Raw genomic sequence first — 68,392 nt, forward strand, 5'->3', positions numbered from 1 at the left:
TAATACGTCTCCGTCAGAAAGCAGCAGAGACAGTTTCCCTCGGTCCTTTCTCGGCGTCTCTCCTCGCTGTCTTCCTCTTTCCTTGTCTCGCCCGCCTCAGCGCACAATGGGGGACGGGGGCGAAGTTGCGTCCCAGCAGGAAAGCGCTCGTCTCCTCCCATCGAGCTGAGCGGCTCTTCGCGTCCTCGCGTCTGCCTGTGCTCCGTTTCTCGGTCCTCTCTTTCTCTCCGTTCCTTCTAGTCATGCAAGATGACAGACGAACTGAAGCTGCGTGAGCAGCGCCTGGATGTCTCCGTGGAGGATTTTCGCGAGAAAATTCTTTACGGGTCAACGACGCTCTCAATCGAAGTCGGCGCAGGCGTCGCGGCGGCCGTTGCCTCTGCGGTCGATGCCCTGGCGAACTGCCTGCCGGCGACAGGAGACGAAAGACAGGACCGGGACTCTCGGCCTGTCGTCTTGCCTCTCCAGGTGAGTCCAGACGGAGACAACAAGGAGACAGCTCACGAACAGGGAGAGCGCGCGAGAGGGACGAAATGTGCGAGAGGGAAGAAAGAGGCTCCTCTCTGTCCCCAGCACCCTGTCCGCGCTCGCGCAGCAGGGAACATCGGCCTATACACGGAGAAGCCGCGGGAAGACAACGGTAAGAGGCTCGGGCAGAGCCTCGGGATGAAGCACCGCGCGCGTGTCCTTCTCAAGCTGACTCTCCCACTTGTCTCGATCCTCGCTCTTTCGTCTTCCGTCTGTCGCGGTCTCTTCTCTTTTCCTGTCTGCTGCCTTTTCGTGCTTTTTTTCGTCTTGCATTGCGTCTGCCAGGCGAAACGGCTGCAGAAAGTCGAGGACCTCGCTGTCGATTTCCTTCTCAGGTTCCTCCTGCATGCATTGTTAGCCGCGTCTGGGTCGACGATGAGCCGGCCGAGTTCAGCTTGCCGTCGTGGAGAGAGACAGAAGAGGGAGTGTCTCCTCTTTCTTCTCTCCTCGGAGACGATCAGGGCGGCATCCACTTGGACCTCCTCACGCTCCGGCTTCGAACTGCCGTAAGACGCGCGTCTGAGTTTTTTCCTATTTCTGGCGGGGCGGACTCTCGCCCGTGGTCCTCGGGCCGTTCTTCTCGTTCGCTCTTGCTCTCTTCGCGCTCTCCGTTGTCCTCACCTTCCTTCTGCCAAGCTCTCCTGGCGTCAGCCTTCTGTTCCTTGCCGCAGCTTCTCTGGTTTCTGCCGTCTCCTCTGAGTCTGCGCGTCTCGAGACTCGTTGTCGTCTCTCTCTCCGGCCTGCGCTTCGTTTCGGTTTCAACGCCTTTACCCTGAAGACCGCGATATCTCCCGGTTTCGTTGCCGCCTTCGTCCTTATCGCTCGTCTTCTGCGCGGTCTGCACTGCGTCTGTCTCCCGTCCTTTTTCGCTGTTTCTTCCTTTCCAGTGCTGTCTTCCTCGCCGTTTTCCGGCGGAAAACATGGATTCGTTCGCGCCGTATTCTGACGCGAGTCGCATCCGCCCCTGCTGTCTCTGTAGAAACCCAGACGTGCGCGCGGTTATCGCGCCCCCGTTTTGTTTTGTCTGTGGACAGCGAGAAGCCGCGCGACAGGACCGCGAGCGACGGCTGCTTGTTCAACTTCCAGAGAAGACGGCGCAGAAATTCCACGCGCGCGTGCGGCAGGTGAGAGGCCCCGGGAAAAGGAAGAAAGCTCGAGAGACATACGTTCCTGGGGCCGAGGGAAGTGACGACTGGGCTGAGCCATGGGATAAGAACAGGATTGAGGGGTGCACGAGAGACCCAAAGCCGAGACAGGAGAGAGACGCCTTGTAGCGCCCGGAGTCCGCGGCTTCAAGAGACACGCGCGTAACGACAGGACAGGGGGGCAGAAGGTGGTCGCAAGCCGCCCAGGCACGCCGCGTTCGTTTCCGCTTTCACACGAGTTGCATCTCGCCTCTCGAAGATCCTCCTTCCGTCTCCGTCGACCGAGCTGATCAACGTCTCCTGCGCTCCCCGTGTCCTTGTTTCCCTTTTCGCATGTTTCGCGCCGCAGAGAATCCGCGTCACCATCGACTTCAAGTTGGTCAATCCGGGGCATCGCTCTTCGTCTCTGTACTTTTCCGAGCACTGGCTCTGCCCGCCACAAGGGCGGCATCGGCTGTATCGCCTGCTGCTCGCTTCGCAGTCGCCTTCTTCCCTCCCGTGGTTTCCCACCCTGCCTGCGTCTGCCTACGCGTCGCCTCTCGCCGCGACTGAGCCGCAAAAGGGGCGCGGAGCTGCGGCCAAATCGAGCAAGGAGGCACCCGCTGCATGCAGTCGCTGCCGTTGGATCGTCTCCATCGATGTGCCGGCGGGGAACGTCGGTATTGGTCCGGGCCGTCTCGTGCGGCGTGCACGCGTCTGGCGACGGAGACGGTCAGAAGGCGAAAGAGAAGAGAAAGAAGAGAATGAAGACAGAGAAGAGAAAGAAAAGAAAGAAAAAGAGAGGGAGAGAGTGAAGGAGACCCGCAGGGAGGCGGGCGGGACGGGAGACGAGCAGAACAGAGGCGAGGGAGGAGAGCACATGCTCGGCCAAGAGGCTGCTTCGTCAGTCTCCGGTTCGGGTAACGGCGCCAAGCGCGTCCTCTTTGAAAGGTTCCTCTACGTCGTGGAACCGCCGCCGAAGCGAGGCAGTGCTGGAGCTGACCAGTCCAAGGCGGCTCTCGCCGGAGTCGCGCCTCCTAGTGCGTCTGCCTCCGCTCGCGCGAAAACGCACAAAGAAGCGCCTGCGGCGTCTGTCGCGAATCTGCCTCTGCTTCCGCCGCAAGTGTCTCTCTTTGCGGGCCCTCTGAGCGCGGTTGACGGGAACGGCGAGGCGGTCGCCTATCCTGTCACAGCCTCCTCCATTGGTTTGACGACGAGGCAACCTCAGAAGGCTGCAAAGGGCGACGAGGGAGTCTTCCTAGGCGACGAGCCCCGGGAGGCCGAAGACGACGCAGAGCGAGAAGGCGACAAGGCCGAGGACGAAGACGGAGGCGAAAAAAACGACGAGGACGACGATGCCGAGGACGGGGAAAAAAAGAAAGAGGCCATGGACGCTTCGGGAGGAGAAGATAACGACAGTCTCGTCAGTGGTAAGCGGAAAGGCGAAAGGAAAGGAGGGGGAGATGGGGTGTGAGAAAGATCTCTTTTCGCCGGTTTCCGCGTCGCGCGAAAAGGGAGTTCAAAACGTTTCTCGACAACTGATGTTTTCCTTGCTCTCACACCGTAGGCTTCCGTGTTGCTTTCCCTGTCTCTCTCAATGCTCCTCACTCGCCTCGTGTGTGTCGTCCGGGGCTCCGCTTCCTCTTTGTGTTCGTTCCGCTTTCCCTACCTCTCTGCTCGCTGTCGCGCCTGAGTCTCGTGCCATCTTTCTTTCCCTCGGCATCCGGAAATTTAGGATGTTGCATGCTACAACTGCCTCTTTCGTATTCTTGTGCACTTTAATTCATGTGCCTTGATGAATGTATAACTGGAGTATGCATTGCGAATTAAGGTGTGTAGCGTTTCCTGTGCTCCTTAACATCACAACTACCTAATTATAGCGTATACCTGAATGTTCTTCTCTCGTATTTTTTCCACCCGGTGCTAAACGTCTCTTTGCGCGTGGCCTTTTCGTCCTGCTGGAGTCCTCATCTACTTTTCTCTGGGCGCCTCCGTGCAGGTGTCCAAAGCGACGTGCGACCGGTGTCTAGCTCGCTTGAGCCGTTGCCGTCTGCCGCCTCGTCTCCCGCGGGCCCCGCGCAAGCAAGCGCGGGGCTCGGCGCGGGAGGAGACCAGCGGCGAGGCGAGGGACAGACGGGACAAAGAGACACCCCACAGGAAGAGGACTGGGCGAACCGGGAGAGGAGAGAAAATGGAGACACTGAAGACGCGCAAGCACCCCACAATGTTCCGACGGTCACTTACATGACCCTGAAAGGGTTTGAGAGTCTCCTCAGTCCGACGACGGTAAGTCACCGCCCCCGCTTGTCTTTGCCGCGTCGATCTCTCTCACCATCTTTTTTCTTTCGCCCTTTCCTCCATCGACACGCTGTGCCTGCCTTCGGCACCTCGTGGCTCTTCTCGCTCTCTGCGTCTCTCCTTCTCTCGTCCCCTCTGTCGTTCCGCCGCTCTGCACGGCCGCCTGGAGACTCTCACCCTCTCCGCAGTCTTTCTTCTCGCCCGACTGTCATCTTCTCTGGGTCTCTGCCTCACCTGTCTTTGCGCCGTTCTTCTCGCTACCTGACGCAGGCCGCCGTTCCGTTGTGCTTCCGGGTGTACTCCCGCGCGCTGTCTTCGCCGTCTCCGTTTTCTTCTCTGATTCTTCTCTTCCTGCCGATCGCTGTGGAAGGCGGTGTGAGCTGGGCCGTGCCGTCTTCTTCGTCAGTCGACGCGGCAGGCACTGCGGAGGTAAGCCACCCGCCGTGCCTCGTCCCCCCCGGCGGCTGAGCGCGCCTGAGCGAGAAGCCTACAGATCTGTGTGCAGTCAGGATTTTCAGCAGAGGAACGCAAGCGGAGAGAACACTTTCGGCGAGAAAGAAACGCGTCCGCCGTCGGCCGTCCGGAGCCTCTACCCGTTTCCTCGCACTGCTCTCTCCGATCGAAGTAGCATCTGTCGGAGGCGTGCGAGGCGGTGCGCGCCTCCCCTTGGCAGGTGGTGCGTTGTGTCGTGAACTGTTTTTTCCGCACGCGCGTGGTTTCCCCGTCGGTCTCGCCAGTCGCCAAATCGGCCTTTCACAGATGGCTGAACCGCAGAGCTTTTCCACGTTTCGCTGCTTTGCATGTTTTCCTGCATGCGGCAGAGCGCCGACGAAGGTTCACGTGGGTTCGCGGAGGTCGCGGACACGAGTGCGGCGGACGTGGCAGTTGGAGCAGATCTAAATCGAGGGTGAGCCCCAAAAGGTGTTGTCGAAAGAAAAGAAAGCGAGACAAACACTCGCCAACCGGCAGACACACGCGCGGGGTTCAGGCCAGATACACGCGAGCGACGTGGCGCCGCGAAGGCAGGCATGGGGGGCATCGGAAAGGCTACACAGAGAGAGAACGCGAGAGAAGAGACAGGTGTGAAGAGACGGTTGCGCTTTGGTTTCATGAGAGGATGAGGCGTGGGGGGGTGGGGGGGGGGGGGGCGGAGTCGCCGAGAGCTTTGCATGCCGCGTTCAGAAGCCAAAAGAGGCAAACAGTTGTGGAACGGTAAAGGGAGCGCGTTGCCTCGGCCGCTTTTTCGCATCTGTGCTCTCAGGCAGTTGCCCCAGTTCCATCTCTCGCGGAATCTCATCGTTTTCCCTCTGGACCTCTTGCACTCGGAGGAGCAAGTCGGCGTGGATGCCAGCTGCTACTCGGCGCGCATTCTGATTGCGGAAGGCCTCGCGACGGCATGGCTCGACGCCTACACCTTCTTCTGGTCCTGCGGAGACCCTAGAAAACAAATCGATGGATGCGCGCTCTTCCTGGGAACCGTCAAAACCCTCGTCGACCTCTTCATTCAGGTAGGAACCTGGTGTCCATTTGCTCATGCATATGTGTGTGTAAATATAGGTGTATGCGTTTCCCAGAGTTGCCGAGATCTCTACCTTCCTCCATAAAGGTAGATCTCCATGTACAGATCTATCTATCTACATATCTATCTATATATATAGATGGGTATGGCTATGAGTTTGCATATATATATATATATATATATATATCTACACCCATATATGCATGCATAGATACATGGATATGTACATGGATATGTACATATGCATTTATGTGTATATATATGTGCATGGGCATAAATCTGTATAGGTCTGTGTGCACGCCTCTTGTGGTTTTTGGTGGCAGTCCAGTCGCATGAGCCTGTCTCTTCCCGTGCCTCGGGTGTCTCCAAGAACGGGTGAGGTAGTTTTGCAGCCGGGCGTGTCCTGGAGGGTCCCTGCGTGTCACGTGCGTACACGTCGACACATGCTCTTCCCGCATGTGTTTGTGTCTCCGTTTTTTCACTTTTCTTGTTTTTCGCTTTTCCCTCGTTTCCTCGCCTTTCTGCAGGCAAATTTTGGTCTGGTCGAGCTGAAGATTCGTCGCTGGGAGCGGCTGCTGCGCTACGTGGCTCTGGTCGAAGCCGGCGGCGAGGAGTTTCCTCTCGACTCCACTTCCGTTTTCTCCGCTTCTCTGCCTCCTCCTCTCTCCGGCACCCCCACGCCGCTCGTGCCGAGTCTCGAACACCTCTACTTCTCCGAGGTCTACCAGCTGAAGAGCAGCATCGCTCTGCAGGCGCTCGACCGCCTCCTGGCCTCTCAGTCGCTGCTCCCTAGCCAGTTCTTCTTCGACTTCCTCATGCGACAGTACCTCCCGATGCTCGCGAAAAAGCGAGAGCCTCCCAATACAGACCGATTCTGGAAAAAGGTAGGCAAAGGGCGAACACGTAGACCCCTATGCCCTCTAACTCAAAGAAACAGAAAAAAGAGACAGGGAGAAACAGAAAAAGAGAGACAGAAAGAGGGGACGGCCAGGGATGCGGGTAGACAGCTGCTGTGGCCATGTGTCTTGTTTTCGTTTTCTCTTTGAAGATGCGACAGGCTTTCGAATCGTTTGTGTACACATGTAAACGCAGATGTGTATCTGTATGTGCGTCTGGGGTCGGGGCCTCTACCAGAAATGAGGCGATCCGAGCTGGAGGTTTGGTCGCGGGACGTGGATTTCTGGAACCAAGGAGGCAGAAAAACGGTACACGCCGTCGACGGCGTACGTTGCGTCTCTGGGCATCGAAGTGGAACTTTCCCTTCTCTCACGCCTTTGTTTGGATTCTCTCCGTTTCCAGCTCCTGTTCCACGTCACGCTGCGGTACATCAGCCACTGGAACCGACGCCCGGCCAACACAGCGGGGGGTCGGCAGCGGCTGCGTCTGAAGGAGAAGAAGAAAAAGGTCTGGGGAGTCGCGGCTCTCGGCCTCTGCGTCGAAGGAGAAGACGGCGTCGTCGAAGTGAATCCGCAGGTGAGAGGCCGCGCGCCAACCGGAGATCGACACACGCATGCAACTTCTTTCCTGTGTGAGCCGTATTGTTCTTGTAGCCATCCGCCGATGTGTTCCGTGGCCTGTTTCCTCGGCGTTGTGTGGTGATCGTTGTCCGGTTTTTCCCTGGGGGCACAAATTTTCCGCGGCTGCGGCGTTTGCTTCTCGTTTTTTGACTTGCCTGCGGCAACTCCTGCTGGCGTGCAGAGACAGCTCTTCGGGCTCTATCCCGCCACTCCGCCTCCGCCAGGGGGTTTAGGGCCTTTGCGCTGAGCTTCCCCAGTGCTGTGACGTGTCTCCTTTTTCCTCAGGACCACGACGTGCTTGCGCAGCTAGAGGAGGCTCTCTTGTCTTTCCGCAGCGCCTTCATCAGCGGCACGGGCTGTCCGCAGCTGACGCTGGCCTTTGTCGTGCAGCTTCAGCGCAAGGGTTCGTCGATGGACTTCTTCAACTTCCATTTAGATCTGCTGTCGCTGCAGCCGCCGGCTTCGCTGGCCGCCTCGCTCGCTCTACCGCGAGCGCTCGCGGCGTTTCGCAAGGCGAAGAGCGACGCGAAGGGCGGCGAGGAGGCGACTTCCTTCTTCTTTAGGCCGAAGGACGAGCGGGTGCCGGGCGCAGAGCTCGACCGCGCCGCAGACAGACGGTCGCTGGCGTCCCCGGGCATCTTCTCCAAACGCAAAGAAGAACCCGGCCGAGGCGACGGGGAGGAGCGGCAGCCTTCGTTCTATCCAGCTGGTGAGAATCGGAGACACCGCAGGAAGGCGAGACAGCGCCGGTTGCAGAAGAAAAACGAGGCAGGGGGCCGCCGACACACTCGCGAGAAGCGAAGGCCGCGGAGGTCGACCCCAGCGCGCACACACGTGTGCTCCCCGCTCTCCTTTTCGACAGTGCTCCGGTTCTTTTGTCTCGCCCTTTTCTGTGTTCACGCTTTGTTTCTTCGACGGCTTTGTGGTGTCGAGAGAGCGCCTGGACGACGTCTCGTGATTTCAGGCGCTGCAGGTCGAGCGAGTCGCGCGTTCCGTGTTTCCGCAGGTCTCAGTCTCTCCGCGCCCTCGCCCTGTGTGGCTGCTGTCTTCAGATTTGGCAGGCTTGGCGGCATTCAATCTCTGGGAAGCGTACGAGATTTGCCGTCTTCGGCAGCAGTCGGGCGTCGACCTCCTGTCAGCTTCGCAGGACGCATGCGCTCTGTCGAGCTGGGAGACGCTGCTGCACCGCTCCGCCTTCCCCACGCTGAGGCTCCCTTCTTCGCCGGCCGCTGCGGCCGTCGTGGCGACTTCGCATATAAGCCGAACGTTCCCCTGGGACCAAGCGCAGATCTGCGACTTCTTCGCCCGCCTCCTCTTCGCCTTCTGCGGAGTTTCGCTCTCGCCCGTCGCCGTCGAGCCGTCTCGCAGAACGGATGGCGCGACGCTCGGAGACGGAAGAGACGCGGAGACAGACAAGCCTGCCGAGGTCGCAGAAAGCGCGGCGGACGCCCTGGGGGCGTCCGACTCGCCGACGCGGTCTCAGGCCGCTTTCCTGTCCAAGGCGGAGATGCAAATCAAGCACGAACATGCACCCCAAAACGCGCCTCGAAACCCAGCTCGAGACCCGCTGTTCGCTCCTGCCGCGTCTTTTGCCTCTCCGCCAACTTCCGCGCCATCGTCGCGTTCGCTGTTGGTGTCTCTTCTCTCTTCTGCGCCAAGCGGGAGTGCGCTTCCTTCGGCTCGCTGTTTGTCGAGTGTGTTTTCGCTGCTCCTGCCGGCGGCCAGAGAGGCGGCGGCGTTTCTGATTCTCGCGCCTTCTGTCTCTTCGCTGCTCTATCTGCCCCAGCGGGTGTACGACCCGGTCGACGTCGTGGGCCGGGACGGAAACTTCATTCTCGGCTTTGGCTACACTGGCGAGACGCCTGCGGTCTTCAACGCGGGTCGCGGCGGCTTGTGGGCGGCGACGCGCGAGGCGCTGAGGCGCCTGCAGCGGAAAGCCGAGCAGAAGCGAAGGAAACTGGCGAGACAGGCGCGCGGCGACGGCCGCGGCCCTGCGCGGGCCCTCGCCGGGCGCGCAGACCCCGACGAGGAGGGGAGCGGAGACGGCGCGGACGGGGCCGGAATGGAGACAGGCGCGGGCGCGGGAGACGCCTTCGGGGGCCGGAAACGGAGACGCAGCCGAGACCTCGAAGACGACGGCGAGGAACCGCTCGACTTGGGAAGGCCAACTGGCGGGGCGGGCGACGCGGAAGGGAGTGCCGAGAGGAGACTCGAAGGCGCACCTGGAGACGAACAGGGCTGGGAAGAAATGACCGAAGAGAAATTCGCCCTTGCATGCGTCGATAGCGAAGCAGGTGCGGATAGACGCCAACAAACCGGTCTCAGTTTGCTGTGCCGCCGATTCTGGCAGTTTCAAAACACGCTCCTCTCTCTTTTCTCTAAGCACTTCGCCCATTCGTGTTCGGCACATTGATTTGTATCCATCTGCACAGGAGTACTATCTTCACGCGTCTCCACCTATATATACATATATGTGTGGATGCGTATCGCTTTGTAGCATGCCCACCTATATATATATATATATATATATGTATATATATGTAGTATTTTGTTTTTTGTCGTGTGGTCTGTTGTGTGTGGAGCGTGAAAATGCGAGAGTCCCCTTTTGCTCTGTGTGTTGCGTGTTTTTCAGCCCCGCCGACGCTTCCGGTTGTGACGACCGGGGGTCTGCCGTACTGGGCGTTGCTGCTTCACCAGCGCGGGCAGCTGTCTCGGCTGCGCTGTCGCCTTCTCTCCCACGCGTCGCCTGCCTCTGTGCACGGGTCAGCGGGACTCGCTCCGGCGTCTGTCTCCGCCCGCTCGTCCGACAGCCCGCTTCTCTGCCCAGCAAACGTCGGATCGCTGCTCTGCGCCTCAGTCGGCTACGAAAAATACTGGCTACCCTCCCTCTGTCTGCAAGTCGTCGAAGACGACGGCGTGCGAACGTCCATTGTCCGCCTCCGCGAAGGCGTGTTGCCCCTCCGCTTCGCTCTCGACCCCCGAGCTGAACGCGGAAGGTAACCAAAAAGCCATGCTGCGCGGATCGAAATCTGCGCGCAAACACGTATTCAAATGCATACAGAACCCGAGGGCACATGCAGCTGTGATAAGTTCGATAGCCATTCACACAGGAATCTCTCCACAGAGAGAGAGGAGAAATCTGCGTATAGATATACATATATCATATATATACATATATAGATATATACATATATATATATATATATATATGTATATCTGTGGGTTTTTATGTGCAGTGTGTAAAGCCCCGCTGGAAGCCAGAGCCGTCAAACTCCTTTCCTTTCATTTCTGTGTGAGCAAAACCGTGCTTCCAAACGTCACTCTCTTTCTCCTATTTCTTCAATGTCTTTTGAACGCTAGCAAATGCACAAGATGCTTCTGAAGTCTATCTATCAGGCCCAAAAAGCGTTCACCCAGTAACTAAACAGGTGCCAGGCCAACAAGAATCCGATCCGTGTATTCCGTACAGACTAACATCAGAAAGGAGATCGCCTGGCGTTCATGCGGCTGCACACATGCTTGCAGCTCCTCTGTTTCCATTTCGTCTCTTCCACAGACCCTGAGCGGTCTGGCCACGGTCGGCAAATCGATATGCGTATCTATCTGCCCGGGTGTCTACATGTCTTCTTCTCTCATCCCTTATCTATATATATATATATATATGTATATATATATATATATGTGTGTATATGCATGCATGTATAGTGGAATGCGTGTGTCTTGTTTCGGGTTTTGTGTGTCGTGGGGTTCAGGAAGAAAGTCGCGCTGCGAGGCGACCGCGTGGTGCACGGCACTTCGAGCAACAAGTTGATGATGAAAGCCGCTGACGCAGCGGCTGCAGCCACAGACGCGCCCGCAGCCGCTGCGGCGGCAGCCTCGGGGGTCAGCGCCGTGGAGGGCGTCGCCCCAGGAGGCACGAGCTGCGCGGCGGGGCCTTCGGGCCCCGGAGGCGCGGAGACGTCGGGGGGTGGCGGTTTCACCAGCGCCGATCAAGTGCGAGTAAGCAGAGACGAGGAGAAGAAGAAGAAGGCGCGACTGACTCTCGCGTTGTGTGTCATTTTATCGTTGCTTCGCTTTTTGGGTGTCGTCCCTTTTCTTCTCTGGCGTCTGCGTATCGTTGTTGCGGCCTTCTTTCCGTTTGCTCTTTTCGTCGCTGCCTTCTGTTTGCCGCGGATGCGGCTGTCTCTCGCCTTGCCTTTATCTTCTTGACTTACGTCTTTTGTTTGTGCCTCTCGCCCCGTGCTATGTATGTGCCGTTCCGCGACGAAGAGCGCGACGTTTGCGGGGAGACGTCTTTTGTGTGTTTGGCGTGTGGTTTCGGCGCACGGGTCTCGCCTTTCAGTTTACAGGAGAGCTGAGTTCGAGCGACCGAGGCCTGATAGAAGCGCTGAAACGCTGCGTCATTGCCAAGCACCCCTCGCTGCTGTCCCTCGACAACCGCTCGCTCGTAGCGAAAGTGAACAGCAAGACGAAACTTCCCGTTCTCTGGCTCCGAGCCGACCCCATGCAGGTTTGGATAGGCAGGTGCGTCACTGGAAAAGCGAGACGGTCCGAGAAAGGAAGAAAACAGGACCGGCTGAAGCCGCGACGCTGGCGGAGACGGACCGCAGGAGGTTCTACCGAGAGTCTAGGTATCGCAGAAGCCGCAAGCGAGGAACAGAAGTCGCGAAGGAAAATTTTTCTGCGTCGCCGAACCGCGAGGGCTCACGGGCGCGTGCACAGAGGACTGCGCGAAGGCAGAACGGGAGGCTCCTGATTCGTTCGCAATCTCTCCCGTCTGCCTTGCAGGATTCGGCGCTGCCAAAGTGGAAGCATGTGGGAGCAGCAGTTGCTGAACGACGTGAACATCTCGGCTCAGCTCGAGGCGGCTCTCGCGCTGGGGAGTATTCGCTCCGGAGAAGACATCCTCGGGACGCTCTCCGATCCTGCAGCCGGCTCGGGCGCTCTTTCCGCCGAACCGCTCTCCCGCGAGCGCGCCGAGCACACTGCGAACTTCCTCGCGGCAGGGGACTGCCTCGCAAGAGACGCCGTCAACTCCCTCGCGAGGGCCCTCGCCTTCCACCGATGGCATCCGCTCCTCCGGTGAGAACACAGTACTGCCTAGTTCCAGAGACTGCATCTGGGGACAACGAAGGCCTTTCCCAGCACGCAGTCCCGGAGACTCGACGCGCCGAGCTGAGGGAGACAGCGAGAAGCACGAGACAGAGAGAAGAACACGGAGGCAAGAAAGAAGGCAACGGAGAACCCACGAGCGAAACGGAGAAAAGTAGAAGTTTGGAGAGAGGACGACAGGAGCCAGAGACTCGCTTGTAACGGGGGAAGAACGAGGTGTTTGAACCGTCGTTGGTGCGCGCGTAGTTCACCGCCGTCATTTGGCTGCAAACGGTCAAGCGTCACCTTCGCCTCGTCTCTTTGGCCGCTCGCTGTTTCGGACCCGCTGCAATGTCTGCACTCCCCTCACCATTCACTGTTTCTCAGTCCTTCGTCCACAACGCGGGGGCTGGCGCTCTCGCTCTCTTTCGTGCTCCCGCGCTCTCTGCTGGTTCGTTTTTTTCGGAGTTTCGCGTTCGCTTGCTCCGGGGCGCCTGTCGCGCGATCTCCACCTGCATCTCTCGTGTTCCTTTCCGTTTTTTTCTGCCTCAGGTCGCGCGTCGTCTACGCCCTCTGCTTCCTCCACAACCGAGTTCGCTCCGAGCAGCTCGCCGTCTGGAGTTCCTTCGTCTCGTACATGCACACCTTCCACTACGACAATCTGGGAGACGTAGGTTCCCGACGCGCCTCGCCAGTTGAAACTTTGGACTGAAAAGACCGAGCGCGCCGAGCTCCCCGAGGGTCTCTGCGTCCGCAGCGGCCCCTGCAGATCCCCGAGCGATTCCCGTGACTTTCTCTGTTCACCGCCTTCTCGTTCTCGCGTCCGTGTCATGAACAGAAGTTGCACACACTGCAGGCAGGCATATCTTTCCATATATATATATATATATATTTCGGGTTTAGGCATATATATATATATATATATATATATATATATCTGTGGTGGTGTCTTCAGATATTCACACCTATCGCCGGAGTCGATGTGTGTCTTGCATATGTGGGACAACGCTGCTGGGAGGCCGTATCGATGTCATCAGTCGAGACAGATTTCCACATGCGTTTAAACAAATAGACAGATATGTGTCTTTCGAACTAGATGCGCCAGTGGAGAGGTGGAGATACAGTCGCCGTCACCTCAATTCCCCACATCTAAACTATATATATATATATATATATATATATATGCGTGAGTGCGTGTACAAAATATGTACGTAGAAGTATGTGCTCTCTTCGTCGGTTGCAGACGCCTTCGTGCATGCAGAGAGTCCTTCGCGTGTTTTTGCAGGAGGATCGTATCCAGCATGCAGCTGCGCGTCTGTCTCTGCTGAGCAACAGCGAGTCGGCTTCTTTGCAACGCTCTGCGTCTCCTCTCCTGGCGTCTCCGAGTGATGACAGCCGCGGAGTCTACGGCGACCAGGCGGCTACGCTTGAAGGCCTCGGAAACGGCCCGAATCCGGCGGCGGAGACGCGAGGAACGTTTTTCCGGATCGGAGAAGTTGCCGCGTCCACGCCAGAAATGAGGTTTCTACGACATTTCTACGCCGCGGTGTCGCTGCTCCGGGACCCTGAAGGCTTGTAAGAGAAACGCGGGAGACGAAGTGGGGCTGAGACGAACATCTATTCAAGCAGCAAGGGCGGGGAGAGACGTTCTGAGAACCGCGGGGTCGGGCGCCGTCGCCATGTGAAAGTGGAGGCGGTTCAAGAACCTGCACGCGTTTCGCCGTCGCGCTTGGGTTCTGTCCTGTTCCTCTCTTCAGAACCCGTCCAGAGGTGATTGAAATGCTGCTTCAGCCTCTCGTCTCGACAAACATTGGCGGTTCTTCCCCTCCGGATGCTCAGCTGTCTGGACACCCGTCTGCGGTGGGCCCGGAGAAGGAGTTGGAAGACGAAGAAACGGATACGTTTCCGCCAGGGGAAACAGAAAAGACGAACGTGGAAAGAACCAAGGCGCGGCATGAGGGGGGAAACGGTGCAAGCAAAACTGCGTCGGTCGATCTCCTCTGCTTTATCGCGTCTGTCGTCGATTGCTTTGGAAATATCAAGTGTCCGTACACCCCCTACCCGGCCTACGCCGAAACAAGACACCCGTACTTCAGCTTTCTCTGCGAGCGGGAAGACCCGATGCCGGCTTCGCCACAGACGCCCGCGAGGCTCCATCCGCATGTTCGCCGCCTCGAGAGCTCGAGAGAAGGCGGAGAAGCTCGGCAGGCCGAACGCGGTCAATCCTGGGTGAATCCACCAGGTACGCGCACTACCCCAGAGGACCTCTCAGTGTCTGCATTCCTTCGCTCCGACCCAGCTTCGTTTCGTTCTTATTTTCTGAGCTGGAGACATGCCCCCAGGGTGGGACAGTGCGTTTCCGGTTGCCTCTTTCTTTTCGGGTCTTCTCCCCCTCTCTTCTGCGACGTTCCGCTCCAACATAGGAAGCGGCCTTTCTCTGTTTCCCCTGCGATTGCGTCTCGGAGAGAGTGTTGACACTCACGTAATTTGTGTTTTCCCGTTCACCGCTCCCCGTTTTTGCCTCCCGACTCGCGCCGCTCTTTTTCTGTCTCTCGCCCCTCGACAGATCCAGCGGCGGCTCCCGGGTGTAAATGCGGCGACCTCACGCTTGGCGTGCTTCTGTCCTCCTTCGTTGCTTCGCGCTCTTCGGAGACGCACCGCGCCTTCGCTTCCGATGCGGAATGGGAGGCGTTTGTGACGAAGAACGCCCGCGGAGTCGAAGCGGCGTGGCTGAATCTGTGGCGACTGTTTCGCCTTGACAGCGTTCGCTCGCTGGCGTCGCCGAGACACGTAAGCGAGACACTCGCGCGCGGAAGCCCCGGAATCCCGAGGTGCGGGAAAAGCCCGTCTGTCGGCTCCGGAACTGAAAAACCGGTTTTCCGTCTCGTGCGTGCCCGGGTGGTGTTTACGGCGCTTTGCTCGCGTGCACAATGTCTAGTGCACGCCCTATGTAGCCGTGTAGGAACGGAAAGAGGAAGGGAGTAAGGTCGAGTCCGGAGAACCGTAGGAATTCCCGGACGCCTACTGGGGACGGAAGAGGTGTGAACAGAGCCACTTTGAAAAACAAAGACACATCTGAGCCTAATTTTTACCTCGATGACGGCCCAGCGATCCAACGCCTCCCTGAGGTGTCTCTTGACCGTCGGCTGTATCCACTCTCCTCGCCGTTTTTCTGTCTTGTTTCTCATGTGCTTGTCTCTCGCTGAGGCCCCTGCTGCTTTTTTGTCCAGGCCATCAGTTGCGCCTTTCTGAGAGCCATCAGCCGGCAGCCGATGCTGCGAGACTTGGCGCGTCGGCGTTTCCTCCGCATCTCGTCTTCCGCGACTTCGTATCAGACAAGCTTCGCCTCACATCTGCTCTCGCTCCTGGGCGAGAAGAGACGACCTGAACAGGCACTCGCTCTGGGGAGAGATGTTTGGCGCGGGAAAGAAGGCGGAGAAGCCGACGGCGAGGAGCGCGTCGAAGAACAAACGCCGCTGGACTTCCTCATCTTCGTGCCTCTCCGTACACACGACAAATATTTACGAGAGAAAGCGTACAGCGCCTACGAGCTCCACTACGCGTACCACGACTTCGCTGTAAGGGCACGACAGAGCCGAAGCAGAGACAACGTGACCAGAGCCTTTGGGAAGGCCTCGATAACTGCTCCCAGGCGTCTCGCCTCGCCTCGTTTCTGGCTACACAACCTCCGCGAGTGCCGCCTGCATTTCGTTTCCGTGTCGCTCATGTCTTGCCGGTGGTTTCTTTCCCTCGTTTTCCTCCGGTCGCCTCTGTCCCTGGCTTTCGTTCTTTCTTTCCGTTACGTTTTGTCTCTGCATTCATTTTCGTCTCTCTCTTCAGGTCGAGGTTTCCCTCTTGCGCTCTTCTGTGAAACGCCTTGTTCACTGTCTCCATCTTGCTCGGCTCTCGCGTGGTTTCCTCTTTCCGATAGCTTTTTTCACATCCGTCGCGTTTCCTCCTCCTTTCGTGTCCGTTTCCTTCCCCCGTGCACGTACATTTCGCTTTTGCCTTTCTCGTGATTTCTCTTCTTGGTATTCCTTCTCCTCTCAGAGGGTAGCCGACACACCGCCGAGTCTCCCCTGGCTGTACGTCTTTCCATTTCTCGTCTTCTTTTCTTCGTGCTGGCGTTCCCGAGATGTCCTTTCTCCTCTCCCGCGTGGTTCTCTTCGTTCTCCTCAGGTTCACCGCGAGGCCATCCGCGCGCAGCTCTTGGTTTGCTGCGAAGGCGCTGTGCGCGTCTACCGCGTGCCCCTTTCTTCTTCCCCTCAGCGCGCGAACAGAGCGGTGTCTTCGGCTCATCGCGGGGCTGGTGACGCGCCTGGAAGGAGCCAGCAGAGAAGCCGGGAAGCCGGCGAGGGTCTCGACAGCGAGAGAACGGAAGGCCGCGAGTCGGAGACGGAAAGCGAGATCCGAAGGCAAAGACAGAACCTCGGAGGGCTGAGCGGGCCGTACACCCTCGTCTCGAAGTTCGTGTCGCCTGAGGAACAGGTGAAACGTGTTCAGGTGAGAGGGATACACGTGCACACGTCTCAGCTATGACAATTATGATTTTGCCTGAGAGGAGGCGAGGGGACAGGAGAGAAACAGCAACCGCGGAACAGCGGACAGGACTGAAACAGGGCGAAGGAAAGATGGAGAGAATAGAGCTTCGAAAGGAGCGACGAGGACTAGAGGACGGAGACGCAGCAGAAGAAGGGAAAACGTCAGAGCCAAAGCTTGCCTTGTTTTTGTCGAAACAATCTATTCGGCCAGGGCTCTTAGTCGTCTTAGTCCCCCCCCCCCCCACCGTTTCCGTCTTCGTCGGTTGGATGGCGCAGCACGGCGTTCAGACGGACTTTGCCAGGGAGTCTGCATTTTGCAGCTTCGTCTCGCCAGCGACGCGCAGCCGCCCCGTGTGTTGCATGCACCAACGGATAAAACATGCAAGGGCTGCCGAGAAGAGGAACGCGACCGCAGACGAGACACAGGACTTGGCGCGGGCTGCCCCTCCAGGCTCAATCGACTCCGATTTCGCACGTGTGCACGTGTGCATGTGCATGTGTGCATGTGCATGTGCGTGCATGTGCATGTGCGTGCATGTGCATGTGTGCATATGTGCATATGTGCATGTGTGTGTGTGTGGCCGTTTTGTCGATTGTTTTTGTGCGTCAGCTGGGGTTGGGTGTGTACACGGCGCTGCAGTGCGCTGTGGAAATGGAGCGCCTTCTCCGCCCCGACGAAGCGCGACTCCCCATCACCATTTGGGAGGTTTTCCTCGATGTTCTTGAAGGTGAGCGCTTCTTAGACGTGGTTGGCTGTCTCTGGCGGTGAACACGCGGTCCCTTGCGTCTTGCAGCACCTTTTTCGCACGCTCACAGACCCGCGCCAAGTCCCTCGCCTGGACCCCAAACTTCTGCGTACACATATATATACATATGTATAAATATAAATTAATATCTCTCCATATATATATATATATATAAACATGTATCTACGCAATGTCTGCATGCATATGTGTATGTATTCCGTTACAGTTAGCCGCGGAATCTTTGCGTATCTTTCGGCGTCATCACTATGTAAAGCTGGATGTGTATTTGTATACGGAGAGGGAGGTGGTCGGGGATTCGAATGCCGCGTTGATGTCGTGAACGGTTTTGGACAGGCGAAGGTCCGTGTATATTCTCTTCGTCGGCTATGAAGTCGCAGGTTGTTTTCCGCTCGTGTTTTTCCGTTGCAGAACTTCGCGTCCGAAGTCCGGCGCTTTTCCTTCCGTTCGCTACCTCGCTCGTAGAGCTTCATTCAGGCACCGGCCTTGGCCAGCCTCCCAGCGCGGCGAGTCGCTCTGCGTCGAGCCGCCAGCCTGCCTCGTGCGCGTGGTCGGCGCCTGCTTCGTTCTGTTTGGGCTCCGCTGGCGGGCGTCCGGCGTTTTGTCGTCTCCTGGGGTGTCTAGGGCCCTGTTGTTCGCCTCTGGTTCCCGCGACGCCGCTGCCGACCGCTCTTCTCGTTGCGCCTACTGCAGACGCCGGCGGAGCATGCAGCGCCTCGGCTGCCTCGGCGCGGCACCAGCAGCAAATGCACTTGCAGGATCACGCGGTGAGTGTTGCGCTCACGGTCAGCCAGGCGGCCTGCGCGTATTTGAGCTGTTACCTGTCGACTGAGGCTTGGGCGGCGGCTAGGGGGAACCGCGCAGCTTTCGCGCAGAAGTTGTGTTACGCGCAAAACGTCTACGCCTTTTTATTTGGTGTGGACATCCCCTTCTGCTGCCACCCGGGAGCCGCACAGCTCGCCAGGCTGGCCGTTTCGCCGCTCGGGCCCCAGACCGGAGACCTCGAACGGTCCTGTGGGTCCAGTCGAGAAGCGCCTTCCCCTTTGTGGAGTCAGACGCGTCGGCCGGGCGCAGCAGCCGGCGCGGCAGCGTTTTGTCTGACGCCTCACCCCGGTGAGGCGGGGGGCGGTTCCGCGGTTCCCGAGGCTCTGATCAGTTTGGCAGGAGCTGGCGAGTTGCAGTGCGTCGAAGAAGACGCCGCGACGGAGTACGACCTGTGCCTGAAGGCTGGGTCTCGCCAGCGCAAGATGTGGACATTCAAGAGGAAGTACATGGATAACGCCCAGCACACTGCGCACTGGGTTGATGTGGCGATTGAGGCCGTCGGCGCCCTCATGGAACTGCCTGAGGCCGTCTGGTTCATTCCGGATCCCGAAACGACAGTGAACGAGTACCGCTTGGTCATCCAGGAGCCCATGTGGCTGAAGAAAGTCCAGGCGAAGCTGAAGGCGGGGCTGTACAAGCTGCCTTACCATTTCAAGCAAGACGTCGCGCTTATTTTCCGGAATGCACGGACGTTCAATCGCCCGGACGATCGGCCGTACCGCGACTGCTGCGTCGTCGAACAAAAGTTTAACCGCCTCTGGGGATGCATTAACCAGGCTTTCCAGCGCGCCGCCAAGTCGCACAGAACGGGGTCGGACGCGGCGCAGCCTCGACAGCCGGGTCCGGTTTCTTCGAGCACGCCTGGAGACGCCTCGTCTGTGAGTGCGAGATACCCTCCGTTGTATCCGCAGCAGATGAGCTACGAACAACAACTGCTGGCAGCCACGCAGCCTGCCGGGGTTTTGCAGAGTGGACTGGGCATGCACACTCCGGAGCAGTTCGAGCAACTGGCCAGAGGAGGCAGCGCCGCAACAGTCAGTGCAACGGGTTCCTTTTTCGACCCCCAGGGAAGTGGACCGTATAACGGACAGCACGAATCCGTGGGAGGGACCATCCAGTATGGCTTCATGCCAGCAGCTGTGCAGCCTGCCAATCCGCCAGTCGGCAAAGGACACACCGAGTAAGACGCCGTGTGGATCAAGGCGCCCTACGCTCGATGCGGCGTCCGAGTGTCGTCGAGCTTCTTGCCTGTTTCCGTTAGATGTATGGCTACCTCCCCACTTGGCGTTTTTCGGACTACAAATAAGAACGCAGTCCATCGTGCAGACTCTTGCTACCCGAGCGGCGTGCCTGCGGCGTTTTCAGAGTCGCGCAACTTTCGGTCTCCCCTCTCAGAGCAGGGCGTGTGACGGCCGCGACTGAGACCGCCACTCGTCGCAGAGCCTAGCCTCTTCGCTGTACGTTCAAAAGCACACTTTGAGTTCCGGGAAGTGTTCGTGCCCGTTCGACTTGGCGTCTGCTGGCTGCTCGTCGCGTTTGCACTACTTCCAGGCTTACTGTAGCTCCGCTGCTTCCCTTGAGCTTCTGTGTCACGCAATGTACGGTGTCAGGCGATTGCCGGCTGATGCGCTCAATGCGTCAGCTGAACTACCGCTAAAAAAACGCATTCGGCTGTGGCCACTATGGCGCCCGAGAGAGGGAACCGGCAGTTTCCGTCCTCACATGACGCGCTGTAAAAGTACTTTCAGCTTTCGCGAAACACAGCTGCTGACCGTCGTCGATGTGGTGCCGCCTTGGAGCGAACCCCGGCACGGTTCGACTTTGTGTCTCAGTTCAGACCAAGACTGCCGATGTCAACGTGCTGGATTTCAATATCTTACAACATTAGGGTTCGTCCACGGTGGGTATGTTCTAGGCGTCATATCTGGACTACTGGTATCACGCGTACTGAGGGAAAAAGGAGAGTACTACTCAGATGCTAGTCTGACAAGTCATGGGATGCTAACAGTGTCTCCCTCCTTACACTGGAGAAAGGCCACCGCACGCGGCTCATTTCGAGCCCCCGAACGCGCGCGCGGGCGTGCACCAGGAAACAAAGAACTGGGGCGAGGCGGAAGAAGAGAGATCCAAATGCCGGCAAAGGAGGAACGTACAAACCCCCACGAGGTGCAAAGGAAAACAAGCCAAGAAAAACGGAGACTATCGAACTCAAGACAGTGACATCTGACATGCATGTGCGCAGTGGCTCTGCTTCGCCACATCGATCTTCAAGGGAAAACAGTAAAACAGGAATATGGAAGCCTTGGACCATTGGAGGGGAAGATTGAAGGCTGCCGTTTCTTCGGAAGGGCCGGCGCGCTTGTGACTTTCTGTGCCACTGTTGCGTGCTCTCTTCTGCAACAGCTGTGCGTTGTCTGACGGCAAATGGGAGATAGTCTCAGGTTTCGCAGAACGGAAGAACTCAGCTCAGGGTTCGCTGCCAGCGACGCTGCGGTGTTCTTGGTTTTCGTGTTTCCATCTTCACCACTACGTTTCTGTCCGGGGGTCGGCGGTAAGATGTAGCCACTGACCGCTTTGCTTAAACTTTCTCCTGTTCAATGCCATCCCCGACCAAGCAGTGATCGTAACGTCTGAAAAAGGTGAACACGGCAGCGAAATGCAAGGTGAACGCAATGCTCTCGTCTTCATATTTCTCTCCCGAGTGTCCCCGATTGCTTGTCGTGACCCACAAAAGTTGCACTGTCGTTGAGGTTGGCAGAAATGTGTAATCAAGAATCCCCGTCGGACTCTCAGAGATGACATTCCATAGAGAAAGACCACCTCGAATAAAGGCAGAGGCCAGCTTCGCAGAGACATGTTCAGAAAAAAAGATTTGACTGGGTGAGGGTGTTGCTTGCAGCGTTATATTTCGGAGAAACGATATGTGGGACGATCCGTTGCAGGACACACTGTAACCGCCAACTACTGGCTAGAATTGTTACGTTATACGTTTGCGCAGTCAATCTCGGTCTTTCACTTGCAGAAAGAACTGCTCACATCGGGTCGTGTAGTTGTCTTGTATCCACTATAAAAGGTCCTGACCCCTTTCTTCGTTGCAAACAAGAATAACAAACTGCTTTCTGCCACAACGTTTTTGCCAAAGTTCTTGATGAGGAGTCCCGGAAATGACTGCTCCCTCAGGCGAAGACACACTTGCATAAAAACCGAGTTCGGGAAAGACTTCTCGAGAACCCGTTTTCGCCCGAAGTGGATTGCGATAGACAAACGAGCTACTAGAGGACTACTAGGCGCCCTGGGTTATTGGCGGCGAACACACGTAGCTACACTGGGGAGGGCGGGGACTCTCAGAAAAGGCGTGCACTTACAAATGGAAAATGGGAGTAGGCTGCTTGGATTGGCATTCGCTTTTTTTCTAGAGTTGCAAACGGCCACCAGTCCCATGTTGAGAAAAAATGGAATGTCAATAGGCTCAGGGAGGCGTTGATGCTCCGTTTTATCTGGCCACACACCGTTGATTGCTTTTACATCCAACTACGGATCGTCTATCGAACATTGACCGCCAACTCCTTTCGCGTCGACTGGGGTCTCAGGAAAACACTTCTTCCGCCCATGATCTTCTCGAGGCTCCAATTGGTCCCGTTCTTCATTCACGCCTTGCTCCGAGGCCTTCGCAAAAGTTTCACGACCGTCTCAAGTGTTCTCTCTTGCCGTTTGAGCTGTGTGGCTACTCCCTCCTTCAACCAATGCATCCTCTGGGACAGTCGAGTAAAGTGTGAAAAGAGCCGTTTCACCAGAGGGTAGATCCATGTAGTACCGTAGATCGTATCTCGTTTCCAGCCAACCAGTGTGCCGCGGTTTGATGCCCGTCTGATTCGAGCTCCAGCAGAGAGAGGGGAAGGGTTTGCATGCCTCGGTTTATAGACGGGGCCGTTTCTTTTTTTCTTGAGGCTGCAGAGTGCTGCCGTACGCAGAAGCATCCTTTCGTTTCGTCTCTCGCTTTTCCTCCATTGATAGAACTGCTTTTTCCTAGGCGTCCCATGTCCCAGGAACATTCAGCATTTTACTCTTCTGGCCTGCGTGGAGGATCTTTTTTTCGCATTCTCCGCGTGCACTGTTCTCTCGTTCCCGTCTGCGTTCCTTGGGCCGACGTGTCCTGGCCATTCAGGAACGAAATCGGCAGCTGATTTCCTTCATCCTTCGACCGAAAACGCTTTTGTTCAAAGGAACTTTGTGTCAGCGACGGACCTCCGGGCATTGCCAGGCTACGTCTCTTCTTCCACGTCGACGGGCGAAACCGGAATGTCGCGGGCCGTCTACGCCAAACTCTGGGCCAGCACGGCCCAGTACACACAGCGAAGACATTATGCGTGGTACCAGATTTGGTAAGGTCCAAAACAGTGCTTCGAGGGCACGTCCTCGCGGGGAAGGACACTCTGGAGTGCAGCTTTTTCTTCGCTCGCGCGCCTGGGCGGTTGCAGGCGTCGCTTCCAAGCGCGTGCATGCCTGGAATGACAGACTCAGGGCGCAGGAAATCCTTTGACTGCGCCGGCTGTGAACTGAGGAAGAGTTACGACGAACATGCTGGGAATATATCTTCTCTATCAGAGTACTTGTTTTTCTATTCTGCTAATTTGTCCTCAGCCACACGTGCCACAGGTTTTAGCATGGGCCTTGCCATGCATGCTGAGGAAGGAGCACATGGTCACTGCAGTGCGATCCGCGACAAGGATCGCGAGGGCTCGTATGATCAGTAGCAGATGGTTTCCTGGATCTGGTGGAGCGGACGTATGTGCTTGTGCAGCAGTAGGGTGCCAAGTGCGTACTGGTTGCCGGGATTGGCCGTCGATCCACTCTTTTTTTCTGTCACACTTCTGACTTCTGTCGCTCGTTGCTTCACTCTGTTGCGGGGTTATCTGTTGGTTGTTGTCTTTTCAGGTCGCGCGTGATCCCGTGGTCCGTGCCTTGGGGCATCTTTGCCATGTGGATGGTCTTCCCGGCCATGCCCGTCGAGTACCGTCAGGCGCTGACTTTCGGCATCTGGCGGAAACCCAACATCGGCACGCATGGCCCGGACCCCGCCGACGCAAAGAAATAGGCGAGTGACTCTCAGAGCGCCTCACCGGGACCGTACGGGTCGGCGCTCCCGCACTCGGCCTCTATGCTCCTTCCAGCCGTGTGTCTGGCTGCGCCGCTGACCGAAAGAAACGTGAGGGTTTCGTTCACACTGCGCCTCGCCAGCACGCGTCTGGCCACGTGAAGGATACCTCTTCGGGTAGACGTTCTGTATCTCGGCAGAAAGCGAGGCATTTCAGGCTCGACGCGCGGCATTTCAGGCTCGACGCGCGGCATTTCAGTCTCGACGCGCGGCATTTCAGGCTCGACGCGCGGCATAGGCTGAGGCTAGATTCATCTTGCCGGAAAGCCCCCAACTTTTTTGCCGCTACCAGCAGTGGTTGCCCACGTGACTTCACCTTGTGGTAGAAACGCGCGTTGCCGGATCTCGCAAGAGGCGCTGTGAGATGCAGGACAGTGTGGCGGTTACGGTCGCAGCCTCTGCGCCTACTTGAAAAGTATACACGAAATAACCCCAGGCTCCACGTACGTGTCTGCCACGCGCCTCGCTGGTGCCTGGGCACCTGCGATCTCCACGCGTGGTGTGCTTCCCTCTGTTCCGTATTTAACGTTCCAAGCTGATTTACTCCTCTAAGGAGGCAAGTGGACCTCTACGTTCATGCGTGAAAAAAGTCCTGCCCGTTGCCCGTCCGTCCGGCAGACGTGGACGGCGTTGCCGAAGGCACAGTCCGACTTTTCCGACACAAACTTGGTTTTTCGCGCTCGTATTACTTCCAGGGTTACGTCGCCTTGCTTTACACAGCAAAGTCGGTTATCAGAAGTTGGATTAGAAACACACACGCATCGGTCTCAGCAGGTTCCGCACTTTAGTTCAGCCGTTCACGAAGGCCTTCGCACGGCTGTAGCGGTCCGCCTTACCAGCTTGCAACAGTCGCCACGAGTCTGTTGTGTTGCGCCAACAGTTATACGGCAACTTTATTGCGGTACAAAGAAGCAATCACCCGTTCCACGCAGAGGCGTCTTCTACAATCCACGGTACGAAAGGCACAGAGCGAGGTTCCGTCTTCGTCCACATCAAACTGAAAGTCAGCAAGTCGTCACACCTGTTTCCACTGTCATTTCTCGGTGTGTTCCACGTGTTGGAACGTGGGCAGAGCTACCCTTCATCCAGGGTTTGTCAAACACGCCGGTATGAAAGCGCTTGCGGTTTACAGCCGAGCCGTCTCCTCGGATGACAGTGAACGCTTTTGCATTCGAATCGTCGTTAGCTGCAAAGCAGGGGACCCGTTCTATTCGGCAGCGACGTGGAACGGCACGCAAGCACACACTTCTCACACACCACTCGACGGCTCCGTGCTGTGACCCGATCTGCTAGACTCGAGCGACTGGGGATGAGCATGACAGACACCTAACAAAAAAAGATAAAGACGCATGTCCCGAATCTTCCTATTCAGCGCAGGGGTGGGTACGCTTCTTTGGAGCTTCGGACATCCACGCGTTACAACTCCCCGTTGGGAACTGACCGTCACTTTTGAAGCGTTTGCGTGATTTGGGCTCCGCGACGCTGTTTTGACCTTTTTTGGTGAGCCAACACACACAGGGATCTCTGCGCTTTGTCAGCAAAGCACTCCGCGCCTCTGTGCCTTGTGGAGGAAGCGGTGGAATCCGTGCCAAAGGCACGAGCACACACCGGACTCTCATGAAACAACGGCGAAAGTTTCTTGTGCTCGACGGCGCACTACACACGCCGCACAAAGCGAAAAAAAACAAGCCTGTACGCACACCGAAACGGAGCAGGCGCGTGAAGACACTTTGTTTTGTCAGTGAAGACGCTTTTCGTGGAAGAAACCTGGAAGCTGTGTCGCGAGAGGCGTGCTGGCCCACGCACCGTTTCCTCTCTCGCGAAGGCTGAGGCACGAGAGACTCGACGCCTTTTCGGCACTGAGCTTGACTCTCCCTTTCCGCAGGCTTTACGCGCCGCGTGGCGCGACCCCGCTCCCCGACACCGTCGGGAGATTTTCCGCTGTGTTTGAGTTTCATACATGTCCAGAGCGCGCTGCGGACTTTTTGCTGTTTAAACAGTTCCGGGTTCTTCCCAGCACTTTCACCTTTGCAACCCTCTGTGGAGTGCTGTGCGCCGTCTGGCAGCGCGACAGTCCGCGTCGCGCGGCTAGTTTTCCACGTCAGCGGCGTGCCGAGATGAAAAACTCTTGGCCAGCCTCGAAAACGCTCCTGTCTAACCCTATTAAATTCTCCCGCAACCTCCTGAGTCAACACACGGCGCGCTAGTTGCCTCATTTTCCAGCTACGGCGACTGTACTGTCTACACATGCGCCTCCTGTGGAGTTGGCGTCACGCGTGGGCCGAATAAAGTGTGCATCTTGTTAAAATCAGCTATCGCGGCAGATTCTCGCGCTCTCTTCACCCAGCTGTCCGCAGTGCCGAGTCCTGGGCGGGTGAAAGCTTGAAAAACTGCCGCTCGGGGTGTGCAATTTTCCGTTTTACTCAAGCACCTACATGCGCCAAAGCGCCTGGAACAGAGCCCAGTGGCGCCGCTGCTCCGAGGTGTCCGGCAAGTGGCGAAAGAAGGCGCGAGTTGAATGCCATTTCTTCCTTCTTGACGCGTTAAGGCGGCAGGGAAAGACAACATGGCAGACGCAACCGCCGCTCGGGCCTTCGCGCCCCTCCGGGCGAAAGCTGGCGAGGCGACAGTCACGTACTCGTTGGAAGGCAATCGGCAACTGAAATGCATTCTAAGGAAACATCCCGCAGATGGCAACGACGAGGGAACTGTCGAGATCATCTTCGCCTTCCAGGGGCCTGTATTCGGCCAACACGAACAAAAACAACTCTTCATGCACTGGTACGATGCTGCTTTCTTTCCTTCCTTCTATCTATCTATTTCTATCTATGTATATCTATCTATCTATCTATATCTATCTATCTATTTCTATCTATGTATATCTATCTATCTATCTATCTATCTATCTATCTATCTATCTATCTATCTATCTATCTATCTATATCTGTTTATCTATATTTATCTATTTCTATCTATCTATCTATCTATCTATCTATCTATCTATCTATCTATCTATCTATCTATCTATCTATCTATCTATCTATCTATCTATCTATCTATCTATCTATCTATCTATCTATCTATCTATCTATCTATCTATCTATCTATCTATATCTGTTTATCTATATTTATCTATTTCTATCTATCTATTTCTATCTATCTATCTATCTATCTATCTATCCATATCTATGCTTATAGACGTGAAACGGTATTATGTTCAGCTTCTGTCGTGTTTTGTTCGCTCAGCATTTTGGCATTCGTCGTCCCTGGCGGGTGCTGGCATGCAGATGGTGCTGGCGATGTCTCGTGCGGATGCGCGTTTCTGTTTCAGGGGCGTCGGCAATCACGCTCATGAATGGTATGGCCTGGCTGAAGATCTCCAGAGCCGACTGCGGTCTTCGTCCGAAACACATTTTCCGTGGGGCGCTGCAGAGACCGCCTTCCCGTCCCCCAGTTCGTCGCCTCCCCCTGTAGTGACACTCTCGTTCCCTGAGGGTCTGGCGCCTGCCTACCTTAGCTTCCTGTTTCACACGCAGTTCAACGAGTGGATTCGGCAACAAGGAGGCGGCAATCTCGTGTTGGCTGTTCACCAGCTTCTGCAGCAAAACGAGCAACAAGCAGCCTTCCTAGACACCGTCATTGCCTCAAAAATCGCGTCCATGAAGAACGCGGAAAATACGTCTCCGCCCATGATCCCAGAAAATATCGAGTAAGTTGCTTCCACACCAAAGCACATGCGTGTATAGACATGCGCATGTAGGTTCATACATCCGTCTGTTCCCACATATATGCATATATACAACTCTGGCGCGAGCAAGCCATTCAGAGTCTTGGGGAGTCGCGTCTCCTGGTGGCTGCATTTGTGGCGAGTCTTCTTCACTTTGAGGCAGCACTATTTTTGTAGCACATGTGCGGGCCGCTCCGCATGCGTTTCGTATAAGCTCGGCCGCAGGATGGTTTATAAGCTTTTTCTGGGGGTATTTTTACTAGGACCCGGACTGCATTGCGTGTGCATCCCCCGCGTTTGCGGTTGGTTCTCGCGGGATGAACAGGTATTGGAAGGTGCCCATCGGTTCCGGAGTGGACATTCAGTTGGTTGCGCTGGCATATCACAACGCGATGGCGGCGGCGCTGGAGATCTTCTCAGATTTCCCCGCCGCTCTCACGCTCTACTGGAGCGGCGCATCAGGCGCTCACGACTCATGGCACGCGCCGTCGCCGAACAGCCTCTTGGGGCAACCCGGAGTCCTTGAATGCTCGGACGAATTGAGAAGCGACGCCGGCATAGCTGCGCCTGACGCATCACCCGATGGCGTCGAGAACTCGGAGCGCGAGAAAGCTCGGAGAGACAAGGAACAACTCGAGGCCAGGAGAATCGCGTGCGCCTTCGGAGGGTTCGCCAGCTATCCGCAGGACGGAAAAGCTTACTGGACACAATTCGAGGTACTTTTGAATCACCAAATTTCTGTCTCGCAATGCCCGTAGACACGCGCACCCGTCACTCGGTCCGCAGATCTCTTGCCGCAAGAGAAGAAGCGTCTCGTGGCGACGCTTCGAGATCTGGGCTCGATACAACTAATAAATATGTTCATATATATATGTGCATGTGTGCGTGCGTTTTGGCATCAACACAGTGGAGCCGATGCATGCGACTCTTGCTTGGAACCCGAGGGTGGCTAGCCGACTCAGCATTTAGACGTCCACTCCGTTTCGTGGGCGTACCTTTTCTGGGCGCATGCAACCGTTTCCCATTCCCGCATGCACCAACGGCCCCTGTCTCGCTGCGTGCCTCTGCGGCTGCAGTTTCTGTCGACGCCCGGCTCTCAGGTGTCGCTCCAGCGCGTGGCCTTGGTGATTTCCGGCCAGGAAGTACCCAAGGGAATCGTCTTCCTCGTGCGCGAGGTGAAGGCCGATCGCTGGTTCAAGGCTGTCGGCGGTGGGAACTTCTTCTTGGCCTTGCCGACCCACAAATACTGGGAAGTCCTCAAGGTCGAAGAGGCGAAACGCAGACAAGCCGAGCAAGAAAAACAGGAGCGCCTCGCCAAACACATGGCAGAGATGTTCGGCGAAGCAGTCAAACTCTTCGAGGAGGGAAAACCTGAACGGTGAGAGGATCCACACGCCCTTCCGCGTGGACGTTCCCTCGCCTCTGCGTTCGCCAATCTACGTGGACGCCTCCTCTACAGCTCTTTTCTGTGCCTGTCGAGCAAATAGAAATGCGGTCAAACACGCGAATACGAACTCCTGCTGGTGGTACCCTAACTGGCGAATCCGTCCTAGAGGTTCCGGTTCCGGTCACCCGCTCGTCCGTGTGCTGTTTTTTCATCTTTTCGTCTCGTAAATGGCCCAGTCCAACCCTCGTTCCTTTCAATTGATGCGTTGCCTGACGTTGAAGCGCCTCCGCGATGCCTCGATTCTCTGAGGTGCCGGTTGGCGAGTTCTTTTTCTCGAGTCGGCCTCCTCGTCGGTCCGCTTTTTGCCACTCGCGTTACGCTGATGCGTTGGTTTCAGGCGCAAAGATCATCTTATATATATATGTATTTATGTATATTTATGTATATATATGTATATATATATGTATATATATATATATATATATTTGTAGTATCTGCATGCATGCGCCTGCGTCGATGTCAGTGCCTACTTGCACACGCCCTCATTTACACGTATGTGTGCATGCAGGGGTGGAAATGATACCGTGCTTATGTGAATGGCTGCGTTTTTTCAGGGAGCACAAAGGGACGCTCTCGTACCATTGCGTGACCCTCCCAGACGGTGTTGGCTTCCTGGATGCCTACGTGTACCCGAACGACGCGATAACTGAGGTGTATGTACACTTTACCGTGTGCACGAAGGTGCCGTGCGTGCTCCACTGGGGGCTGTTAGACATTATGGGAACCGCGCAGACCCAGACCGAAAGTCGCTGGGTGACGTGGCAAAAGGAAGGTCTGAGTCAGGAGGAGTTGGAGAAGAAGAGGGAAGAAGAAATCCGCAAACGCATGGCTTTCCGCGGTGCGCCTTCGCAGTGGATTTGCCCGCCTGCAGATATGCGACCTCCTGGAACAGTTCTCGTCGACCCCGTCAGGTACACAGCGAAATTGCATGCAGAAAAAAGGGAAGAAGAAACCCGCGAGAAAGGGAATTCCCGCCGTATCCCGTTTCCACTTTTCGCTTGCCTTTCATGCGTCTGTCTGTTGCGCCTTCCTCTGATACATCTGCATCTGCTCCATCTGTACCCCTTATATGGTGATCCCGCTTCGCCTGTTTTTATCTGTCAAGCGATTTACGTCTATCTCCGTTTGGATCGACCCATATTCTGTGTCTAAATCAATCTGAGCGTGTCTACATATAAATATGTATCTATCTTTTAATCGCCATTCACGCGCCTCTGCGTTTCTATATCAGCGTTTTCGTGCACTGTCGATCTCTAGCTGTCCAGCCCTATATGTGTGTGTGACTCCTCGTCTGTATCTCCGTATGTAAGGTCCAGAGACGGGCAGTTTTAGCGAGGCATTTCGCGCTTAGAAAGAAGAGTTGAAGCACCCGCAGAGTGTCGTCGACCGGTGCTGGCAAGACGTAGACGGCGGTTGCCTATCTATCCTGCGTAAAGAGCGGTGCGTGACGCGACAAAAACGCGACTCCTCTGCGTTCTCCCTGGTGTGTTCCTATCTACGCGTAGGGCTGTGCAGACGCCGTTCCAAGAAGGGAAGGCGCATCGTGCAGGCCTCGAGGCGGGCGACCCAGGGAGCAGACTCCTGGGCCAGCTGACGATTCGCGTTCCCGCGCACAAATGCCCGCGGATCAATGAAGAAGATCCTGGCGTCGACACTTTGTTTGACGGAATCGCCTGTTGCCTCAAAGAAGTCAACGGCCATCGATGGTTCCGCAGCAGCGACGGCCGGGACATTCAGGTGCGACGCGAAACGGGAAGAAGAGAACAATCTTGTAACTTCGGGATAAAGGATCCGCTCTCTCTCTCTTGTCTTCCCTCTGCGCCTCTCGGGCTTCCAAAGATTTTTCGTTCGGGAGAGAGCGCTCACGAGAACCAGGGCGGGGGGAAAGCGTCCGGTTTGCGGCTTAGAACGTGCGCGAGATACCAGCGCGCCGCGGGGATCTGAGGCGCATGCATCCCACAGACGAAGGACGCCTGGTGGTTTAACACGCAGAGAGAGAAGCCAAAGGGCGACCGAGGAAGATCTGACGCGTGTCGCGTAAAGGACGCGCGAAGCTGGAAACCGAATCGAAGAGAGAACTTGACACGAGATTCGCGGCTCGGAGAAGATTTTACCGAACGCGCGGGAGCGTTTTTGTGGGTCAGCTGTGCGCGTTGGCGAACTTCAAAGGCCGTTTGCTCTCGCCCCGTGTGTGTGTGTGTATGTCTTTTTAGATCCGTTTGGTCGAGTTTGGCGCGGCGGTGTACAAGGGACTGAACGCGGAAATTGTGGAGAAGATTGTGGAGGCGGAAGTGGAGTGGCAACACATGACGCTGATGCATCGCTACAACTTGATGCGGTCTTTCTTGGACGGATTCAACAGCAAGCACGGGATGTCTCTGCAGAGCGTCGAGGGCTGCAAGAGGCGCGAGGCGATTGTCGACGACCTCGCCCGCGACTGGGTGGATCGCCACTACACCTCGCCCGATCTGTTCCTTCCCTCCACGTTCACCCCCCCGCCCTTGCCCGAGGTCTCGCCGCTCCTCGAAGATTTCAAGTCGCTTGGAGCCGCCGTCGTCGAAGAGGAGCGCGACTTCTGGGCCTGGTTCTACGTCTGGGGAAGATTCGCCTTCCTCGGTCTGCTCGACTGGCAACGGAACTACAACACGAAACCGCGAGAACTCGCCTCCGCCAGCGCACAGCTCACGTTCGCCACAGCCCGCGCGTGGCGCAGGTACACCGAGTACCGCCCGTACATTCGCGAGTGCCTGACCACGATGGGGCGCGGCGGCGCTCAGGGCCAAGCGATTCGAGACCGCATCCTCGACATCATGCACAAACACAAAATTCCAGAAGCTGCCGGGAACTTCTACGAAGAGTGGCACCAGAAACTCCACAACAACACCACCCCAGACGATGTCGGCATCTGCGAGGTGAGGGACAACACCACATGTGCACACGCCAGACCCCGATACCCCCTACGGAAGACAAGAAACATACACGTTCAGCGACAGTAGCGATGCATGTAGATATATATTGGTAATTGTCTATTTGCATATATGTATATATAGGCACATTTACGTGTATATACATATCTATCGATCTATCTATCTGTATATATATATATATATGAATATGTATGTATGTATATATGTATATATATATATATATATATATATATACATGCGTAGGCCGTGCTTCAGCAGGCATATGTTTTTCGACTGTAGTTGCTGTCTACCTTCTTGAATGTTGAGTTTCGCTTTTCCACCGGAGCTTTTCATTTGTGGAACAACCTTGCAAAGGCTGGAAAGCTTTTGAATCCGCTGCCATCAGGCGATCATCGGATACCTCGAGAGCAACGGCGACCTGAGCACCTACTGGCGCATCTTGGAAGAACACAACATCACCCGCGAACGCCTGGCCAGCTACGAACGAAAAATCACGCAGGAGCCGTACATGGTGCATACCAACATTGGCGATTTAATTCACGATTTCCGAGCCTATCTCTCCGTTCTCAAAGACGTCCACGACGCCCTCGACATCAAGGTGGGCGGACCTTCTCGCGTTTTTTCGAGCTCGCGTGTTTTTGACCAAGTGACGCAGTTTTCCCGTCGCATTCACAACACATGCCACACACACACACAGACATCGAAGGCAGACCGTCATTTTCACGAAGCTACACATATATATCGCTATCGCTATCGATCGACATGTGCATGTTCCAGGCATCACGCATACATGCATCTACCTACCTCTTCTGCATATATATATATATATATATATATATATGTATGCGTCACAGCTGTGTGCATTGAAAGCGTCCTGTAGGTTGTACGTGGAGCGACTTGGAGGTTGAGTGATCCATCTCCATGACTTCAACTGTCGCGAGGCGGGGTTGGATGCTTCCGCTTCATGCATCCGGTTTTCTCTGTTTATATGGCGGGGTTTGCTGGTCGCGCACTTCGCGGCGTCTGACCGTCGTGTTAACTTTGTGCCCTATGCGAAAATCCTGGAGATCTGCTTCGGCCTTCTCACCGTGTTGTTTCCTCCTGTAGCTTTCGACGAGAAGACCACACTATTTTTCTGACTCCGCAGAGCCCGACCCTCTTGCCGCTCTTTCAGATTGTTGTCCTTTCTTCGTTCGTTTTGGAGGGGTTGGCATCAAGAGCGTCTTTCGTTTCGTCCGTGTGCGCTTGTCGTGTCGCTTGTTTCATCAGAAAGCCTTCGATTACGCGCGCCAGTATCTGCCGCAAGACGCGATCGGGATTCTGCAGGGTCTTTTGGATGAGCTCGGAAATCAGCGATCGCAGCAGACACAGCTGACTGCGAACGACGCCATGCGGCGGTTCGCGAATCTCGCCGAAGCCAGAAAGAAGATCATTTTCACTCTGAATCAAGGAGGCGGTAGGTCGTGAGAGACAGCGAATGAAACGACGGCCCGCACACCGTTTCCGGCTCTGTTTAAAGACTTGCACATCCTGCCGTGGGGAACAAGAGGAAGGACGAAACAGAGACGAGAGGTCGAGAACGCGAACCCAGTGAAACGGGGGGGGAGGAGGAGGCACATTTGCACCGAAAATACCGGTCTATCAGATCTGCCCATATGTAAATGTACAGGTGAAAGGACTGCCCGTGTCGACGTCACCAGTATATATATATATATATATATATATATATATATATAGGTAGATAGATATGTAGGTATGTTTGTGTGTAAGCATGTATATCTATACCTATGTATATATATATATATATATATATGTCTGGAAGTAACTAGATGTATACTCACAGGGATAGCTGTTGTGAGTAGTGAGGAGCAGCCACTTTGCTTCTGATCGCGTAGAGTCGCATGTGGAAAACGTTTTCGTTCCCTTGCAGAGGTGCCTGCGTTGCCGTGTCCCTGTCTCCTGCATGTCGACGGCTCGGGAGCTGTCCTGTCTCCGTCTGGTCATCTTTGTGTTTCGAGTCCTTCGCGAGATTCGCACTAAGGAGTTACCCTTTCAAAGGAACTTTTACGTGTTTGAGTATTCGATTTTCCTTTGTATTCAACGTTACTTTAAAGCGACGTTTCCTCCAGTGCAGGCTGGCCATGACCCGCATCAGCTGGCGACGCGCGGAGACCGCTCGAGATTTCTGAGTTCTCACGTGGCGCGAGTGTCTGTGCGCGCAGTCCGACTCGTCTCTGTTCCCAAGCCTTTGCTTGTCAATATGTCTGTGCGCAGGTCTGGGCGACGACGGCAACAAGGTGGAGATGACGCGCGAACTGCTTTTCCTCGATTGCGCCCTCGAACAACAGGAGGGTGTTCTCATTCAGGGGCATTCTGCGAACTTCTCTCTCCAGCAGTTGGTTGTTGTTTTGCGCGAGTTGCTTCTCAGCCTCAGTGCACACCAGCCCGTCAGCCTCGAGTTGCGGTAGGCGAAAAGAAAAGGAACACAGAAAAAAGGGATCTCTCCGACTCTTGCTGTCTTTCGTTCGCTTCGCTGTGTTCCGCCTTCCCTTTCTTTCGTGCTGACTGTTTGTCTCTTTCCCGCTTTCTCTCTCTTGCCTTCTTTGTCTGTCTCTTTCTCTTTCCGTCTCTTCCGGTTTCTCCTTCCTTGCCTTTGTTTCTTGCCCGGGTTTTTTAAAAGCAAAGAATGTCGAGGACTGGATCGACGCGTGCTTGCCGATCGACCTCCACGAAGCGCGTTGCGCCCCACTCGCATGTCGCTGTGAAATCGACTTGCGTTGCCACTCCGGCGAGCCGTCTCCTCCGTCTTCCCTGGCGTTCAAGACACCTACGCTACGGAAGATGACTCCATATTGCAGCACATGGGAAAGACCGACTGTAATTTGGCGATGTATCTCCCTAGGAAGCCCTCTCGAGCGATCCTGTACGCGAGCGCAAGAGTGTCTCCCCCGAGGCGTTTCGGTTTTTGTCCCTCTTCGTAGGTCCATGTACGCCGACTGGGCTCACCTCGGAGAGGCGTTGGCCGCATGCAGCGCAGAGGGTGGAGGGGCGGCATGCGCATGCGTCCGCGACGCTCGGGAGGCGGCGCTCCTCCTGAAGGCTCTCACAGACCGCGTGGTTCGTTTCGTCGGCGGTACCGTGGACAGTGTGCAGGAGGAGTTGGGCAGCAAGGCGGTCTACTTGGGAAACCAAGTAGGCACGGCGAAGAAAGTGCTGGACGTCTTTGTCGACGAAGTCTTGCGCGGGGGTTCGCTCTTTTCGCTCTCGCTCCTGGTGAAGCGCCTCGAGCCGCTCCTGCGGAAAGCGGCGATGCTCCCGCCCTGGCAGTTGATTTCCATCGTCGAGAAAGTCCAGGGAGAACTCGTCTCGATTGACCACCTAAAGAACATCCAGGCAAGTTGCGCCTCCGCGACGCCGTTTTTTTTCGCCGCCGCCTACTCGCGCGTTTCAGAACAGACTGCCGTCTTCACACACGCGCTCCGCCCCAGAGTCGCGTCGTGCAGAGGCGAGCGCGCGCATGCAGTGGAGAAAACACACTCGCGTCCTGAAAACGATGGGTCTTTTTTCGCTGCGCCAGCGCGCGGGGAGGCGACGGGGCGGCACAGTTCCCGGTCACGCGCGGCGCGCGCGATCCACTGCTTCCCCCGCATAAGTGATTCTCTCTCTTTCTCTGCTTCACTCTCTCTCTCTCGCCGCGCCTCTCTCCTTCACTCGTTTTCTCTCTCGCGCTTCTCTTTCCATCTTCCTCTCCTTTTCCCTCCTCCGCCCTGCAGGATAAGGTGTTTGAGACTCCCACGGTGCTTCTGTGTGGAGCCGTCAGCGGCGAAGAGGAGATTCCGATCGGCGTCCAAGCAGTTCTCGTGCGCTCCGCGGCTGTCTCTCCCGACATCCTCTCCCACGTGGCTGTTCGCGCGAGAAATGCGCACGTCCTCGTCGCCGTTTGCTTCGAGGCGAAAGTTGCGGACAAGCTGGTGAGACGCATTCCAGAATGGCGGGAGAAAACAAAGGTGGAAACCCCAACGCGGAGGCGCCGTGCGATGAGGCGAAAAGCCGAAATCGGAGAAACAACGCGAAGGGGAAAAGCGAAACGACAGAGAGAGATAGAACCGACACCTCTCTCACGCGCGCGGAACACCCCACGGTTCCGTACTCGTCCAAGGAACTGTCCAAAACGCTGCTCGTTTTTTATCTCCTCTCTCTCTCTTGTCTTCCTCTCTTCTCTCTCTCTCTTGTCTTCCTCTCTTCTCTCTCTCTCTTGTCTTCCTCTCTTCTCTCTCTTCGTTTTCCTTTTTCGTCTTCCGGCTTCGTTCCCCACTTTTGTGCAGGACGTCATTCTTCGCGGTTGTCTGTCAGGAGAGTTTCAGTCAGCTGTGGGTGGAGATCCTCTGCGCGAAGGACGGGAGCGGTCTGGAGGTGCGTGAGGCCTCGCGGCCGAACGCAGTGCTTGCTCGGCGCGCGAGCAAACTGTTCAACCGGCGCGCGTCCCAGGAGCTTTTCGACGAAGCGTCTTTGCTGGGTCGAGGCGCCTCCTTCGTGGAAGAGGCGCAAAGACGCCGCATGCGCGCCGGCAGTTTGTCGAGCGACGTGGACGAAAAGCGAGAAGCTGTCGACTCGGACGTCCCCGACGACGAGGACGTGATGCAGCTGAAGAAAGTCAGCAAAGAGTGGTGCATTCCGATGAGCGAGTTCAACAAGTGAGAAGCACATGAGGAAGAAGAAGAAAAGAAAGGGGCGAGCCTCTGGCCAATTGTAGGTCGCCCGGAAACGCGCGACGAAAAAGGAGGTTGGCGGTTCGAACAAAAAGGGCGGATGAGGCTGTGCGTCTCATCTCTTGAACAGAAACAGGCCGCGGGGAGTTTTGTGAGGGGTCCACGTGGGCCAGATGCCGAGGAAAGGATCAGGCAAGAGAGAGAGAAAGTCCGTTCGTTACTGCGACGAAGCAGAGACGTTTTGCGTGATTCGCCACAGGGGCGCGACGCGTGCGTTTGATGTTTCACTCTTTCTCGGCTTTTTGTGCGGTGCGTGCGCTTCCCGGAACAAACTCGTCTCTCCTCTGTGTTTCCGGCGTTCGCTCCATCGCGATTTTTCCGTGTCCAGAACGCGTCGAGTGCGTCTGTGGTTCGGCTCTGCTGTCGCTTTCAGAACGGTTGTGGGCGGCAAGTCGAACAACATCAAGAAGTTGACGGATATCTTGGATCCTTCCGTGCTGACGCCGCGCTCCGTGGCGCTGCCGTTTGGCTGCATGCAGAAGACGCTTTCGGAGGCGCCGAACACGGCGTTGCTTCCCGAGTTGGTGGAGACTCTCGCGGAGCTCTCGTCGAGCAGCGGGTCCGATGAGGCCAGGCGCATCTTTGCCAAGACACGGGAGATTCTCGGCAAGGTCAGCGTGCCGCCGGCGCTTCTGGACGGCCTGAAGACGTGCATGCACCGCGAAGACGAAGAAAAGGCGCAGATGCGAGGCTCAGAAACCGACACGAACTTGCAGGCTCTCGGAAGACGGCCTTCGCTCTTCGAGCTGTGGCAAACCAGCGGCGAGGAACGCTGCGCTGAGGCGATCAAAGCGGTCTGGGAATCTCTCTTTGGTCTCCGACCCTGGGTCAGCTTAACCAAGGCAGGCCGAAAGTACTCCGAACTCAACATGGCAATCCTCGTCCAGGTAAACCTAAAAGGAGGGAAAAGGAAGAAAGGCGAGGGGAATAAAGACGAGAGGAAGCGAGAACGGAAGAGAGCGCAGAGGGCTCTCTTCTTTGGCTCAGAGATGGCGAGGTGTGCAAAACGTTTCAAACGAGACACTGAAAGGGACGTGCTAAAACTCAACACACGAAAGCACAACTACAAACACATGCATGTGCACATATATACATTTATATATATATATATATATATGCATCTATACAGTCCTATTCATATAGAAATCTATCTGTATGTAGGGAGAGAGTGGAGGAGATGGCGTTGAGAGAATGGCATGCGTGGAAGGGAGACATGCTGTGGAAGATCTCCACGGAGGCAGAGGGAGTGCCGGGGTCAGCCGTCGGCAGAGGGAGTGCCGGGGTCAGCCGTCCGCAGAGGGAGTGCCGGGGTCAGCCGTCCGCAGAGGGAGTGCCGGGGTCAGCCGTCGGCAGCGAGAGAGCGGCGGGGTTTTAGAGTGCCAGGCTGAGCCTTTGAGCGTCTCGAGCGGATGCGGCGCGAGAGTATGTCTTTGATTCTCGCTCCCTAAACAGATGAAACACGTGTCCTGCGAAAAAAACAGCGCTAAAGAGGGTTCCGCTCTCCTCCCTCCCGCGCCTTCTCATGCCCGCACAAGCTACTCTCCCAGCATCGTGCGTACGAGTCTCGCAGGTTTTCCTCCATAGCGGTCGCTAACGTCTGTGTGGTGCATGCATCTGCATAAAAGGCGAACCGGGCTGTCTCTATCATCTCGTAGGATCTCTCGATAGACTCTAACAGGACATTGGACCGAAACTCTGCGACAAAAATATCTTTGGGAGTGTATCTTTGTGGCTTCGTGAGAATCCCGTGGAAGACGACGCGTGAGACTCCTGCCGTTACGCAGCTGCTCCGCCTCTTTTTGCGCGTGGCCATTCAGGAGTTGATGCCCGCCCACTGCGCCTTCGTCCTCCACTCAAAAAATCCTTTCTCGGACGACGAGAATGAAATGTACGGCGAACTCGCTCTCGGTACGCAACACACTCAGTCCAAATTCCTTCTGTGTCGGTCTCTCTGCATCTACATCCACTTGTAGTTCACTCAATGTCTGTCAATGCGTATCTATCTATGTCTCCACGGCCCTGTTGGCGGATATGTATATCTCTCTCTCTGTTTACTCTTTGCGTTCTCCCTATCTATTTATATTTATGTCTGTGTGTGTACAGATGTATTTACGTACATAAGTATATAAGTATGTATGTATGTATGTATGTATGTATGTATGTATGTATGTATGTATGTATGTATGTATGTATGTATGTGTTTACGTACACAGCTTTCTTCATGTGAAGTCGTTGTTAGCGATGTGCATGTCCACACACAGTGTGTCTTTCAGTGAGACATTTCTGCAGGTTTTGTTGCGGGTTGAGGAGGCGCGGGTTTCGGCGGCGCGGAGCACCTGTTGTGTTTGCCACCGTTCGGTTGTATTCCTGACTTCTTCGGCTTTCGGCTGCAGCTGAGGAGCTTTGAGAGAGTGTTTTCTCGTGAGTTTTTGTCAGGCCTGGGCGAGGCGATCGTGGGCAACTACGCTGGACGCTCTCTCGGCTGGCGCATGAAACGAGGCGCAGATCCCGTCGTCGTTGCATTCCCGAGCAAAAGCGAATGCCTGATTTGCCCTCCCTGTCTCATTTTCAGGTTGGTCTCTTCTCTGTTCTCTCCACTTGCTCCCCGCCCGTTTTATCCCTCTCTTTCTCGCTCGCTTTTTACCTTTCTATATTTCTCCTTGTTTCTCCCTTTTTCGTTCTCTCGTTCCCTCTGGCTCTTGGTTCTGTACGGTGTTGCTTGACAGGAGTGTGTTGACGTTTGTCTTTTCTTGTAGGTCGGATTCGAACGGCGAAGATTTGGAGAACTTTGCTGGGGCTGGGTTGTTTGAGTCTGTACCGGCTTTCCAGAACCGCGTGCAGCGCGTCACGTACTGGAACGCGCGCATCATCACAGACCGTGACTACCGCATGCGGCTGCTCAAACGCATTGGAGAGGTAACTCCTCCGAATCGGCCTCCGAAAAAAAACCCACGCCTGGCATTTCCACCAACGGAACTACACACCATTCACCGTACACATTTCTGTAACTATTTCCTCGTACTTATCCACTCGCTCTCTATAGTTAAACATATATATATATACATATAGGTAGATATTGGCGGGGAGATACGTATGGACATATATACACGCACTGAGAAGACTAACGTGGGGACGGTTGAGCATATCTTTGTCATCCGTATACTCTTGGCAGAGCCCGACAGGACAGAAATCCATATATTACGCCTACAACATAGCCGATGTGGAAGATGTGTGACTCGACCAGCATGCACGAGAGTGTGTGCCCCGTTTTCTGTGGTGTATCTTTCATGCGTCTTCCATCCAAGTTGTCTTTTGCACGTGCATATGCGCCTGGGTCTCTGCAGTTGGCCTTCACGGTCGAAGAGAAGTACGGGATGCCTCAGGACATCGAGGGCGTCGTGGTGGGTTGGGAGACGGTCGTTTTGGTTCAGACGCGCACGCAAGTCTAAGGACGCAAAGCGCTGATGCTTCTGACATAAACGCTGTCTCGCGTCGGCCTGTCTCGTCCGCAGCTGCCTTTTTTGAGAGAGAGACTGCCGAAGAAAAGAGGCTTATCGAGACTCTCTCCAACAATCGCGCAGAGAAAAGCCGTCTCGCGGCAAAATGGCCGACGTGTTCAGGTTCTGTCTTCGGAGGCGGAACCTCGCAAGCGAGAGAAGAAACGTCCCAGTGGAGTGAGTTCGGGTTTCTGTAAAGTCGCGCGCTGCTGCTCAGTCACGCGTCTCCCTCTGGGAAACGCGCGAAAGGGTGCCTGGCCCAGCAGCATTGCAACGTGTTTGCATACGCCTAAAGGGCCAGGGAAGCGATCCGTTTCCGCGGTCCCGTGGCCAAACCAGGACGCGTTATTCCGTTTATGTTTGAGCTGGTGCAGTTTGACAGTTCGCGGAGAGGGGTACGCAGGGTTTGAGGCCGTGAACATCTTTTGAAAGCTTTGCGTGGGTGAAGCCTCTTTGTTTCGAGATCTTGACAAACCGTTGCTGGAACAAGGTTCGTGTGCAAAGACACCGAAAAGGGTGAGAACCTTCTCGCGCCGTGTGCCGTCTCCATGTTTCGTGTGTCTCTTGCCGTTCGTTTTCCGTGGTGAGGGGTGGAGCCAGGCAGCGTTGAAATCTGTGTGCTTCCTGAAAGAGTAGAGCCAGCTCTCAACTTTCAAGTCAGAGTTTATGTGGGGTTTCGCTGCTTTAAACCCTACACTCCTCGCGAGAGTTTTTTGATCGCGGCGCCCCAAAACGGCGAGTGCTTTATAAAACATGGACACACGCCGTCGCGCTTGCTCTCTCGCGGCGTCCTCGCATGCTTCGCCTCGACCTTCCCCAAGATGCCACGACGCCTAGACCATCTGTGAGGGCCTTCCGACAAGGCTCGCCGCGATCGGTTTTCTCCTACACGCTTTTTGCTCTGCTCCGCGATTCCTCTGTTTGTCCCATCTGTGACACGGTGTCTGTTGGGCGCGTCGACTTCTTTTGCCTCTATTCTCTCGTTGGCACGGTTTCCCTACTTCTCGGTGTCGTGTATGTGTCGATTCTGCTGGACGTCTCCGCGCTCTCTGTTCTGGCCCATCTCTCTCGCCTTCGTTTTCCCGGTTCGAGATGCCGTCTCGCCTTCGTTTTCCCGGTTCGAGATGCCGTCTCGCCTTCGTTTTCCCGGTTCGAGATGCCGTCTCGCCTTCGTTTTCCCGGTTCGAGATGCCGTCTCGCCTTCGTTTTCCCGGTTCGAGATGCCGTCTCGCCTTCGTTTTCCCGGTTCGAGATGCCGTCTCGCCTTCGTTTTCCCGGTTCGAGATGCCGTCTCGCCTTCTGTGTACCGGTTTCGCTGGTGAGGTGGGGTGACGCTTCCTGTCTCTGCGCCAGCGAGAGGGTTGAGCGCTGCTGGGGCTGGTCGCCGCTCGTGTCTTCTGAAGCGGAGACTCGCGTGAAGGCCTGCTGCGCGTACCCGCGAAACGTGCACACGTCCCCACAGGGCGGCAGAGATGAAGACAGACATCGGGTCGCGTTACCAGCGTTTCCTCCTAAAAACGCCCTCAGGCTACCCTTCCCATTGCGCCGTCATGGGTTCCAAGTCGGGGTGTTCCCCTGCCGACTGGAAAACATCGTAAACCCCTGGTGGGAGGAGGCTATTCTTCCCGGCACGCAGGCACACGACTTCCCGACAGGCGCGGGGACACCGATCCAGGGGCTCTGTCCCGCGCTAGATTGCTCTTGCTCTCGACCTACGTGTACGGGGGGGGGTAAGTGTCTGAACCGGATTCGCTGCGAGTCAGCCACACACGCACGGCCGCGTATCCTGCTTGTTTTGCGTGCGCCACTGTAGACAGTGGAGTTGCGCGCGTTCCGCAGGAACAAGCTGCGATCTTTTCCGGGAGTGGTTTCTCGTTTCTGCCTGCGTCCAGCCTGGTGTTTTTGTGCATGCCAATCGTCACTGTTTCGAAACGCGCAAGCTCGCTCTCTCGAGTCTGACGCCATCTCGCGGGCAAGTGTCGGAAAATCAGATTTCTTGAAAAGGGATGTGCCAGTCGATTTCCACAGCGCGAGGCTTTCTGGCCGCGACCGCGCGCGCGCACTCGCAGTGCCCACAAAAGAGCGTCCCAAAACCGTTCACAAGGTTCACGCCTCGCCACGCCGCAGAGGCGCCTTCGGCAAAACAAACAGATGCGTCTCTCAGATGGGCGCTCGCCCCTCGAAAGGCGCTAACTCGCCCTCGAAAGGCGCTTTTTCCAACGAAAGACGAAAGCGGGGCGGGGCACCGACACACGCACAAACACGGCAGAGCGAGACACACACGGGCCAGAGAAAAACGACGGCCTTCAGAAGTCACTGTACAAAAAGAAAAGCGCAAAACTGGAAACTCGCCCTTCGGCGTGCACGTGCGCGTGCCTTCCCGTGTCTCGGCTGCCCCCGGAGGAGGACAGGAAAAACAAGTCTTGGCTGCCTTGTCCCCAGCGACAGCAGAGCGCGCCTTCTCTCGGCAGCTGTGCGCGGTTCGTCTCGCTCGCGCGCCAGAGAGCTGGGAAACTCCCTACTGAATGCCGAGAATCTTCTTCAAATGGATGACCGTTTTCCAGTCGTCCTGCACGCACAAAGGGAGCCCCCACGCCACGTGAAACTCGAGGGCATTGTCTCGCTCTTCCGTGTGCCACAAGAAAGGACAGGGACAATTCCAAGATACACAGTCACCGCCGACTGGCCTCCCTCAGCGTGGAGGACACACCAGGCGCGATCGGCGTGTTCCTGCGGGCCGTTCTGTCTTTTTCACCGGTGCTAGATCACCGACAAAAGACCCGCGCAGTTCCCGCATTCGCCGCCGCTCTCTCGGATACCCCCCCCCCCCCCGGCGTCGCAAAATCGGTACAACTTCTGCTCCGGGAAGACCCGCCTGGAGTCTGTGCGTCAACTCACCTTGGACATGTCGTCGCGGAAATGCTCCTTCAAACAGTCAATCGAATCGCGCGTGAGGCGACTGACGATTTTGTTTTTCGCGTCGAAGTGGCGACCAATCATCACGTTCGGCTCGCCAGCGATCTTCACGCACACTTCCTGGCCCTTCGTCGCCTTGTCGCACGGCTTCTTGTTCACCTCCAGGGACACCACGCGGCCGATCCGGAGATCCTGTGGAAAAACCAGAAAAAATAAAAAGCCATTCAGGAAAATCACTTCTCTGCGGTGGAAACGGAGACAGCGGAGCTAGGTACATGCGGCACTACGTAATAAACAACGAGGAGGAAATCCGACGGCGATTCACAGACACAGGCGCTCCTGGCTCCAGCCCCAAAGACACGGGATCGTCCACACTCGTGGTGTCCTTACACCGCGTCACTTACAAATCTAATGCGCAACTAGAGAGGCACAGGTACGCAGATCAATACACAGGCACAGAAGCGTAAGTAGAAAGATGTAGAATGACGCACAGAGCGATACAGACACGTACGGGCACACAGAGACACACATATGCAGCTACACACCGAACTGGAAAACTTTACATATATGTACATAGAGATGACGATTGGCATTCGTAGATCGTCATCGGGTCTTCTGCGATATCCGAGCCTGGTAAGAAAGACGGGACTGTTCCGAGATTGCTCCGTTGGGTTTCTGAGAAATGCAAGTTTGGAAGCTCACATTTCTCCGAACAACAACTGAGGCGCCTCGCGCCGCTGTCTCCGCATCTGGGCATACGCTTCTGCCTCACGGGGAAAGTGAAGAAGCAGAGGTGTTTTAAGAGCGGCAAAGACGGCAAAAACCAGGCACAAATCTCGGAAACCACAAGCGGTCACGACCCGAGCCCCCGCTCGCGTCGAAGAAAAACTGTTTCCGCGTCGCCACCTCAGAGAGGTGCTTCGTTCCGTACACACGCAAACACACAAACATATATATATGTATATATATGTATATATATGTATATATATATGCATATACAGGCAGCAAACTACAGATCAGCTATCTATACATACACCTATATGTCATAGGGAACGGTGGCAACGTGCATGTAGAAGAGAGAGATGAACTTACCCCCTTGTCGGGAACGCAGAGAGGCGTGCCGACTTTGAGGATGCCTTCCTCAACTGCGACACCAAGAATCAGGGGATCCTTTTTGTTGAAGATGTACTGGGGGAGCACACCCAGGATGCAGGGGAAAATGGCCTCCTGCGCGACTTCCTTCCTGAGAGACAAATTCCGTAAACGAGAAGAATCTCCGGACCTTCATCGCACGTAGGCCGACGTGCCATGCTCAGCAGGAGGGGAAAACCCCGGAAAACGTTTTGCGAATCACAGACAGCGGTGTCGATGTCGCCCCTTTGAAAAAAGCTTCAGAGAGGAATGTCGGAGTGGTAGAAAGAAGCCTCGGAGAGCGATGTGCATGCACGTGCCGCACAGCTGGCCCGAGGCTCCAAAGCACCCACTTCGTCCAGGGAAATCCCCGAAATCGCTTTTGCGCTTGACTCTTCAGCACCGGCCACAGAAAAGAAAGCCGGGGCTGTACACACACCAGCGCTCCCTGCACACGCTTCCACCTTTGCATGCAAAAAAGACTTCGAAAATACGCCCAACAGAAGAACCGGGTGCCTGCACACATCTACACATATCTCGTTCATGAAGCATCATCCTTCACATATATATATATATATATATATATATGCCCTCGATCTTCCTTACTTTGGACGAAAATATGATGATAGAGACAAACACACGATTGTGTGTATTAGGATGGCCTCTAGGGGCATCATCTCCCTCAAACACGTCTTAGAGGGGACGGTCTACGTTTCCTCCAGAAAGCGTGAAACGAGTTGTACGCTGTTCTACTAAGGGACGAACGGGTGTAGGGCACTTGTCACACGGCCCCGCGCTCGCCTCTTTAACACCAACGAGGAAACCGTAGGATTCCCTTTCTCCGCCCATCCGACATACGCGAGACTGCAGAAAGCCTTTAAAGACTCGATAGTCACACGTGTGTATTTGGGCGATCACACAACCGAAACTCTCTTTAAACTTATCGAAATGAGGAAACTGGAGGAGATACTCCTGGAAAAATAGTCCAGAAGCAAGAAAAACAAATCTGCGGCAACTGGCTCTTACATATACATACCCATATGCCTACATATATAAACAAATATATATATATATATATATATGCATCCGTGTATACGCGTGTACGGATTTACACATATTCACGAACGCTGACACGGACGCGTATCTCTGTGCGTGTGTGCGTCTCTTCAGATGTGCAGCCACGAGGTTCTACCACAAATGGTTTTTTATGAGGGAAAAAAGCACGTACTTTTTCTCTTCTTTCATGCTCTGGAAGTACGCCGTGAACTCGTCGAAAAGGTGATAGATAATCTCTGCAGTCATGATTTTCACGCCCAGAGTCTTGGCCTCCTTCTCCGCTTCAGGATCCACCTGGGAACACCCAAAGCACAAGCAAGCCGGTTCGCAACGTAATTTCTACAGCTACATGCAAGAATGGAATCGAAGAGAACAAAACCAGTAGCAAGTGTGGGATCTCGACGGCATCTGCATCCACTGTTGCTTGGGAAAAAGAACGAGCATGCGGAGTGCAAGGTCGAGTAGCATCGACGAATCCTGATATTTGCGGGGACACCGCGCTCGGAGCATTCCTCCTGGAAGGAAAAAGGCATCTCTCCTCCATAGACTCCAGAACTAGAAACTGGCATCGCAAAGGAGACCCGCGGGGACAAGACAAAAAAAAGGTCGAAAGAGAGAAAACGAAACAGACTAACTGACAGCCACGAGCATCGGTCGCCAACCGCGCCCTGGAGACGCGGAAAAAGCCAGGGTCGGGTGTTTCGCAGTCTGTGAGTAAACTGCCTGTCTAAAAGAAAAACAAAACACCAGAGAGATGGGGAACGCTACATGGACGGTCGTTGACTTTTTCAAACAGACGAAAAAGACAGTTTCCAGCTGACCTTGACGTTGAAGGCGAGAATAACGGACAGATCCGGGCGTCCTTTTTCTCTCATGATGCTCGCTTTCTTCACGTCTTTCTTCTGGACGGTGCCTGTCGAAAAGGCACACCAGCGCATGCAGGCGAAGCGACCAACTGCATGCACCCCGATAAATGCGCAAACGTCGGACTGATGTCGATACGCAAGCTCATGAGCTCGACACTGTGCGAAGGCAAGTGTGCTCACCAATGTTGACGCCAAAAACGGGGATTTTGCTCTCTTGGAGGAAAACAAGAAGTGCTTCCAAACTTCCCAGAGTGCTTGCCATGACGTAGACGCCGCTCCCACTTCGATCGACAGATTTGAAGATAGACCCCATGTCGCTCATGACCTCCTCCTTAAGATCTTCAATGTCATCGTCTTCTTCGACTACAAACACACTCGTTCCGGCAACGGCTTCTTCGAGATTCTGCGAACACAAGGCCGAAAGAACGCAATGAGCACTCCTATTTGTCGCGCGTGCCGCAAAGATGTGAATGGATAAGGTATATGGGCGTAGAGGAAAAGTTCTAAGCACCTGCAAAAACACGAATGCCAAAGGGTAGTTGCACGACTGCGAGTCTTGGTGCGTGGGGCGAGCGAAGAGGCCTTCAAGGCCTGAGGTGTACAGACAGGAGAGAGATCTGACCCCTTTCGGATGATTGCTTTGTTTCTTGACCGGGACTTCGTTTTCTCTTACCGGTGCGGAGATTTTCACTCCCATCGCCGCTTGAATGAACGAGTGTTGAATGTACTCGCCCTTGACGCGCAGCTCCTTGAGAGGCTGAGGCGTCAGGAGCGCTCGAATGGTCGTGACAATCGGTCCGCTCATGCCGCACACCACAATCTTGTCTCCTTCGTACAGCGTCCCATGAACCAAAATGACGTCGATCGTCGTACCCAAGCCCTAGATGCGCCAGGCACAAAAGCGAAACTAACCCGTTGCTCATGAGCCTTCTCAATCACAGATACACATATAAGGATACACCCACATGCAGACATCTTCAGACACTTTTACACCTCTGCACCAAATTATATACGCCAATACAGGCATGAACATATATTCATATACATATATATATATATATATATATATATATATATATGGTTTAGCGGTCACGGTGGGTCAGCTGGGGCACTTGGAGAGAGGAGACAGCCTGATAAACTTGGCCTTTCTGACAATCCCCGCGGTCCCCCCTCAGGGACTTACGTCAATGGCCTTGACTTCGAGAATGGTGCACTGGAGCTGCCGCTCGCCGCGCGCGAGTCTGCTGTCGACTGCTTCCTTGGCGATGGTGCGTTGCATGAGGGTTTCGTTGACCTGGACAACCAGGTTGAGCAGGTCGGGCACGCCCTCGCCGGTGACCGCAGAGGTTGGGACGACAGAGACATTCTTTCGAACGTCTTCGTTCTCCCAGTACAGCCTGCAGTTGAAGCCTTCCTCTTGGAGCTGCAACGAGCAGAATAACAAAAACAACACGAGGGAAGCATGGGGAAAACGAACAGGCGCTTCTGTCCCGAGATGCAGACGCACACGTGCAGAGCATGCGCAGACACCCTGGGGATTGAGAATCACGCAGCGTGTGCAAGGAAAACAGAAGCACCACTCCGTGAGCGGATTCTTCGCCGTCTGGACACTACGCAACGGCTCTTTGGCGTTCCGTTTGCGAACAGCTTGTTTTGCATGTCAGACAAACAGAACTTCTGACCCGTTCCAGCGGGGCAACGCCAAGCGAGGAAGACAAGGAAGCCGCGAAAAGGAGCACGGCCCCCTGGCGAGGGCAAAAGAGCAAGACTCGCGGCGGGAAGAGCAAAGAACTTGATACTGGAAGACATGAGGCTATGCGACGTGACAGAAAGAAAAGACTGGGAAGACCACACTGGAGCCGATCTGGCGTTTCCCTGTTGGTCTCCGAACGTTGCGTACCTGTGTGATCGCCTCAGCAGCGCGTCTGTCGAATTCGTCCTTCGTGCTGGATCCTTGCGAGCCCAGGTGCTTGGGAATGTCGTGTTGCCACGGAACGCTGTTCCATCCGTAGAGCCGATCGATTTTGTTGAGAGCAATGATGAAGGGACACTTTTTCTGCTTCAGCAGCTCCAGAGATTCGCGCGTCTGCTGCTCCATGCCGTGCATAATGTCCACCACGACAATCGCCAAGTCACAGAGCGAAGACCCACGAGCGCGGAGATTCGTGAAGGAAGAGTGCCCCGGAGTGTCGATGATCAGGAGACCAGGCAACCGCAAATCTTGCTTGCTGAACTGAACACCCAGACGGGGGAAACACGAGAGCCGTGCGCAAGTCCAGGCTTTATCGTCTGCAGATGCCGCGAAAGCACCGTCCTGTCCACGGCGTCCTCGCCGCCAGACACTCTCCCGTATCACCACGATCCATCTTCTGCTCCCCATTTGCCGTTTCTGTCTTGCTTCTTTCCGCCGCTACCCTCGTTACGTCCACGAGGTGTATATATATATATATATATATATATATGTATACGCATGTGACCTTCGGCGGTACAAACATGTGCGATACGGAGTGTGCCAGAGTATATGCGGATATCTGGAGATTTAGGTGAGTGCCCGTTTCGCTCGCCTCTCATGCCTTGTCCCTGCCTCTTCTTTGTACCTTTCTGCACTGTTCAATGAGGGCTTCGGGGGGGAAGTACGTGGCACCAATCTGTTGCGTGATACCTCCTGCCTCGTTGTCCTGCACATTCGTGTGGCGAATCTTGTCCAGCAGTTTCGTCTTGCCTGGGGACACAAAGCAACAGCACTGGCCCAGGGTGGCGCGAACTGCTTTACGCTCCCATACCCCACATGAAACGAAGCTGTGTCATTCCCTCACCCGCGAGTTCACGCGAAGCTTCACCTTCCGAGAACGACACGGCTTGGGAAAAAAAAGACAGCGCAAGTCGCAGGTTCAGTCGTCGCACGAAGCAGAACGCCAACGATGTGCATGCCCCCCCGCGCCTCGACTCCGCATGCATGTTCTTTACAAACCCACAGATGTCCCAACCTCCCACTAGCAGAAGTAGAGAGGCTCGGGTCCGCTGTACAGGCTAGACTGTCCCAAGTGGATGTTTGTATATCGACGTACAAGCATGATTGTCTATATATAGACGAAGATACTGGTATATTTGTGTGTGAAACCCGCCGCGCTGGCGTGCAGACGCGTACCTGTATCGACATGTCCAAGAATGCAAACAATGGGAGATCGAAGTTCGACTTCCTTCTTTTTCTTCTTCTCTTCTTCTGCTCTCACGGCTGCGTCTTCCTCCTTCTTCTTCTTCTCGGCCGCAGCGGCAGCCTCTGCGGCTGCGGCGGCTTCCATCGCCGCTCTTTGTCGGGCGTTCACGACACCTTTCTTCGCCTTTTGCGACTGCTGGTCCTTTTCGGCGGCACGCGCCTTTGAGTCCACAGAGTCGCCTGCATCGTCCAACTCGTCGAGGAGCTCTTCCCAGTTTTCATGTGCTGACGACATACACGGACAGGAGAGACGGGGTCGCTGACCGAAAGGCGTGAATCACAAAGACAAAAACACCCGCAGTCCACCGAGTCGCACGGATGCAGCCGTGAGGCCTCAGTGCCTCACCTGGTTCTGCCTCGTTGCGTTTCTCTTCTTTCTGCTCTTGCTCCTCGCGTTTCCGAGCCTCCTCCGATTCCTCGGCGGCCTCCTGCGCCTCTGTCTTGTCCCTCTTCTTCTTCTTTTTCCCATCGACAGCCCGTGAGCTCTTCTTCCGCTTTTCGCCGTCTTCGCCCCGCTCCTCATCTCCAATCACGATGCCTTGCTCCTGCAGCTGCCGCAGGAAGGCTTGTTGTCGCTCCCTCTCCTTCTTCTCTTTGGAGCTCAGCAACTTCCCTTCTTCCTTCAGTCTCTGCTTCCTCTCAGCCCGCTTCTGCTCCTTCAGCGCTCTCTCCTCCTGTCGTCTCTTCTCCTCCTCGGCCTCGCTGAAGAACGTCCCACGCAGAAGCACTCGAGCGGCACGCGAGGTTCAGAACAAAACAAACACACACCGTATGTACATGCACATAGAGGAAATATAAAGGCAGTGAGCCCGACAGCCACATTCAGGCAGAGAGATCCAGGAATCGAAACGCACGCGGAACAAATGTGCCTGTATCGCTCCAGAAACGTCTCTTTATCTAGAGATGCATATATATATGCCCTGAGGGACTATATATATATATACAGATATAGGGAGCGCTCGAGAGGACCACACATGCACGGCGGCGGCGTCTCCAGAGCGTGGACTAGATCGAGAAAGATAATAAGAGAGAGGAAGGGTAACCGTGAATTCAGCCGGAGGCAGGACGTTTGCATGCATTCAAGACGAATGCGAGTTGCCCAGTGTTGAACGCACCGTTTTCTTTGTTCTTCTTCCTGTCGCTTCCGCTCCTCGTCTTCCTTCTTCTGGCGTTCTTCTTCTTCCTTGAGTAACCGAAGACGCTCCTGAGCAGCGCGCGCTGCCGCGCTCAGAGGGCCCTTCTTCGCGGCAGGAGCCGGCTTCGATTCTTCATCGCTGTCGTCCTTCTTCTGAGCGACTTTCTTCTGCGCCGCCTGCTTCTTCTTCTGTTTCTTCAACTGATTCTTCGTCAGACCGCCGGCGGCTGCTGCTGGCTCTGGGCTCTCCGCCTCTTCGTCAGACGCGGCGCCCTTGTCTTCCTCCGGCTTCTTTTTCTCGTCTGGAGCAGTTGCGGGAGACGGAGCGGCAGGAGAGACGGACGCCGCTCCCTTCTTCGCCGGCGTTTCCAGTTCCGCGAGAAGAGCATCGAGGTCGTCGTCCTCTTTCTTGCCCTTCTTTCCTTTTTTGGCAGCCTTCTCTGTTTGCGCCGGGGCAGGCCCAGTCGCTCCCACTTCCTCGAGAAGCGCATCCAAGTCCTCGTCTACCTGAGAGAGACACCAGGACCGAGACACAGACAGCGACGAACGGATGAAAGCAAACAGAAACCTGGACAGATGCTCTCGCGCGTCAACGCAAGAGCGTCTCTTTTGCGTTCAAAAGTTACAAACCAAGTGTCAGGCAAAAGAGGTCAGAGAGGCCGAAGTCGCACCGTACAGATGTGCGCTAGCAGCGAAGAAGGGCGTGGCGACGCGTCGCTCCCTTGAGCCGGAGGAACGCAAGAGAAGACTGGAAAGACACACACGGACATCCCAAGGGAGGGGACTTGTGCCGAGAGCGGAGGAGCCTCAGCATACCGGCACAAACCATAACTCGGCGCACTCATGTTGTCTTGTGAACACCCGCGAGATCCGCGTCAGCGGAAGCCACGCCACACTGTCTGTCCAGGGATCGCTCTACACATTCCGCCAAACTGTCTCACCTGTTTCCCTTTTTTGCCTTTCCCCTGGGACATCTTGGGCGAAGCCTTCGCCTTTCCTGCAGCTCGGGGCGGCGACTTTGACTCCTTGTCTGAATCACCAGACTTGTTTGCCGGCTTTGCCTTGCCTGCTCCCTTCTTCCCCTTGGGCTCATCGTCACTGGACTCGCTTTCGTCTTCGCTTTCGGAGGGGGACGAAGACGATTCGGCCTTCCTTCGCCCCGCATGCCCCTTCTTCCGGGACTGCGTGGACGCCGCCTTCCCTCCTCGCGACTTCTCGTCTTCCTCGCTGTCGTCATCGCTTCCGCCGTCACTATCGCTCTCGCTTCCGTCATCGCTGTCGGAGTCGCTTCCGTCATTGCTGTCGTCATCGCTGTCGGAGTCGCTGCTGGAAACGGCGACGGCGAACCGGCTGGCGCCCCCACGGGGCCGAGCTTCTTCCTCGCTACTGCTCTCCTCGCTCGAGTCAGAGTCAGCGGCCTGAAAAAGGCAAAGAAAACAGAGACCCGAGGCGGAAAGAAACTCTCTACATGCGACGAAAATCAGTGTCATCGCCTCCAGATGAAGAGCCTGCTTGGTGCGGCGACGGTAAAGTTCACTCACGCATCCCGAGCAGCGGGTGCTGGGGGACATTCGCCGTAGAAAACGGCACCCGATCGGTCAAAAAACGCATCTGTGATCGCACGGCACTTGGAGACTGGGGACGACACATCTGCTAGCCGATACATGAACGAGTAAAAGTTAGCGCCAGAAAAGCGGAAACGGTACACTTACATCAGCAGCGGTCAGAGTCGGAACGGGTTTTTTTGAATCGAAATCATCGTCACTGGACAGGCCGCCTCGACGTCCACCACGCCCGCCTTTCTTCTTCGGCGCCATCTTGTAAGAGCCACTGTCAGTGGGAAAACAGAAGAAAAGGCCAACACGGCGGATGAGAGTCGGACGAGGTTGGATCGGAAACAAGGCAACCGCGGGCGCGTGTGTGGAATGTCTACTGACAAACCGTGAACGCGACAAGTGCAGGCAGCAAAAAGTGGATATATGAAGGCAACGGAAGCAACGGCGTACACCGCAGGCAATTTTATGGACGGTTTTCTGAAGTGTAATGAAAGCTCAACTGTGAAGAGCGCGGCGTACCCGAAGTTTGTCGTCTGTGCGGGGAGCGAAAATGAACTGTTCCGCAGGCCGGGGAGCGTGCACGACAGCGGCGACGGAGGAATGGAAAGTCAGGAAGAGGCAATCATACTACGGCCATGCATGCAGACACTATCAGAGATTTCCGAGGGTTGAGATTCGCCTCGCAGTGCTTGGAAATCAAGAGGAAGCACAGTGACCGCAGGGGGGCGGCGGGGGGAAGGGGGGTTGGGGAGCGTCAAATGTACACGTGTTCCCTTCAGAAAACACAAAAGATTAAACCGGTTGGCCGTCGGAGCGGCTGAGGGAAAACTGGAAAGAGGTCGGGTAATCCTAAAACGGGGAACCGAGGCACACAACGGCAGACCGTTTGTGTCCTCAGTGTGGGGAGTGACAAACCCGATGTAGGAAACGGCGTGCCGGAGCGCTGCTTCGCGTCGACAACGGGGAGAACCCCCGGGAAAACGGCGCCGGAAACGACGCCTTCCGTGACTTACGGAGATGATTGCTAGTCTGAAAATGAGCGCTAGAGAGCGACCTCGGCGCCCTGAAACATACAAAACGTAAAAGCGAAGAAAAGCAAACATGAAGTTCCCCAAGGCGCAGTTGCAGGTGCGTCAGCTTGGCTCCTGGAGCCCCGGAGTGTGCATGTCGGGGTGTTCACACCGTCCAGCTCTCCTCTGCGAAAAGTAGAGGGAACCCACTGCTGTCTCAGAGAAGTTGGGGTCGCGGTACCGAGAACCATCTGCTGTCGTCCAACAATCGACAACCGCAAAGCCGAGATATCCTTGCCAACCGCCAGGTCCGCCGAATCTGTAAACAGAAAAAGTCCTCGTCTATGTTTCTCCAGTTACAGCTCTCATGGTGTCGAAACCTCGAAACCCCCGCGCAGTCTCCCGGAAGGTCATTCCTGGACGCCTTTTTGCCCAAGACGAATTTACAACTCCATGCCGATTCAACCGCACCAGAACCGGGGAATGCTTCGAGTTTGCCAGTCGTTCCCATCGTCCACGCGAGGCGATCGCCTGCACTCGCTGCAGCTGTCGAGCTCGCAGGGCCGTGTCGCTTACGATACTGTTTTTACTCGCCACGATTCTTTACCTCAAGAGCCCTAACATACGCCATGTCGCACAGTATACTTTTTCTCGAGGAGACAAAACCGATGGAGAGAAACGCAAGTGCGATCTTTGTGAGGCACAAAGGTACAACGACCTCTGTCGGTCAACTGCCAGTTAAAGATTTGCATGATATGCGGCGCCCGTTGCATTCCACTTCTTCCGGAGCCTCCAGGTGTCGGTGTAGATACACAGAAAACATAAATAGACTGCGTTGGCTTTCTTTTGCCTCACATGAGGCAGATCTCGAGAACTGTCTGGCTGTGAGGGAGGCGACTATACCCGACGACTGGCAATTCCGGGACGGAGCGAGAGCCACAGATTTCGTCACCGGCTCGCCTGCATATGGAGGCAAGCGCAAAATCTCCACAGCATATTCAGTCCCAGGTTTTGCTTTCGGTGGAGATCTCCGTAGGAGTGTGTAGCACAAACTGAGAAGGAAGTGTAGCGTTTTTGCGTCGGGCAGACAGACTTTCGCGGGTGGATTGCGTTCTTCGACTACGGATGTTTTGGGATTGGTAAGCCTCTTGCCTGCACGGTCTTGCACGTGGGTGACATGCTGTTCGTGTTGCCACAGAGCCGGAGAGAGCGGCTCACTTCCTTCACGATGAGACACATCGCCCAGCAGTCGACGACTTCTTCGATCTCTGCCGCCCGGCTCCAGCTGCATCGGGCCAGACGAGCGAAACGGGAATCACTCCCCGTTACATTCCTCAACAGTACAGTGGCAGTTTAGAAAGGTGATTCGCTTTTCGTTTGTCTGTTTCCCCTCTGAAGTCTCTGACGGCTTTGCTTACCACAGCCTGGCAGAGTTTCCGCACCGGATGGCGAACTTGCTGCGACTGCGTGTCCGCTTTATGCTTCCAGCAACAGCGCTCATAGGGAACTCTGTGCATGCTCATGTGTCAGTCGAAACCGACCGTCCATTTTGAGAATTTATGTCTCTTTAGCCTCTTGAACGACCTGGCTGGCAGCCCTCTCTTCGAGTGTGCGAGGGTGGTTACACGCCGGTGACGTGCTTCCCGGCAAGTTGCGCATCGGTGTTCTGGTAGCGATTGAAAACCGCACTTGTGTCACGCGTAGAAACAAGTCATGAATGGGACCGAAAGAGGGGTCTGGAGGCGATTTGTCATTGTCTCCTCAGCTGCCACGAGTGGTTCGTGGCTGCCTGAGAGGGGACTTTGCGCGCTACGTCAATTTCCCTGCCGTGTTAGATGTGCGCAAACGCTGCACGATTCGCTGTCGTCGCTGTGCCTATACGCGACCTACGGGAACGAGATGTAGAGGGTTGCTCAGCGGCAAAAAACCGTTCGCTTCGCTTGCACTTGACTTGGATTCTTTCCTTTTTTCGTTTTTTTTTCTGGCACACGACGTTCCTAGCTACGTCACCTCGCGGTTTTCACACTTGTCGGATTCGACAAGTGTGAAAACCCTGCTCAAGCGCCTGCCTACACCTAGTCGTTCGTTGGCGTTTCCCCGTTGGACTTTGATTGTTTCCCTTGGGTTTTCACTTTTTTCCTTTTGTGCTCTTTTCTCTTTCGCTCACTCGGAATTAGTTTCTGTGTCGTTTCTGGAAAGGTATAGACTCCCCCTCCGTGTCTCTGTGCGGCCAGCGCTGCGGAGAGAGAAGCTGCCTGGCTTCGTGTCTCACTTGCTGGCCCTCTCTAACTTTTCCTCTTTTTCCTTCCCCCTTTTGCTGGCGTCTACCTCGTTGTCTTTTTTTCTACGCTTTTCTTTGTCCTCTTGCCAACTGTCCTCCTCGTCCTGATCCTCTACCAGAAGCTCTTTTGTCGTCTCTCTGCCCGCTCCGCCGTCTCCTCGCCTTGGCGTCTCCCGGCTCCGCTGTCTCCGTTGTCCCTCTGCTTTTTCTGGGCGTTTTTCGTTTCTCACTCCTTCCTTGGCGCCTACAATCTGCTCACGCTCTTTCAATGCGAGTAGGCCGCACTCTTCGACGAGGCGACGGCGGTGCCCTCGGCCTCGCCTTCCCCGTCGCCGCCATGTCGACTTCGCCGCCGACGGCAGTCGCCATGGCGATGGTTGCCGCTGCGGCCGCGGCGGCTTCTGGAGCCCCTGCTTCTTCACCCAGCTCTTCCCCGTCTTCCCCCGTTGTTTCTTCGTCTTCACCACCTGCACTCCCTATCTCTCCGGCCGGTTTCTCTGCTTCACCCGCACGCTCTGTTGCCCCGTCTTCTTCCGCTCCTTCTGCCTCTGCCCGCGCCGCATGCACTTCCTCGTGGTGTCTCTCGAGTGGTTCCTGCTCCTGTGTGGGCTCCGTCTCTCCCTTGTCCAGTTGCTTATCTTCGCTTCTCCCGCCTCCGGTTTCTCTCTCCACACCGACGTCGACCTGCGCGTCTTCCGGCTCTTCGCCTTCTGCCGGCCTTGAATGCGCTTCTCGCTTCTCAGCTTCGGTGTCTCTTGCTGCTTCGTGGGAGGCCTCTCGCTGCGCCAATGGGAGGTCCGCGCGCTGGACAAACCCTGCCGAGGCGCGGAGCCGCCGATCGACGGAGAAACGCGAAGAGGCAGCATGCAGTCGAAACGCCCGAGACGCGGTGGGCAACGGCAGTCTTCAGAGAGCCCACGCGGCGGAGGTCATGCAAACGGAACCTGGGGTGGAAGGAGGCTCTCCAGAGCGCACGCGAGAGGAGCGACAGGCGGAAGACAAGAGATCGAACCTGAAGACGACTCGGACCGAGCTGTGGGCATCGAAAAGCGGAGAGGAAACGCGGGGACGGGTGTGGTGGAGTCTCTCTGCTTTAAAGAGAAGTGCTGATCTGCTTCGGAGAATCGAATCCGCTATCGAGGAGGGTAAGCGTAGAGGGCGTGAACCGCAACGTTTTCCGCATTTCGAGGTTGACGAGAAGGCGACACAGCCGGACGCGAGTGACAAGGAGACGGCGCCGCACCAGGACGCGGAGACACGGAGGGATGGGAACTCCGCCGTGCACGGCGAGAAAGAAGATGTGCTCAAGCAGCAGCAGGAAGAGATGACGCCGGCCGTTACGGCGGAGTTGCTGGAGAAAGGCCTCCAAGTCCTCGTCGATGCATTCAGGTGAGTCTCCTGGTTCTGGACGACGTCGCGTTCATTGTCTCGTGTGTCTCGCTTTGGGGTGTTCTCAAGGTTCAATGTGTCTCCTCACTTCGAAGCGCGCCGCCGCTCCCGGGCCTTGTCTCTTCCTAGTTTTTTCGCCCTCTGCGCCGAACCCCCGGCCGCTTCTGTTTCGGGCGCGAATGTGTGTAGATGTCCGTTGCTTTGGTCTGTCTCTCTCTCTCTTTTCTCCATCTCGACCTTTTCCTGCTTCCTGCAGCCCCTGCTCGCCGGTTCCTGCTCTCGTCTGTCGCCTGTCCTCCGTGTATGTGGGTCTCGCCCTCTGCCTTTCCCCCCCGTTCTCGTTTCTCTTCTTCCCGTTCTTTTTCGATTGCCTTTTGCTCGCAGACTGTTTGGCCCGGAGTCTGTGATTCTCTCGTTTAACGGCGGCAAGGACGCGGTTGTTGCTCTCCATCTGTATCGCGCGGCTCTCGCGAAATTCCTGCTTGGTGAAGACTGCCTCGAGCGGACAGGTGAAGGCTCTCCTCCGGAATTCTCGTCTCTTCTCGCTCGCGGCGAGGCACAGGAGAGGGCCGAAGAAGGTGCCCAAGAGGCGTCACTGAGTGGAGAGACAGGCGCAAATGCCCCAGAGAGAAGGCGAGACAGAGCGAGGGCTGCAAACCCTGAGGAACGGTGCAAGACGGCCTGTCCGCCGAGGTCAAGAGCAGCCCAAGAGAACGGAGCGGGACGCGAAGAAGAGGCAATCGAAAACGAGGGACGAAGACCACAGCGCGTGGTGACTCTTACCGGGTTGCCCAGACCGAAGGCAATCTACTTTCACGGCGAAGAAGAAGAGTTTGAAGAGGTTGCTGCTTTTGTGGAACAAACGGCGAAAGAATTTGAACTGGATGTCAGGTTCGTTTCGTTTTCTGAAATGTGGAAGGCCCTGTACCTCTGGAATAGAATCCTTGAGAGTGCTGGGCCGATATCGGCTCGTCTTCGGCTCTGAGCGACACAACTCACACACGGGTAAAGTCGCTTTTGCACACGATTCTACATAGGTATATGTATATCCATAAACATGTATATACGGTGTAAAGGTATGCAGCAGTTTTTGAGGATCGGGGTTCACGCATGCTCCTACAGTGGAAGCAAAAACCGGAACAACGGAGCGGGCTCCTCTCGGCAACGCATTCGAACTTGAAGGAGAACCGTCACGTTCAAGGCACGGGGTACCCCTATCGGCACTACGCCACAACGGCAATGTCGATTTTCGCCTTTTTGATTTGCGTCTCCTTTATACCCTTTGTGTTCTTTCGTAGCGTCTACCACTGCGGCCTTGCGGAAGGCGTCCAAGACTTCGTCACGCGCTTTTCGCATTTGCGCCCGCTGGCCTTCGTTTTAGGTGAGCTTCGTGGTGTTTGCATTTGAAATAACCATCCGGTGTCGGAGGCTCTCAGCGTCGGATAAGAGACAGAGCCGCATGTGGCCAGTCACAGGACGGGGGAATGCTTTCTGTGTGAGGCTGCGAACGTAGGCGGGGCGTGCAGTGTGTGGGCATTGATTTGGACAGAGTTACGCAGATGTTTATTGGATCGCACGCCCGTACATCGGCTTTGCGGACACCATATGTTTCCACATTGGCGTCTTTAGGAGGCCTAGACCGTGGACACCCATTTGGGGCTTGCGTGTATGTTTCACGATGGGATCGTCATGTGCGCGTTGGGATATAACGGGGGACTAAATGATGGGCGCATACATATGCATATGTAAGCATGTGTATGTATGTGTATGTAAGCATGTGTATGTATATGTATGTATGTATATGTATATATATATATATATATATATGTATATGATTGCCAGGTGGATCCGCTTTGTGTCTGCTTTCTGTTCTCAGGCAGTCGGGAAGGCGACCCGAACGCGGCGCATCTGCTGCCGCTGCAGGTTTCGAGTTCTTGGTTACCGGCTTTCCTGCGAGTGCACCCGCTTGTTGGATTCCGGTACGGACACGTCTGGTACGTCATTCGTCGATTCGCGTTGCCCTATTGCCCGCTCTACGACAGAGGCTACACAAGCATAGGACGGTAAGTGACGCGCGAGGAGCGGCGAGAGTGCAGACAAAGGGGGTCGGACGGTATCATGACGCCTCTGGGCTACTTCGCGCTTTTTACACCTTAAGTGCCGGGGGAAGAAATTGAGGCTGCCAAGCGCAGTGCCAGGAGACAGCCGAACCAGCTCTGGATAGACTGTCGTTTTTCGTTGAGGACGATCCCTTCAGACGGGGAGTGCTACGAAAGGTAAGCACGAACTCGTTCGTTTCCGGATTGTGTTGTTATGTCTCCCTTCAGAAAAAATAACACGAAACCAAACCCTCGTCTTCTCCGTCCGGAAACGGGGCTGCATGCGCCTGCGTATCTCCTCGAAAACTGGGCAGACGAGCGATCGGGAAGGGACTGAAAGATTCGCGGCAGTCCTCCTCAAACAGCCGAGCCGGCAGAGCGTCACTCTTACCCCGTCCTCGCGTATTTTACGTTTCCTTTTCTCCGGCCTCTGCACTGTAGAGGCAAATAGTAGGCAAAAAAATGGCCTCACTCGCTCGCTGTTGCTTCCTTTCTTCCTTTCGCTGTTTCGTCGACTCTTCGCGTCTGTGATTCAATCTCGCTCTCTGCTGTGTCGGTCCCCGCCTTCCTTCATGCCTTTTGGTCAGTCGCACCTCGTCTCTGAACCCCGTCGAACCTTCTCAACGGGGAGACGTCTTCTGGGTCTTCCTGGGCGGTTTCGTCCCCACGCCATTCCGTCACGGCGTGCGTCGAATGGTTGGCTCTAAAGCGTTTCGAATCTGTTTTCCCCCTCCGTTCTTGCTCGGGTGCCTGTGTGAGCATGCGCGGTTCTCTCCACTGCTTTCTCTCTCTCTCGACCTTGCTGTGCGTCTAGCCCCGTCAGCCTCGCGTTTCTGCGAATCCTGCACGTGCAGGCAGCGATGAGAGAAACAACGAGTGTCACCTGAAGTCCCCGTCGCACCTCTCTATTCTCGCTTCAAAGCTTCTGCAAAACAGCGGAAAAACGGCCTTCTGCCCGAACCACACATTGAGAGCGCAGAGTGTTGGATAGGGACCGATTCTGCTCCACGGATATCACCTGTCTACGAAAGTAGATCTCATCCATTCACGAGTCTCCGTGGTGCGAGTCCGCATCGACCCTGGAGTAGTGGAGCCCCTCAGTCTAGAGCTGCTTTGTTTTTTTTTGTTTTTTTGTTTTGAGGTGGCGATCCTGTGCACCGAGACTCCGTCGAGAAAACATCTGTCTTTGTTTCTCGTGATTCGGACTCGAGTCAGGCTCGTCCTGCTTCCAAACCTGCAGTTACAACCCGTAGTCCGCTGTTTCTGCCGCCTTTTGACCGGAGAGAGAAGCGGCGACGCCTCGTTAGGTCTGGTTCGTCGTTATTCCCCTCGTTCGGGTATCGGACTTCGCACATTAACAAAAAGGTTTTGTAATTGTAAACAACTTCCGCCGTTAGACTTTTTTTCGGGGTCCTCCCTTCTCCTGTGAGAGGACGCGTCGACGCGGTGTCTGTTTTGCCAGTCTGGTGAGACAGCCTCGAAAGGCAGTCGGGGCAGGCCGTGCCGGGAGAGAGAACTCCCCGTGTGCCTGATGTGTCCAAGGGTTGTGCGTAGGGGTGATACCCGCTTTTTGATTGAGTAACAAGCACGCACCAGCTGCCATCTATATTGTATACGCTCAGTTCTTCAGTGTCTGAAAGTATTTGGGACGGAAGGTAGCGTTACGGTCGCACTCCCTTAGGTTTGGTGGAACGGTTTTTTCTCGTTGGCTCAGGAACAGTGTCGTCTTCAGGTTAAAATTGTTGCCTTTCGCGAGACCGAAACGCCTCCTAGGCTGTCGAAAAGCTACTCTTTGGATATAGGTAAACGCCAGTCATCAAACGTGTTTGTGACGGCGCCCGACAGAAGCGGTCCTGTCGTTTTCGAATTGGATAGGCAAGTGTCTCTGTCCGTTTATCATAAATGGGGCATTAAAGCCGTAAGTGGGGGTGTTCCCCCGTTCGAGTTCCTAGTCGTGTTCCTCTACGCGTCACCAATGCAGAAATAAATTCCCCGAGTTCTGGGTTCCCCCAAGTCCACAGGCGTGTGCTCCCCCCGTGTCCGCGCCCGTCCTGGCGAAGGCTCGGAGAGAACACTTTTGAGTGCGGATGTGCAGGTCTTTCTGAAGAGAGACCGATGCTTTAAAGCAGAAAAGTATCGACTACAGGCATCCCTCCAGGGGGAAGGAAGTACCTCAAGCAAGCTAGACCGGAACATCCTGAAACGCTTTGAAGTTCTGATGGCGTCGGCCGCGTTGGCGGCGAGGAACGTCCGGCAGAGCGTATTTCCCGGTGAACAAATGTTTCGAGATTCTCAGAGTGGCGCGATCACAAACCTTCGAGCAGCATTATCTCCTGTGCGTAATGGTTTGTGCGTTTAGTGGAGTACCGTACCAGTTCTGGAGAACCTCCTGAAAGTAGAAAAACAAAGCCGGCGGTTCGGCGAGAACCACGTTAACCACGCGTCGTCGGCGTCGGAAAAAGTCGGTCCCCCCCCATTGCGCAAATCATGGGAAAAAACGTGTTGCGAACCCAGCCTCAGGGCCCTCGGCGAGAAAAACGGCCTGCAGCACGCATTACAGATTATATGGTGGCTTTACGAGTTCCTCTATTAAAGAGAGAGACTGATTTCTAGCAAGTCGAAAACGCGTGTGGCATCGAAACGGTACCTCCTCCCGGGAACCTCAACCGCAGCAGACACAAGCACACGCGATGCGAAAGTGACAGAGTGCGCTTGGGTGCGGAAAAAAACCCGAAAACCCAAGGCCCCGCGAGAAATCGGTGTGCCGCAGAACGAGTGAAGAAATCGAGTTTTCTTTGTCCGACGCGAAAGAAAGTCGTCCACTCCGGTTTGTTGGTGTGCACAGACTCAACGCTGCAGTGGGTTTCAACAGTCTGAGATCCCTACCCTGGTCGCAATCTGTCGCAGTTCCTTTTTACCTCTCTTTCATGTCTCCTCTAGGCTTCGGATCGTTTCTTTCCCCGCTCCTTCTTTTTTCTGTGTGTCCTCACTTGCGAACTGGTATTTCCCGATCCTTCTCTTCTCTCTTGAAACCGCAAAAGTTTCGACCCCTGGTTTCTCGCGAGTGTCCCAGTGTCTCGGGCCGATTTTTTATACCGTCTCCGCAGATTCCGTCTCGGTGTTTCGCTTCGCTGCCTGCGTCGAGCAAAATGGCGATTAAAGTCCTCGTTCCCGTCGTAAGTTTATTTCGCTCAGGGTAGCCTCGCAAAAGGCGAAAAACAAGCTTTATCTAGAGCACCCCCGTGATTTTTTCAGTGAAAAAAAACGCGCCGAAAGCGCAGGACGCCTCCGAGAGACCGCTTGTGTTCGGCAAAACGGAGTTTTTGGCTGTTGCGGAAAGGGCTGCTTCCGAATCGCCCTTGTCGTCAACGCCGTGTGTTCCGTACAACTTTCTTTCCGCGTCGGGGGCATCGCCATAAAAAAAACCGGCGGGACGCGTACTGCTGTCGCCTTACGCTGCAGAGGTATGATGTTCTGTAGCGCCGAGGCGCACACGCCCCTGTGGAATCAAAAAGTGAGAGAACCCGTCGCCTGCGTCGAAAAAGAGCGCATGCCGCCACTGACACGTTGTGTTTTGTTTTTTCAGGCCCACGACTCGGAGGAGATTGAGGCCGTCTGTATCGTCGATACTCTGCGCCGGGCCGGTAAGGACTGTTCCTGCGTCGTGTTTACCGTATGCGAATTCTCCCCGTCCTCCTTCTTTTCTCGAGTCCTTTCTGCATCTCGCGCGAGTCCGGCTCTCCACTTTTCGTCTGTTGTGTCTGTTGTGTGGCAGGCGCCGAGGTGATGGTTGCCAGTGTCGAGGACAACAAACTCGTTCGCATGTCGCGCGGCGTTTGCGTCCAAGCAGACAAACTCATCTCGGAGGTTCAGAACGAGGTATTTGACTGCATTGCCGTTCCGGGCGGCATGCCGGGGGCGGAGAGATGCCGAGACTCTGCAATTCTCACGAAAATGCTGAAAGCGCACAAGGAACAAGGCAAGTTTATTGCTGCGATCTGCGCATCGCCCGCTGTCGTGTTCCAGACCCACGGCCTTCTTGAGGGAGAAAAGGCAGTTGCCTACCCTTGCTTCATGGACAAGTTCCCCGCTAACGTCCGCGGCGAGGGACGCGTGTGCGTCAGCAATAAAATCGGTAAGAGCCTGGAAGCCAGAAACAGGCCAGTTTAGGGCCCTCGCAAAACCCTGCCATCGCCTAGCGACTCGTACCAGAAATGCGTTGTAAAACACACAGACGCATCTGCAAGGACTCACGCGCTTGTATCTACCTCACTACGTGAATGCACATGAACCCCATCTTCATATCGCTGTCTCGCTCTCTGTATATTATATATATATATATATATATATATCTGTGCGACGCGCTGACACCGAGGTCGCGAACCACGTATGCAAATATGTTGTGCTTTTCCTTGTTCTTCAGTGACTTCCGTCGGTCCCTCCAGCGCGATTGAATTCGCGCTGAAACTCGTTGAAGTGTTGTACAACGAGGAACAGGCGAAGAAGATCGCGTCCCAGCTTCTTTGCTCCTGAGAAGATGGCTTTTCACAGCGTAGTCAAGCGAGACCGGGAGGACTGTATTTTTGATCGTCCGTGACTTGTGTTCTTTTTCGTTTTAATTTTCCGTGTGTGCCCACAGCACCGGCGGTCGTGTGTCGTGGGCTTCCGGTATGCGTTTCTCCTGAATACCTTCCTGCGCTCTCTAGTAATCCAGAAATGCGTTCTGTGCGTAAAGGCCAGGGAAAGACCGAAGAGAGAAAAGGAACACAAGCCACAGACGCTGGGAAAGTCCGACGGAACGACGAAAATCAAGCCAGCGAAGAAAGACACCTGGGAGGACCAATCGTGGCGTCGCTGTAAAATAGCGGGAGCGATAGACATGCACACAGCAGACGAGCACAGTGGAAGTAGAGAGCAAGAAGAGACAAAACGGCGGCAAGAGAAGGCAACGAAAGTGGGGGGCCGTGGTGGAATCGGCAGTGACTGTTCTTCTCAGTGCGTCCCCGGACCACGCACGAAATTCGGTCACCGTGCACTATTTCTAGTCAGCAATCCTAGGAAAGCACGTAGCGTCTGTGCAGAAGACGAACACCGTCTCCAGAAAACGACGCGGGAGACACTCTCGTGACCGATTTGTGCCCCAGTTGGTACCTTGCAGCCATGAAGGAAAGCTGCGAACAACGCTGGCAACGCATAGGTCGTCAGTTGTTTCTCGATTCGTCTGAGCGGTCTCCATGTGTGTGTTCTCCCCTTTCTCTCTGCTCGGCGGGCTTTCACAAATCACAGGGACACCCCAATGCCTTACAACAGCGGTTGAGGACTGTTTCTCAGCGCACTGGAGAGCGCCGTCGACAGCGAGAGGTCCGTTCTCTGTGTGTCGCGTGAACAACGCGAGGGCATCACTGCGTTTCGCAATCAAGCAAGCTCAGCGACACGCCATCGCCCCTCACTCTGCTCCTTCTCTCCTGAACTCTTTTTTTGCGCCATGGGAAAAGGATTGTCGCCTCAAAATCGCAACGCATCTGGACCTCGTCTAGCTGCAAAGCGCATCCCTTTGGTGTTGCCTTTCATCAAAAAGAGCCTCCGTCAACAGGCTGCCCGAGAAGTGATCTTCCCGCATACTTGCAGATGGATGTTTCTGGGATTCAAGGCAAGGATGCAGAGAAAAGGAACTGCGAAGAATGACGCGTTAACCAAGCTCTCTTGCTAAACAACTAACACTGCATTGTTATCGGCACACTCTCCGCCCTCTCTGGTAGTTCACCAGGCGACCCTATGCGCCAGGCTGACGCCGCCTCTCCTGTTCTACGTTTTCCCCCTGGAAAACTTTTCGCGTGAAGCTGCACAGTCTAGAAGCATTGGAGTTGGGATCCTTCGCATTTTCTCGCGCCTTAGTGCCAACCTGTGACCTGCGGGGAACTCGGTGTGTGATCGCATCTCGTGCGTCGCATGCACGCAGAGAGTGTTGTTGTTGTGTCTCGTGAGACACACACGGAAGGGGGGGGTTCACCGAAAGAGCGAATACCGCGGTTCGGAGTCTAAACGCCAAGCGCGCAAAGTGTTCTGGACAAAAGCTCACACTTGCTAGAGAGAGACCGTTCTGCCTCCCCTTTGAAGGCGAAACGCTGGAAACGAATTCGTGGATACGCTCCGCGCGTGTTTTGCGAGAGTTGCTCTCGAAACGCTTTGGCTGCCGGCGCGGCAGGCAGATCGCGCTGGGTCCATGGCGAGTTCGTCGGTTTAACTTTTTAACGCGATCCTCTTTCTACTAAAAATTACACTGAGGACGCACACACGCGAGCGACGTCGGGGATTTGGACGTGAGGAGTGTCGACGAACGGGACGATTTCGTGCGCGTACATCGCGCCTGTTCTTTTCTCGGTGCCGAAGCCACGGCTAAAACCTTCTTGGTTCGTCCTCTAGCTGCCTCTGCTTCTTTTTTTCTTGCTTCCTCGTGTGCAGCTCACGCCTCGTCAGAGTGTCGAGTCTATCTGGGACCCATCGCTTCCGTCAACTCTGGCGCTCCTTCCCCCTTTTCGCCTCGCTTCGATTTCTTGCACAGAGGTCCGCGCCTCTTGCCGTTTCCGCCCGCCACACACCCTTCCGGTGAGTGGAATCTGCTCCTCTTCGGCTGGGTTTTTTTCTAGCGCCGACGAGGTTCGGCGCCGCAAGAGGCTGGGACTGAAGCAAGCCCGAGAGCGGCGAAGAAACACGTAGTGAGAGGGAGAACCGGAGACGTGGCGGAAGGATCGGTGCCCTCCAAACAGGCGGAGAAACGCTGGATGGCGGCCCGTGACGGGCTGTCTCGTGATGAGGGATGAAATGCCTTTTCTGTGTTCTTCAGCCAGAGGCTGACCCGTCGAAGCGTCCGTGAAAGGCGTCGCGAGCCAGGGAGACACTGGAAACACGAGTCCCAAAAGGCAACGGCCGAGGCCAAGAACGCTTGTCTGTGTGTCACGTGCAATGTCAGAGCACATGGCTAGATCGCTTCTGCATCTCGTTTGTCTCCGTCCTTCTCGGAGTCTCTGAGATGGAGAGACACGACGGCGAGACCGGCGTCCGCTGTCTCCCCCGGATTCCCTTTTGTCACTCTGCAACGCCGCTGTCTCCTCTTCATCCGCTGCGAGGAGAGCAGGCAGCAAACAGACGAGAGACACAAGACGCTCAACCTCCGGCACCAGCTGGCCAACTCCGAGCCCAAGCGCACGAGCTGAAACGGGCTCTTCTCCACACGGGAAGGGAAGGGATTTCAATGGAGGAGGCAAAGGCGGAAGGAAGGGATCGGGATCGGAGGAGTGCACCAACGGTTAGAACGCCGTTCCTCTGTCTCGCGAGCATCGTGCTCGTCTCGGCGGTCGCTCTTCTCTTTGTCCGTGAACACGCCTTTTTCGGGCTCCCGCGCAACTCGAACAAAGTTGCGAACCCCCCGGCAGGAAACTTGTCTCCACGTGACGCTGCATCCGCGCGGACGACGCTTACGTCTCTTTCGTCCAGGAGCCCGTCTCTCAGCGGGGCTTCCCGCCTGTCTGTTGGGCCGAAATTCCGCCCCAGACGACTCGCCTCTGGACTCGCGACGAGTGGCACGCTCTGCGACGGCGGCAAATACTGGGACAATGTACGGCGCGTGCGAATCTTGGCGTACACATCTCGGCAGAGACGTGGACACAGCCACGGCCAGCATCCACCTTACAGACACTGGAATGCCTCCTCAGCCTTGCCCTCTCTTCATATATATATATATATATATACATCCACTACACGTATAAATATACGTGCATGGTGTTTATATATATATATATATATGCATGTGGACCTGTGTATGAGCTATCCCTCCACGTGGACATGAGCAGTGCGTATGGTGTGCGTCTTCACGCATGTGTGCATACGTGCCTGGACCGGACTGTCGTTTTGTGGGCACTTTGCTCTCTGGCGTCTTTCCGTGTGCCTCTACAGCGGCAAGCAGCGTGCGCCGACTGTCCTGCTGGGACGTTCTCCTTCTACGGCTCTGTGGGGATCCAAAGATGCATGGCCTGTCCATTCGGCTTCTACAGTTCCGCCGGTGCCGCGGTCTGCGACGCTTGCGATGCGAACATGAGTAAGGCGACTTGGTGTTTCTCTAAGAGGCGTCTGGACCGCCGAGCTTCGTGTTCCTCTTCCTCGCGAGTCTCCTGGCCTTGCAGTCCGATCCAGGCGGGTACACACGGCGTGGCGAGAAAGCGGGTTTTCTCCTTGTCGCAAGGCCTCTCATCCCTACGTGCCCGTGCCCAAGCGACATGCCGTTTCCGTTCTGAGCTGGAATTGCCTTTTCAAATTCCCGTCCTCGTGTTGGGTCCCCGTCCCTGTGAGACTCTCTCCCCCTTTGTGTTGCTCGCCTCGCTCTCAGTATGTCGCCTTCTATGATCTTGCTGCGTCTGTACGTGGCTCTGTACTTTGCTGACTCTTTGTCCCAATCGCCTTTCCTCTCTCTTTCCCTCTCCGTCGCACCGCAGCCACAGAGACTACGGGGTCAACGTCGCCGGATGCGTGCTTCTGCCAGTCCGGTGAGTCGCCTTCATCCCCGTTTCGCGTTTTCCTGGCTGGGACTCGCGCCTCGCCTCCAGCTGTCTCCGGCGAGCCGCGAAGCGCAGTCTCCTCCCCTCCAAGGTGTCCCTTGTGTGTCTGTCCCAGCCCCCCGCAGTCGCGGATGTCTGCTGCCTGAAACGCCGCTTCTTCGCGACAGCGCTCCTCCCCCCTCCCCCCCGCGGGTTTCCCCCAGTGTCTCTGCGTGGGTCTATTGACGAACAGCCGCGCTACCGCTTTCGAAGCCTCAGGAATCAGTTCGCCGCACAGGACCTGTCAGTTTATATCAGATGCGGGGGCCTTGCGCAACCGGTCTCCTCTCTCGCCTCTTGGCTCGGCCCGTGGCTGCGCCTGTGTTTCCCGTTGGCCGGGAAGCGAGTGTCCTGCCTCTACCTCAGGGAGGCTCGGTAGTGCCTGATGTCGCCACGTTCAGCCTAGACCGCGGCTGCGAGAGCTGTCTCTCCTCGGCTTGTCTTCAGGCTTCAAGCCTGCTCTCAATGCAGCGGGAGGCGTGTCCTGCGAGGCCTGCGAACCGCTCTTCGAGTACTGTTACCGAACGTCTCCGACAGATGATTCGGACTGGTGGTCCTGGAGCATGGTGTGTTCGTCGGGGGCAAAAGGCACGGAGCAAGCGAATGGCGTGCGCGGCATGCAGGTGAACGAGGCAGGAGACGCGGCACTGGGCTCTGAAAGTTTTGGAAGCCTGTCGGCGGCCGCCGCTCCCCTGGTCGCGCGTCCATCTGCCCAAGTCGCCCGCCCCGAAGGGAGTGAGAAGGGTGCCTCTCCCACGATGTTTCGCGGATCTGCGCGGCTCTTTCGGAGTTTCACGAAGCAGGCGCGGCAAGGCGACCAAGGCAGCGTCGAGCACCCCTTCTGCGAAACGCTCCGAAACGCCAACCCCGCGGGACTGAACTTCCGACTCAAGTGCCGAAAGCGGGGTGTCTGCACAGGCGTCGTCGCTTCGCCGTGCACTGAGGGCAACACTGGCGTCCTCTGCGACCGCGTAAGGCCGCAACCGTGTGGGGTGGAGGCGCCTCGCCGCGCTCGCCTTCCGGAGGCGCAAAAGCCGACCCCCGTCGAAAAAATGCGCCTGAGAAAAATCCGCCAAAAAAAAGCCAAACCTGTGAACTGCTCGCCGCGCGCTGGCCTTTCCCAACAAGAACAACGACAAATACATATGTAGACATATACATGGAAATATCTGTATTTGCTCGGACGCACCAAGCCATAAAAGCAAACCGCAGAAAGTGTATCCGTCACCCTAAAAATGCGTATACGTGTACATGCATATCCACAGCTGTACATCCATAAAAGTATATATATATATATATATATATATATGGCCTTCCTGTTGTGTGCTTGCCGCCGTGTCGTTGGTCCAGTTTGTGCTTGCTCTTGCTTCCCAGCTGTGGGCCGTGCCGCTCGCCTCTGTCTTCCCGAGGTGTCTC

At 55.6% G+C, this 68,392-nt stretch overlaps 7 protein-coding genes across 7 annotated transcripts in view; 6 read left to right on the top strand and 1 right to left on the bottom strand.

The window, feature by feature from the left end:
• Nucleotides 1-249: 249 nt before the first annotated feature.
• On the top strand, nt 250-19,391 carry NCLIV_051480 (hypothetical protein; the record flags this gene model as incomplete). Its single annotated transcript, XM_003884702.1, has 24 exons — nt 250-640; nt 814-1,034; nt 1,563-1,652; nt 2,023-3,082; nt 3,652-3,938; nt 4,221-4,379; nt 4,772-4,857; nt 5,212-5,458; nt 5,997-6,353; nt 6,769-6,942; nt 7,272-7,695; nt 8,039-9,280; nt 9,619-9,982; nt 10,739-10,985; nt 11,329-11,510; nt 11,775-12,068; nt 12,630-12,747; nt 13,363-13,652; nt 13,835-14,319; nt 14,644-14,867; nt 15,308-15,655; nt 16,257-16,580; nt 17,229-17,346; nt 17,794-19,391. The coding sequence occupies 24 exons, from the start codon at nt 250-252 to the stop codon at nt 19,389-19,391; spliced, it is 9,330 nt and encodes a 3,109-aa protein (XP_003884751.1).
• Nucleotides 19,392-22,506: 3,115 nt separating this feature from the next.
• Nucleotides 22,507-23,302, top strand: NCLIV_051490 (conserved hypothetical protein; the record flags this gene model as incomplete). Its single annotated transcript, XM_003884703.1, has 2 exons — nt 22,507-22,589; nt 23,143-23,302. The coding sequence occupies 2 exons, from the start codon at nt 22,507-22,509 to the stop codon at nt 23,300-23,302; spliced, it is 243 nt and encodes an 80-aa protein (XP_003884752.1).
• Nucleotides 23,303-25,928: 2,626 nt separating this feature from the next.
• Nucleotides 25,929-39,681, top strand: NCLIV_051500 (hypothetical protein; the record flags this gene model as incomplete). Its single annotated transcript, XM_003884704.1, has 18 exons — nt 25,929-26,143; nt 26,694-27,071; nt 27,415-27,805; nt 28,166-28,467; nt 29,091-29,447; nt 30,042-30,273; nt 30,750-31,448; nt 31,849-32,061; nt 32,733-32,919; nt 33,738-33,927; nt 34,445-34,655; nt 35,237-35,434; nt 35,817-36,157; nt 36,606-37,119; nt 38,050-38,140; nt 38,669-38,804; nt 38,989-39,148; nt 39,577-39,681. The coding sequence occupies 18 exons, from the start codon at nt 25,929-25,931 to the stop codon at nt 39,679-39,681; spliced, it is 4,920 nt and encodes a 1,639-aa protein (XP_003884753.1).
• Nucleotides 39,682-42,247: 2,566 nt separating this feature from the next.
• Nucleotides 42,248-51,867, bottom strand: NCLIV_051510 (GM14051, related; the record flags this gene model as incomplete). The annotated part of the gene is made up of 15 exons (XM_003884705.1): nt 42,248-42,298; nt 42,628-42,837; nt 43,738-43,888; nt 45,005-45,126; nt 45,654-45,745; nt 45,879-46,101; nt 46,372-46,578; nt 46,882-47,121; nt 47,599-47,931; nt 48,296-48,420; nt 48,847-49,140; nt 49,262-49,617; nt 50,031-50,557; nt 50,992-51,468; nt 51,763-51,867. The coding sequence occupies 15 exons, from the start codon at nt 51,865-51,867 to the stop codon at nt 42,248-42,250; spliced, it is 3,513 nt and encodes a 1,170-aa protein (XP_003884754.1).
• A 3,298-nt stretch (nt 51,868-55,165) lies between these two features.
• Nucleotides 55,166-58,722, top strand: NCLIV_051520 (putative DJ-1/PfpI family domian-containing protein; the record flags this gene model as incomplete). Its single annotated transcript, XM_003884706.1, has 5 exons — nt 55,166-56,286; nt 56,671-57,177; nt 57,585-57,667; nt 58,163-58,349; nt 58,614-58,722. 5 exons carry the CDS (start codon nt 55,166-55,168, stop codon nt 58,720-58,722), a joined length of 2,007 nt encoding a protein of 668 aa, XP_003884755.1.
• A 2,590-nt stretch (nt 58,723-61,312) lies between these two features.
• On the top strand, nt 61,313-62,918 carry NCLIV_051530 (hypothetical protein; the record flags this gene model as incomplete). The annotated part of the gene is made up of 4 exons (XM_003884707.1): nt 61,313-61,561; nt 61,972-62,029; nt 62,161-62,520; nt 62,809-62,918. The coding sequence occupies 4 exons, from the start codon at nt 61,313-61,315 to the stop codon at nt 62,916-62,918; spliced, it is 777 nt and encodes a 258-aa protein (XP_003884756.1).
• Nucleotides 62,919-65,637: 2,719 nt separating this feature from the next.
• NCLIV_051540 (conserved hypothetical protein) overlaps nt 65,638-68,392 on the top strand; it is a gene marked incomplete at both ends in the record, with an annotated part of 16,959 nt that continues 14,204 nt past the window's right edge. The window contains 3 exons of the mRNA XM_003884708.1: nt 65,638-66,000; nt 66,339-66,480; nt 67,424-67,947. Coding sequence (XP_003884757.1) covers nt 65,638-66,000; nt 66,339-66,480; nt 67,424-67,947 — 1,029 coding nt within the window. The remainder of the gene's footprint in view (nt 66,001-66,338; nt 66,481-67,423; nt 67,948-68,392) is intronic.

The sequence above is a fragment of the Neospora caninum genome, chromosome X, assembly GCF_000208865.1.
Source record: "Neospora caninum Liverpool complete genome, chromosome X".
Lineage (NCBI taxonomy): Eukaryota > Apicomplexa > Conoidasida > Eucoccidiorida > Sarcocystidae > Neospora > Neospora caninum.